This window comes from Crinia signifera, chromosome 12, assembly GCF_055691185.1.
Source record: "Crinia signifera chromosome 12, ASM5569118v1, whole genome shotgun sequence".
Taxonomy (NCBI): domain Eukaryota; kingdom Metazoa; phylum Chordata; class Amphibia; order Anura; family Myobatrachidae; genus Crinia; species Crinia signifera.
In genome coordinates this window covers 20,971,596-21,043,684 of record NC_139228.1, presented here as the reverse complement: position 1 = coordinate 21,043,684, position 72,089 = coordinate 20,971,596, and positions in this window count along the sequence as shown.

Sequence of the window (72,089 nt, the reverse complement as noted above, 5' to 3'; positions counted from 1 at the left end):
AATTTATCCTGTGTGCTGGATACTCTCCACCCGCTGATCATCTGCTGAGCTTCTTCCCAGTACTCCCAGATATACTGCATTTTCCGTTTCCTTACATATGGTCTGATCCTCTGTTCTCTGTGCTTTCTGTGATCGATGGTTGGTGTCTGAATGATCCCACTGTCGCTGCCCCCAAATGGGAGGTTACGGGGGTCCTCAATCACTCAGACACCGAGCAGATCAAACCAAAATACGGTTTATTTTTTTCACAGCACACACAAGTAGATAAAGACAGGAACAAGAGGCAAAATGTAGCATAGAAACATCCAGGTAGCAGTCCTAGTCCTTTTAGCATCTCAGAGTCAAGCCGTTGCATCACCGTTGCGGTTCTGAGTCAAGCTGTTGCATCACTGTTGCGGTTCTGAGTCCAGCCGTTGCATCACCGTTGCGGTTCTGAGTCAAGCCGTTGCTTCACCGTTGCGGTTCTGAGTCAAGCCGTTGTATCACCGTTGCGGTTCTGAGTCAAGCTGTTGCATCACCGTTGCGGTTCTGAGTCAAGCCGTTGCATCACCGTTGCGGTTCTGAGTCAAGCCGTTGCTTCACCGTTGCGGTTCTGAGTCAAGCCGTTGCATCACCGTTGCGGTTCTGAGTCAAGCCGTTGCATCACCGTTGCGGTTCTGAGTCAAGCCGTTGCTTCACCGTTGCGGTTCTGAGTCAAGCCGTTGCATCACCGTTGCGGTTCTGAGTCAAGCTGTTGCATCACCGTTGCGGTTCTGAGTCAAGCCGTTGCTTCACCGTTGCGGTTCTGAGTCAAGCCGTTGCATCACCGTTGCGGTTCTGAGTCAAGCCGTTGCATCACCGTTGCGGTTCTGAGTCAAGCCGTTGCTTCACCGTTGCGGTTCTGAGTCAAGCCGTTGCATCACCGTTGCGGTTCTGAGTCAAGCTGTTGCATCACCGTTGCGGTTCTGAGTCAAGCCGTTGCATCACCGTTGCGGTTCTGAGTCAAGCCGTTGCTTCACCGTTGCGGTTCTGAGTCAAGCCGTTGCTTCACCGTTGCGGTTCTGAGTCAAGCTGTTGCATCACCGTTGCGGTTCTGAGTCAAGCCGTTGCATCACCGTTGCGGTTCTGAGTCAAGCCGTTGCATCACCGTTGTGGTTCTGAGTCAAGCCGTTGCTTCACCGTTGCGGTTCTGAGTCAAGCTGTTGCATCACCGTTGCGGTTCTGAGTCAAGCCGTTGCATCACCGTTGCGGTTCTGAGTCAAGCCGTTGCTTCACCGTTGCGGTTCTGAGTCAAGCCGTTGCTTCACCGTTGCGGTTCTGAGTCAAGCCGTTGCATCACCGTTGCGGTTCTGAGTCAAGCCGTTGCAGCTCAGAGTCAAGCTGTTGCCTCGCCGTTGCATCTCAGAGTAAAAACAATATAGTCACCGGTTTTCCTTTCTTCTTCCTTCTCCCTAACCCGGAGGGCAATCAACTAATGGCCACCACCGAGGTTCACCCCCATGCCTATTGTTACTCTGTGTCACATGAATTTTCAGAGCTTATCTCCCCCTTACCTCCACGTACTACCCGCCCTTCATATTCACCCCATAAAGATAGAGATATCACAACATCCTTAAGGACTAGAGATGAGCGGGTCAGGTTTTTGTGATTTAACTAACTAGCTCAGTGCTGCAGTGCTCACACGCAGGGGCTGCAGTGCTGCTGAGTAGTACACTGTGTACAGGGGCTGCAGTAATACAAGGGGCTGTGTCCAGTGTGACGGCCTATATCTTATCCATTGTCCAGTGTCACGAGTCACTCACAACATATATCCAGTGTCCAGTGTCACATATATCCATTGTCCAGTGTGACAGGGGCTGTGTCCAGTGTACAGGGGCTGTGTCCAGGGTAACGGGCTGTGTCCATTGTCCAGGGGCTGTGTCCAGGGTAACGGGCTGTGTCCATTGTCCAGGGGCTGTGTCCAGGATGACGGGCTGTGTCCATTGTCCAGGGGCAGTGTCCAGTGTGAAGGCTATGTCCAGTGTACAGGAGCTGTGTCCAGAGGCTGTGTCCAGTGTGACGGCTATGTCCAGGGTAACGGGCGGTGTCCATTGTCCAGGGGCTGTGTCCAGGGTGACGGGCTGTGTCCAGTGTCCAGTGTGAAGGCTATGTCCAGTGTACAGGAGCTGTGTCCAGAGGCTGTGTCCATTGTCCAGGGGCTATGTCCAGTGTACAAGAGCTGTGTCCAGAGGCTTTGTCCAGGGTGACGGGCTGTGTCCAGTGTACAAGAGCTGTAACCAGAGGCTGTGTCCAGTGTCAAGGGGCTGTGTCCAGGGGCAGTGTCCAGTGTCCAAGGGGCTGTGTCCAGTGTAAAGTAAGAAAAATAAATAAAAGTAATAAATAAAATAAAAACACATTTTTGGAGGATGATGGAGGAGGAAATAGTGGGAGATCAGCAACCTGATAAAAGTGCTGAAGCTTCTACCACCAGTCATGACAATGCCGATACCTCTTTGTATTTGCTCTTTGGAGCATTTCTCTTTTTTTGGAATAGTTTATTAAACTGCCACCCTGTCTGCCCCTGCAGTGCCGCTCTGCCAGGTTGGAAGTGTAAGGTCCACATGTATGTGATGCCGACTGCTGTCGCTTAGCTTAGTCATCCAGCTACCTCAGTATACCCTTTTGGCCCAACTACAGTAAATTTAAACAATTTTGTAAGCTGTGAAGTGATCAAAATTGACTAGAAATGAGTGGAAACTAATGTTATTGAGGTCAATAATACTTTAGGGGCAAAAACAGGCCCACATTCTGGTATTTTAGCCATTTTTAGCATTTTTTCATAAAAATCCAGATCCAAAACCAATACCCACAAGGGTGGTTTTGCCAAAACCAATCCAGATCCAAAACACGAAGGGAGATCCAGATCCAAAACCAAAACCCGAAAAAGTGGCCACCGCACATCTCTATTAAGGACACTCTTATTCAACATATCCAAATAGTGCCAGATACACATATGACCCCAATAGTGCAGTCCGTGATGCCCATTATACATATGCCACACACATGATGTCCATTATACATATGCCCCACAACATAATGCTCCATTATACATATGCCCCACAACATAATGCTCCATTATACATATGCCCCACAACGTGATTGCTCCATTATACATATGCCACACAACGTGATTGCTCCATTATACATATGCCACACACCCTGATGCCCATTATACATATGCCCCACACCGTGATGCTCCATTATACATATGTCACACACCCTGAAGCCCATTATACATATGCCACACACCGTGATGCTCCATTATACATATGCTACACAACGTGATGCTCCATTATACATATGCCCCACACCGTGATGCACCATTATACATATGTCACACACCCTGATGCCCATTATACATATGCCACACACCGTGATGCTCCATTATACATATGCTACACAACGTGATGCTCCATTATACATATGCCCCACACTGTGATGCTCCATTATACATATGCCACACACATGATGTCCATTATACATATGCCCCACAACGTGATTGCTCCATTATTACATGTGCCACATGTAGAGTTTTATTTTAGGGATCATATATCTCTCTTAGCCCAATAATAGTTATTGAGATTGAGATATTATTATATAAAATATATTTATTATATCTTGTGTTGATATAACACATATATTTAACATCTGCAATTATATTCCAATAGACTTTACAATACAATATACAGAGTACTTGTCATAATTTGATTCCCCAAATATGAGAGTTCGAGACTTGTAATTTTAGCTCCAATTGGAGGATTTTATTTATAGGCAAAACAAACCATACAGAATAATTTTACACAGTAATTGATGTATATGCTATTATATATATATTTATATATACGCCTCCTTGCTTATATTACATTAAACAATTGACAAACTTAGATTGCTACAAAACTAACATAAAATGACATACTTACAAGTTACATGGGTATAGCTACCTATGATTCACCTCACCTCCTGCCCATTGCTTATTTATTCCATTCTTTCTCTTGCTTCTCTCACATCTCTCCTCCTGACTCTCTGAATGGGTTTCTTGCCGACTGTCCGTGTGTCTGTGAGTGTCTGTGTGTGTGAGAGTGAATGTCTACTCTATCTCTCTCCTTATATCCCAAATACATGAATTGAAGTTCCCTGTTCTCATGACGTTATTGAATTTATGGATGCTAATGGTGACAGGGTCTCCTGCTTGTCTGGACTCTAGTGGTAATCTTCATTGCCTGTTTCTGGGCTCTTCCTGTGCATCAATCTATTTTACACTCCTGTTGTCAAAATACAATAGTGTCTTGTCTGTCCTGCAATGTAACCTACATTCTCCAGAAAGAAAACCAGATGGCTGGAGTCAATACAGTCTGTCTAATATACACTGTCCCACAATTCTGCCTTACAGCACAGACTACCTAAATACAAATATTGCTACATTCTGTAAACATTTGAATGATATACATATTCAATTTATAGCTACACTACATTACTTTATAGTATCAAAATAATATTCAATTTCTATGCAAACAAAATTATATATGGTAACAGTCCCCCGCTTGTGACCATGAGAAATTATTTTGATTGGTCACACAGTAAATTATCATAATTGCTTCATATATATTTCCAAACTTTCTTTTTCAAACTATCCTAAACATAAATTAACCATTGGTATGAAATATCCTTCATTTAATTAACCTGATTTACCCAATAATAACTAAATTTGACCAGGACAGAAGGTTTTTATATTCAGTATTCATGAGGAAAATATTTTCATTGCTACAGACAGTTATATGCCACGCCACGGCTTGCCTTGTTGATCTTGTTTGGTCGATGAGTGAGGACACTTTCTTGTACTGTTGCTCACAGTGATTTCCTGGCTGAGGGCTGTCACTTGTGTGGGTTGCAGTTCTTGGAGACACTTTACATTTGCAGTATGGTGGACGTAGAAGTAGAATTCTTCATAGAGGCTGTTGACTTGCTTGAAATGTTGCTTTACATGTATAGAGGCTGTTGACTTGCTTGAAATGTTGCTTTACTTGTGTGGCCCTTGGAGTGCTGTGGTCTTGATAAATTTCTTCACCACAGTTTTGCAAAACACGGGGCCTTCGATAAGCCTCATTAATGCAGTCCTTAGCGAGTTTGCTTTGTATGTCCTTTACGATTATCGCTGTGATCGTGACAAGTGTCCTTGTGCGTCCTTTAAGATTATCGCGCTGCAATCATGATAAGTGTCCATGTCTCTCTTTAACCCCAACCTCGTTGTGTTGAACAAAACAGTTTGTGACATTGAATACAGCAGTTGAAACTTTAACCAAGTATTTTTGCTTTACTTGTTGATAAGAACATTTATCTTCAGGCATTGGCAGGTAAATGTCTGGGGTAGATTCTAAAGGATCCACTCCGTCTATACTAAATTTCCTCACTGAATAACAATTTACCATTCAGTCTCTGATCTCTTATCTACCTTCCTATATACTATCTTATCTTAAACTAAATTAACCCTTCACCAGCTAAATCCAATAACTAACAATAATATTTTGATTTGACATACCTATGACAACATCCTATCAATACATATTTTGATTTAACGTATCTATGAAAACATCCTATCAATACAACAAATGACTATGATTTTGCTTCAAACTAATATTAGATATCTGTTAAGAATGGGTTTGTCTATATCGAATTCCATCCAGTGTGTGTGATATGCAGCCATGTGCATATACAATAACTACAATATTCCATCTATGCTATTATTCATTCTCTTAGACTTGGTTAAGTCTGTAGTAAGAGATTGGTCCATCTCAACAACTAACAAAACGTTTCTCTTTTACAATTTGATGTAAGGCATACCATTCTTTGTCTGATATTTAAATTAGTTTGAAGCTTTTTAAGAAGGAAGCGTATATATAATCAGCATATACTCATATGAAGAATATGAAGAAAAAATAAAATATTTACAAGGTATATACAGTTACATAAGAATGAAGATCATATGTGTGAATTGATCGGCAATTAAAAATGTATGTACAAAAGGATTCTGCATGCTTGGTGGTTAGAATAAAGCACACTGTAAATGGAATGTCCATGTGTCACAGTGTCCTGACAAACAATGATTGCTGTAGTGAGGGGTTAATGAACTTCTCCTGAAGAAGAGAAAAGGGGATTTTGTCCATGTGTCCAGAAAACAAATAATAGTTGCTGTATTTAAACCTTTTCCTTCTCTGAAGGACTGAAGAAAGAAAAAGAAACTAATAAAAAAAAAAGTCCTTTGATTTTTGTCCATGTGACAGTTTTTTTAGAGCTACTGTGGATTCTCCTTGGATGACAAACACAAGCTGTGCAAGGTACTGGCTCTTTGCATAATTGCAGCAATAAAAGGTTTAGTAGAGGTTGTTGTTGCGACTTGGGGCTTTCTTTAAAACTTTGCGTCCATTAGTATTGAAGCTGCTGTGTAGAACTTGTAACCTAAAATTGAAACAAAAAGAAATACAATTACTATTATTGCTATTTACAAACTGGTGTGACAATGCTGCTATATCTTTTGTGCGATCTACTGGTCCAACATTGCTGGCCATGTTTTCTGGTTTGTACCATTTCTCTCCTCTATGTAATAGGAGGTGTTACTGACAACATAAACTTTGCTGCAGGTACAGTATGATGCAGGTTACATTTAATCTGGATCTTGTATCCATTTAAACATGTGGCAGTTCCTTACACCACCCAATAACTAGATTTAATCTATAAAGTAAATGAACAGTACTCCCTGTTGTCATTGCCAGGATGCATCTTTTCTCGATTTGCTTTTGGTGGTCCTGCGAGTTTCTTCAGTCTGGAAACTTGGAGCTTCTGAAAAATATACTTGTGTGGCGAAAAACTGGTTAAATATGCTTGGTATGACTCGGGGGCTTCATGTTTGACCAAACCTAAAATAAAATGGTTAGGACTCCAGGACATATAAACATTCTCATCCGGGTGATGCTTTTTAGCATTCCTGTACTTCTGTGTGGTGTTCACAGATTGACACTCTGCATGTGGTCTCTCTAAGAGACTGTGGACATTTGCTCTACCACTAGATGTCTCTAACTGCTGTGTGGGGGTTACAGAGATGGTGGAACCTTTTGTGTGATCATGCATGCTCAAATTCATGCCATTGCTCAGCTCAGACATATTTGTGGCTGAATACATTTGCTCATTTAATTCTGTGACAACTTTACCTACAATTGGAGTGTGTGTATACAAGGTTATTGTCAGTTCCCTGTTCCCTGAGGGCAACACAATTTCTTTTGTCACAATGGGGGCTGTGAGTGTGGATTTTGCAGAATCACTCTCCTTATTGTACTGATCTCCCCCCTTAATCAAAACAGTGCAGGGGACATCTCTCATTGCTCCTGCCTTATTTGCAGTAATGTGCGCTTTGAGTTTAGGTACATCGTGCACAGTATTACTTTCTCTCTCTATTACAGAGCCCTGATTAGCATCTGTGACCATTTCAGACTTTGTAGTCTGTTTGTGAATGAGCCCCTCTGTGGTCTCATCCCTGCTCCTAACACCTTTGCTGGGTGCTTCTGTGATCCCTTCATGAGAGATCTGGGCAGTTTGTTCACAATCTGCCAGAAAATTTTCTTTTGTCTCAGAATTCTTCTGAGTACACTTCTTAACCTTTAGGGATTTTAAGAAGGAATTCACATTTGCATTCATTTTCAGGCATGCGCTCTTAAGACGTGAACCTGATTTCTCTTTACATTCCTGCTTAACTTCTAAAGTCGCTGCTCTGTGCATTTTCCTAAATGTTACAGCAACTCTTTGCATTTTCAACATTGCACTTATTTTACAATGCTGTATTTATACTTTGTACACAAGATATCCTCCCAATGAGAGTGTCCGGATTCTCAAAGTTAACTCTAATATCTGGTACTAATTTTAATTTATTTGGAAATGCTAATTTCCATTATTTATTCATTCTAGGCCTTTACCATTATCAAATGCCTATTAGTAACATACCCCACTGTGATCTTGCAATGTGTCAGCAGGCTAACATGCCCTTGTGCTGAGCCTAGTAAATGTAGTATTAGTTAAAAATGTTTCTGAATAATGCCATATTATCAATATCTAAGCGTGCACTCCCAGATAATGGTAACAATGGAATATCAGTTCTGTTTCACCAATACGTTATTCTAGGTCTACAAACAATGCAAGATAAAAATACACAATAGTATTACGTTTTCCTAAATACACCCTCACTGTGATTCTGTAGGTTAGGTAGCCAGCTTCACGCATCTGCTACTCCTTATAAATATTATAATCATACAATCAGATACCAAAATGTACAAGTCCTGCTGCGGTCGCCATTGTAGAGTTTTATTTTAGGGATCATATATCTCTCTTAGCCCAATAATAGTTATTGAGATTGAGATATTATTATATAAAATATATTTATTATATCTTGTGTTGATATAACACATATATTTAACATCTGCAATTATATTCCAATAGACTTTACAATACAATATACAGAGTACTTGTCATAATTTGATTCCCCAAATATGAGAGTTCGAGACTTGTAATTTTAGCTCCAATTGGAGGATTTTATTTATAGGCAAAACAAACCATACAGAATAATTTTACACAGTAATTGATGTATATGCTATTATATATATATTTATATATACGCCTCCTTGCTTATATTACATTAAACAATTGACAAACTTAGATTGCTACAAAACTAACATAAAATGACATACTTACAAGTTACATGGGTATAGCTACCTATGATTCACCTCACCTCCTGCCCATTGCTTATTTATTCCATTCTTTCTCTTGCTTCTCTCACATCTCTCCTCCTGACTCTCTGAATGGGTTTCTTGCCGACTGTCCGTGTGTCTGTGAGTGTCTGTGTGTGTGAGAGTGAATGTCTACTCTATCTCTCTCCTTATATCCCAAATACATGAATTGAAGTTCCCTGTTCTCATGACGTTATTGAATTTATGGATGCTAATGGTGACAGGGTCTCCTGCTTGTCTGGACTCTAGTGGTAATCTTCATTGCCTGTTTCTGGGCTCTTCCTGTGCATCAATCTATTTTACACTCCTGTTGTCAAAATACAATAGTGTCTTGTCTGTCCTGCAATGTAACCTACATTCTCCAGAAAGAAAACCAGATGGCTGGAGTCAATACAGTCTGTCTAATATACACTGTCCCACAATTCTGCCTTACAGCACAGACTACCTAAATACAAATATTGCTACATTCTGTAAACATTTGAATGATATACATATTCAATTTATAGCTACACTACATTACTTTATAGTATCAAAATAATATTCAATTTCTATGCAAACAAAATTATATATGGTAACACACACAACGTGATTGCTCCATTATACATATGCCACACAACGTGATTGCTCCATTATACATATGCCACACACATGATGTCCATTATACATATGCCCCACAACGTGATTGCTCCATTATTACATATGCCACACAACGTGATTGCTCCATTATACATATGCCACACACCCTGATGCCCATTATACATATGTCCCACACCGTGATGCTCCATTATACATATGTCACACACCCTGATGCCCATTATACATATGCCACACACCGTGATGCTCCATTATACATATGCTACACAACGTGATGCTCCATTATACATATGCCCCACACCGTGATGCACCATTATACATATGTCACACACCCTGATGCCCATTATACATATGCCACACACCGTGATGCTCCATTATACATATGCTACACAACGTGATGCTCCATTATACATATGCCCCACACTGTGATGCTCCATTATAGATATGCCACACACCCTGATGCCCATTATACATATGCTGGACACTGTGATGCCCATTATACATATGCCACACACATGATGCTCCATTATACATATGCCCCACAACTTGATGCTCCATTGTACATGTGAGGTTACGGGGGTCCCTAATCACTCAGACACCGAGCAGATCAAACCAAAATACGGTTTATTTTTTCACAGCACACACAAGTAGATAAAGACAGGAACAAGAGGCAAAATGTAGCATAGAAACATCCAGGTAGCAGTCCAAGTCCTTTTAGCATCGCAGTTCCAAATCACAAAACTATCACTCTCCACACAGCAGTGATAGCAGAAACCTGTATAAGTCCACACAATAGCGTAGTACGATGCCCACCCCGGATCAGAGGCCTCACTTCCTTCACTTTGGGGATAACCTCCCTCTGTATAGAACACTGAGCAGCTTCTTCCCTAGGCTGTGGGAGAAGCTGTTGCAGGCGGTGCCTTTCATAAGCTACCCTGTGACACTGGTCTTGCCATGCTGGGGTGCCTGTGATCAACCGCCTCTTCCTCTGCCAAAATAAAGCACTCCTCCAGACACTCCAATTGTTCCCACACACTCAGCTGTGCACTGAAATTAAGGATCCATGCCCGATAATCGGCAAATGCTTTTGTAGGATCCCCCTGATCTTGAAGGATCTGCTGGATGATTTTCCTGCTCGTGCAGGATTGGATGGGTATACCTCGCAGCTGACATTCTGCTATCAGCTCCTCCATACTCATTTCTTCAAGGGCAGTTAGGGGCCCCTAAAAACGACCCTTCTCTCATGGTACCAGATAAGTCTGTGGCGGACCCCTCGGTTGTCTGCCCAGATTGCAGTAGCCCCATTCTGGACCTTTCCTCTGGCTCTATCTGGGACATCAATTTAATATGGACTTGTCCTTCAGCCTCAGAATATTGTCCTCTTTGTAGCATTTGGGTCACTGTAGCAATCACTTCCTCTGTGAATTCTACAAACTCTGGCTCCCCCAGCAGATTCCACGAGGTGGCCTCACCTTTACAGTGCAGGAATGCATCCCCTAGGTAACACAATTTATCCTGTGTGCTGGATACTCTCCACCCGCTGATCATCTGCTGAGCTTCTTCCCAGTACTCCCAGATATACTGCATTTTCCGTTTCCTTACATATGGTCTGATCCTCTGTTCTCTGTGTTTTCTGTGATCGATGGTTGGTGTCTGAATGATCCCACTGTCGCTGCCCCCAAATGGGAGGTTACGGGGTCCTCAATCACTCAGACACCGAGCAGATCAAACCAAAATACGGTTTATTTTTTTCACAGCACACACAAGTAGATAAAGACAGGAACAAGAGGCAAAATGTAGCATAGAAACATCCAGGTAGCAGTCCTAGTCCTTTTAGCATCTCAGAGTCAAGCCGTTGCATCACCGTTGCGGTTCTGAGTCAAGCTGTTGCATCACTGTTGCGGTTCTGAGTCCAGCCGTTGCTTCACCGTTGCGGTTTTGAGTCAAGCTGTTGCTTCACCGTTGCGGTTCTGAGTCAAGCCGTTGCTTCACCGTTGCGGTTCTGAGTCAAGCTGTTGCTTCACCGTTGCGGTTCTGAGTCAAGCCGTTGCTTCACCGTTGCGGTTCTGAGTCAAGCTGTTGCTTCACCGTTGCGGTTCTGAGTCAAGCCGTTGCTTCACCGTTGCGGTTCTGAGTCAAGCCGTTGCTTCACCGTTGCGGTTCTGAGTCAAGCTGTTGCATCACCGTTGCGGTTCTGAGTCAAGCCGTTGCTTCACCGTTGCGGTTCTGAGTCAAGCCGTTGCTTCACCGTTGCGGTTCTGAGTCAAGCCGTTGCATCACCGTTGCGGTTCTGAGTCAAGCCGTTGCAGCTCAGAGTCAAGCTGTTGCCTCGCCGTTGCATCTCAGAGTAAAAACAATATAGTCACCGGTTTTCCTTTCTTCTTCCTTCTCCCTAACCCGGAGGGCAATCAACTAATGGCCACCACCGAGGTTCACCCCCATGCCTATTGTTACTCTGTGTCACATGAATTTTCAGAGCTTATCTCCCCCTTACCTCCACGTACTACCCGCCCTTCATATTCACCCCATAAAGATAGAGATATCACAACATCCTTAAGGACTAGAGATGAGCGGGTCAGGTTTTTGTGATTTAACTAACTCAGTGCTGCAGTGCTCACATGCAGGGGCTGCAGTGCTGCTGAGTAGTACACTGTGTACAGGGGCGGCAGTAATACAAGGGGCTGTGTCCAGTGTGACGGCCTATATCTTATCCATTGTCCAGTGTCACGAGTCACTCACAACATATATCCAGTGTCCAGTGTGACATATATCCATTGTCCAGTGTGACAGGGGCTGTGTCCAGTGTACAGGGGCTGTGTACAGGGGTTGTGTCCAGTATACAGGAGCTGTGTACAGGAGCTGTGTCCAGGGGCAGTGTCCAGTGTGACGGCTGTGTCCAGTTTACAGGAGCTGCGTCCCGGGGTGGTGTCCAGAGGCTGTGCCCATTGTCCAGGGGCTGTGTCCAGGGTAACGGGCTGTGTCCATTGTCCAGGGGCTGTGTCCAGGGTAACGGGCTGTGTCCATTGTCCAGGGGCAGTGTCCAGTGTGAAGGCTATGTCCAGTGTACAGGAGCTGTGTCCAGAGGCTGTGTCCAGTGTGATGGCTATGTCCAGGGTAACGGGCGGTGTCCATTGTCCAGGGGCTGTGTCCAGGGTGACGGGCTGTGTCTAGTGTCCAGGGGCAGTGTCCAGTGTGAAGGCTATGTCCAGTGTACAGGAGCTGTGTCCAGAGGCTGTGTCCAGTGTGACGGCTGTGTCCATTGTCCAGGGGCTGTGTCCAGTGTACAAGAGCTGTGTCCAGAGGCTTTGTCCAGGGTGACGGACTGTGTCCAGTGTCCAGGGGCTGTGTCCAGGGGCAGTGTCCAGTGTCCAAGGGGCTGTGTCCAGTGTGACAGGCTGTGTCCAGTGTAAAGTAAGAAAAATAAATAAAAGTAATAAATAAAATAAAAACACATTTTTGGAGGATGATGGAGGAGGAAATAGTGGGAGATCAGCAACCTGATAAAAGTGCTGAAGCTTCTACCACCAGTCATGACAATGCCGATACCTCTTTGTATTTGCTCTTTGGAGCATTTCTTTTTTTTTTGAATAGTTTATTAAACTGCCACCCTGTCTGCCCCTGCAGTGCCGCTCTACCAGGTTGGAAGTGTAAGGTCCACATGTATGTGATGCCGACTGCTGTCGCTTAGCTTAGTCATCCAGCTACCTCGGTATACCCTTTTGGCCCAACTACAGTAAATTAAAACAATTTTGTAAGCTGTGAAGTGATCAAAATTGACTAGAAATGAGTGGAAACTAATGTTATTGAGGTCAATAATACTTTAGGGGCAAAAACAGGCCCACATTCTGGTATTTTAGCCATTTTTAGCATTTTTTCATAAAAATCCAGATCCAAAACCCGCAAGGGTGGTTTTGCCAAAACCAATCCAGATCCAAAACACGAAGGGAGATCCAGATCCAAAACCAAAACCCGAAAAAGTGGCTGCCGCACATCTCTATTAAGGACACTCTTATTCAACATATCCCAATAGTGCCAGATACACATATGACCCCAATAGTGCAGTCTGTGATGCCCATTATACATATGCCACACACATGATGTCCATTATACATATGCCCCACAACATGATGCTCCATTATACATATGCCCCACAACGTGATTGCTCCATTATACATATGCCAACCAACGTGATTGCTCCTTTATACATATGCCACACACCGTGATGCCCATTATACATATGTCACACACTGTGATGCCCATTATACATATACCACACACATGTTGCTCCATTATACATATGCCCCACACCATGATGCTCCATTATACATATGTCACACACCCTGATGCCCATTATACATATGCCACACACGTGATGCTCCATTATACATATGCTACACAACGTGATGCTCCATTATACATATGCCCCACACCGTGATGCTCCATTATACATATAACACACCCTGATGCCCATTATACATATGCCACACACCGTGATGCTCCATTATACATATGCTACACAACGTGATGCTCCATTATACATATGCCCCACACCATGATGCTCCATTATAGATATGCCACACACCCTGATGCCCATTATATATATGCTGGACACTGTGATGCCCATTATACATATGCCACACACATGATGCTCCATTATACATATGCCCCACAACTTGATGCTCCATTGTACATGTGAGGTTACGGGGGTCCCTAATCACTCAGACACCGAGCAGATCAAACCAAAATACGGTTTATTTTTTCACAGCACACACAAGTAGATAAAGACAGGAACAAGAGGCAAAATGTAGCATAGAAACATCCAGGTAGCAGTCCCAAGTCCTTTTAGCATCGCAGTTCCAAATCACAAAACTATCACTCTCCACACAGCAGTGATAGCAGAAACCTGTATAAGTCCACACAATAGCGTAGTACGATGCCCACCCCGGATCAGAGGCCTCACTTCCTTCACTTTGGGGATAACCTCCCCCTGTATAGAACACTGAGCAGCTTCTTCCCTAGGGTGTGGGAGAAGCTGTTGCAGGCGGTGCCTTTCATCAGCCACCCTGTGACACTGGTCTTGCCATGCTGGGGTGTCCAGGAGCCCGTGATCAACCGCCTCTTCCTCTGCCACAATAAAGCACTCCTCCAGACACTCCAATTGTTCCCACACACTCAGCTGTGCACTGAAATTGAGGATCCATGCCCGATAATCGGCAAATGCTTTTGTAGGATCCCCCTGATCTTGAAGGATCTGCTGGATGATTTTTCTGCGCGTGCAGGATTGGATGGGTATACCTCGCAGCTGACATTCTGCTATCAGAATATGGTCTGATCCTCTGTTCTCTGTGCTTTCTGTGATCGATGGTTGGTGTCTGAATGATCCCACTGTCGCTGCCCCACAAATGGGAGGTTACGGGGTCCTCAATCACTCGGACACCGAGCAGATCAAACCAAAATACGGTTTATTTTTTTCACAGCACACACAAGTAGATAAAGACAGGAACAAGAGGCAAAATGTAGCATAGAAACATCCAGGTAGCAGTCCTAGTCCTTTTAGCATCTCAGAGTCAAGCCGTTGCATCTCAGAGTCAAGCCGTTGCATCACCGTTGTGGTTCTGAGTCAAGCTGTTGCATCACTGTTGCCTTTCTGAGTCAAGCCGTTGCTTCACCGTTGCGGTTCTGAGTCAAGCTGTTGCTTCACCGTTGCGGTTCTGAGTCAAGCTGTTGCTTCACCGTTGCGGTTCTGAGTCAAGCCGTTGCATCACCGTTGCGGTTCTGAGTCAAGCCGTTGCTTCACCGTTGCGGTTCTGAGTCAAGCCGTTGCTTCACCGTTGCGGTTTTGAGTCAAGCCGTTGCATCACCGTTGCGGTTCTGAGTCAAGCCGTCGCTTCACCGTTGCGGTTCTGAGTCAAGCCGTTGCTTCACCGTTGCGGTTCTGAGTCAAGCCGTTGTATCACCATTGCGGTTCTGAGTCAAGCCGTTGCATCACCGTTGCGGTTCTGAGTCAAGCCGTTGCTTCACAGTTGCGGTTCTGAGTCAAGCCGTTGCTTCACCGTTGCGGTTCTGAGTCAAACCGTTGCTTCACCGTTGCGTTTCTGAGTCAAGCTGTTGCATCACCGTTGCGGTTCTGAGTCAAGCCGTTGCTTCACCGTTGCGGTTCTGAGTCAAGCCGTTGCATCACCGTTGCGGATCTGAGTCAAGCCGTTGCTTCACTGTTGCGGTTCTGAGTCAAGCCGTTGCTTCACCGTTGCGGTTCTGAGTCAAGCCGTTGCTTCACCGTTGCGGTTCTGAGTCAAGCCGTTGCATCACCGTTACGGTTCTGAGTCAAGCCGTTGCAGCTCAGAGTCAAGCTGTTGCCTCGCCGTTGCATCTCAGAGTAAAAACAATGTAGTCACCGGTTTTCCTTTCTTCTTCCTTCTCCCTAACCCGGAGGGCAATCAACTAATGGCCACCACCGAGGTTCACCCCCATGCCTATTGTTACTCTGTGTCACACGCAGGGGCTGCAGTGCTGCTGAGTAGTACACTGTGTACAGGGGCTGCAGTAATACAAGGGGCTGTGTCCAGTGTGACGGCCTATATCTTATCCATTGTCCAGTGTCACGAGTCACTCACAACATATATCCAGTGTCCAGTGTGACATATATCCATTGTCCAGTGTAACAGGGGCTGTGTCCAGTGTACAGGGGCTGTGTACAGGGGTTGTGTCCAGTATACAGGAGCTGTGTACAGGAGCTGTGTCCAGGGGCAGTGTCCAGTGTGACGGCTGTGTCCAGTGTACAGGAGCTGCGTTCCGGGGTGGTGTCCAGAGGCTGTGCCCATTGTCCAGGGGCTGTGTCCAGGGTAACGGGCTGTGTCCATTGTCCAGGGGCTGTGTCCAGGGTAACGGGCTGTGTCCATTGTCCAGGGGCTGTGTCCAGGATGACGGGCTGTGTCCATTGTCCAGGGGCAGTGTCCAGTGTGAAGGCTATGTCCAGTGTACAGGAGCTGTGTCCAGAGGCTGTGTCCAGTGTGACGGCTATGTCCAGGGTAACGGGCGGTGTCCATTGTCCAGGGGCTGTGTCCAGGGTGACGGGCTGTGTCCAGTGTCCAGGGGCAGTGTCCAGTGTGAAGGCTATGTCCAGTGTACAGGAGCTGTGTCCAGAGGCTGTGTCCAGTGTGACGGCTGTGTCCATTGTCCAGGGGCTATGTCCAGTGTACAAGAGCTGTGTCCAGAGGCTTTGTCCAGGGTGACGGGCTGTGTCCAGTGTACAAGAGCTGTAACCAGAGGCTGTGTCCATTGTCCAGGGGCTGTGTCCAGGGGCAGTGTCCAGTGTCCAAGGGGCTGTGTCCAGTGTGACAGGCTGTGTCCAGTGTAAAGTAAGAAAAATAAATAAAAGTAATAAATAAAATAAAAACACATTTTTGGAGGATGATGGAGGAGGAAATAGTGCGAGATCAGCAACCTGATAGAAGTGCTGAAGCTTCTACCACCAGTCATGACAATGCCGATACCTCTTTGTATTTGCTCTTTGGAGCATTTCTCTTTTTTTGGAATAGTTTATTAAACTTCCTCCCTGTCTGCCCCTGCAGTGCCGCTCTGCCAGGTTGGAAGTGTAAGGTCCACAAGTATGTGATGCCGACTGCTGTCGCTTAGCTTAGTCATCCAGCTACCTCGGTATACCCTTTTGGCCCAACTACAGTAAATTAAAACAATTTTGTAAGTTGTGAAGTGATCAAAATTGACTAGAAATGAGTGGAAACTAATGTTATTGAGGTCAATAATACTTTAGGGGCAAAAACAGGCCCACATTCTGGTATTTTAGCCATTTTTAGCATTTTTTCATAAAAATCCAGATCCAAAACCAAAACCCACAAGGTTGGTTTTGCCAAAACCAATCCAGATCCAAAACACGAAGGGAGATCCAGATCCAAAACAAAAACCCGAAAAAGTGGCCGCCGCACATCTCTATTAAGGACACTCTTATTCAACATATCCCAATAGTGCCAGATACACATATGACCCCAATAGTGCAGTCCGTGATGCCCATTATACATATGCCACACACATGATGTCCATTATACATATGCCCCACAACATGATGCTCCATTATACATATGCCCCACAACGTGATTGCTCCATTGTACATATGCCACACAACGTGATTGCTTCATTATACATATGCCAAACACCGTGATGCCCATTATACATATGTCACACACTGTGATGCCCATTATACATATACCACACACGTTGCACCATTATACATATGCCCCACACCGTGATGCTCCATTATACATATGTCACACACCCTGATGCCCATTATACATATGCCACACACCGTGATGCTCCATTATACATATGCTACACAACGTGATGCTCCATTATACATATGCCCCACACCGTGATGCTCCATTATACATATGTCACACGCCCTGATGCCCATTATACATATGCCACACACCGTGATGCTCCATTATACATATGCTACACAACGTGATGCTCCATTATACATATGTCACACACCGTGATGCTCCATTATACATATGTCACACACACTGATGCCCATTATACATATGCCACACACCGTGATGCTCCATTATACATATGCTACACAACGTGATGCTCCATTATACATATGCCCCACAACGTGATTGCTCCATTGTACATATGCCACACAACGTGATTGCTCCATTGTACATATGCCACACACCGTGATGCCCATTATACATATGTCACACACTGTGATGCCCATTATACATATACCACACACATGTTGCTCCATTATACATATGCCCCACACCATGATGCTCCATTATACATATGCTACACAACGTGATGCTCCATTATACATATGCCACACAACGTGATGCTCCATTATACATATGTCACACACCCTGATGCCCATTATACATATGCCACACACCGTGATACTCCATTATACATATGCTACACAACGTGATGCTCCATTATACATATGCCCCACACCGTGATGCTCCATTATACATATGTCACACACCCTGATGCCCATTATACATATGTCACACACCCTGATGCCCATTATACATATGCCCCACACCGTGATGCTCCATTATACATATGTCACACACCCTGATGCTCCATTATACATATGTCACACACCCTGATGCCCATTATACATATGCCACACACCGTGATGCTCCATTATACATATGCTACACAACGTGATGCTCCATTATACATATGCCACACACCATGATGCTCCATTATACATATGCCACACAACGTGATGCTCCATTATACATATGTCACACACTGTGATGCCCATTATACATATACCACACACATGTTGCTCCGTTATACATATGCCCCACACCATGATGCTCCATTATACATATGTCACACACCCTGATGCCCATTATACATATGCCACACACCGTGATGCTCCATTATACATATGCTACACAACGTGATGCTCCATTATACATATGCCCCACACCATGATGCTCCATTATACATATGCCCCACACCGTGATGCTCCATTATACATATGCCACACAACGTGATGCTCCATTATACATATGTCACACACCCTGATGCCCATTATACATATGCCACACACCGTGATACTCCATTATACATATGATACACAACGTGATGCTCCATTATACATATGCCCCACACCGTGATGCTCCATTATACATATGTCACACACCCTGATGCCCATTATACATATGCCACACCGTGATGCTCCATTATACATATGCTACACAACGTGATGCTCCATTATACATATGCCACACACCATGATGCTCCATTATACATATGCCACACACCATGATGCTCCATTATACATATGCCACACAACGTGATGCTCCATTATACATATGTCACACACCGTGATGCTCCATTATACATATACCACACACCGTGATGCTCCATTATACATATGCTACACAACGTGATGCTCCATTATACATATGTCACACACTCTGATGCCCATTATACATATGCCACACACCGTGATGCTCCATTATACATATGATACACAACGTGATGCTCCATTATACATATGCCCCACACCATGATGCTCCATTATAGATATACCACACACCCTGATGCCCATTATACATATGCTGGACACTGTGATGCCCATTATACATATGCCACACACATGATGCTCCATTATACATATGCCCCACAACTTGATGCTCCATTGTACATGTGAGGTTACGGGGGTCCCTAATCACTCAGACACCAAGCAGATCAAACCAAAATACGGTTTATTTTTTTCACAGCACACACAAGTAGATAAAGACAGGAACAAGAGGCAAAATGTAGCATAGAAACATCCAGGTAGCAGTCCTAGTCCTTTTAGAATATCAGAGTCAAGCCGTTGCATCACCGTTGCCGTTCTGAGTCAAGCCGTTGCTTCACCGTTGCGGTTCTGTGTCAAGCCGTTGCTTCACCGTTGCGGCTCTGAGTCAAGCCGTTGCTTCACCGTTGCGGTTATGAGTCAAGCTGTAGCATCACCGTTGCGGTTCTGAGTCAAGCCTTTGCTTCGCCGTTGCAGTTCTGAGTCAAGCTGTTGCATAACCGTTGCGGTCCTGAGTCAAGCCGTTGCTTCACCGTTGCGGTCCTGAGTCAAGCCGTTGCTTCACCGTTGCGGTCCTGAGTCAAGCCGTTGCATCACCGTTGCGGTTCTGAGTCAAGCTGTTGTATCACCGTTGCGGTTCTGAGTCAAGCTGTTGAGTCAAGCCGTTGCATCACCGTTGCGGTTCTGAGTCAAGCTTTTGTATCACCGTTGCGGTTCTGAGTCAAGCTGTTGCATCACCGTTGCGGTTCTGAGTCAAGCCGTTGCTTCACCGTTGCGGTCCTGAGTCAAGCCGTTGCATCACCGTTGCGGTTCTGAGTCAAGCTGTTGTATCACCGTTGCGGTTCTGAGTCAAGCCGTTGCATCACCATTGCGGTTTTGAGTCAAGCAGTTGCTTCACCGTTGCGGTTCTGAGTCAAGCCGTTGCATCACCGTTGCGGTTCTGAGTCAAGCTGTTGAGTCAAGCCGTTGCATCACCGTTGCGGTTCTGAGTCAAGCTGTTGTATCACCGTTGCGGTTCTGAGTCAAGCTGTTGCATCACCGTTGCGGTTCTGAGTCAAGCCGTTGCTTCACCGTTGCGGTTCTGAGTCTAGCCGTTGCTTCACCGTTGCGGTTCTGAGTCAAGCCGTTGCTTCACCGTTTCTGAGTCCTGCGTTTCATCGCCGTTGCGTCATACCGGCGTCTCTAACCCGCATATACCCAGCCACTGAGCGCATACTGCGGGTGTGTGGGAGGGACGAACCGGCGGATTAGATCTGACATCCAGATCCTGGAGCACTGTGTGGATACCACACTACAGTGATCTTGCATAATCCAAACATACTTGTTTAAATTCATTCTGCCTACACTAAACCTCTGTCACGCTGGTACATACTGACAGCGCAGACTGTGAATGTGCATTTGGTTCTAAAACATTAGAGACGTTAACCTCCACTTGCGGGCTCGCAGTGGGATAACGTCAGCCCTAACTATCTGTGACCACTTATTTGTATAATTGCCAACCCATACGAATTGTCCCTGCTATATGCAGGGTAAATGGGCAATGACTCAACGCTAATTATTTTGGGCATAGGAAGAGTCTGCATGTACTAGGTGTGTGGGCATATTAATGAAAAGGTGATATGTATGCTCTGTAATATATGTGAATTAATATTTAACTCTGAGCAGCCCCTGTAAGAAGGAGCGGGGCACCCACGGTGTATATACCGGTGCCTTCTACCCTTATGTGCCCAGCCATTGAGCTTGTATCTATGACACAGTAAAAGGGACAGTTAGCCGCTCCCTCAGGGGACACGCGGTGAACCAATTTATACACACCACTAACTTGTTATCAGCGATCTCAGACTAGTACTATAACGCGGCAGCCTGATAGATCCTGGTAGCAAATTCTGTGTATCTATATTCATTTTTGAAGACCCATCGCCAGGCTCAGTATTCACGGTAAACATAAATCTCCACATGCGGGACCGCAGTGGATGAAGATTAACCTCACATATTAAAATCTTACACCACACATGGTACCAGCCCATACTCTGTCCCAGTCACAATCTGGGTAAACGGGCTATTGACCAGGTGGGTGAGGGCCATTAGCAGAGACATTGTGGGTACCCGCAGAGCGGGCACTATCAATAAGCAGCATATATAAAAGGTCTGCATATATGTTGATTGTAAATAAAGTGCCCTAAGTCTGTGAATAAAGAATAAGGTGCCCCTACACACCCTTACACCAATCCGTCCTTGATCTAGAGAAGAATATTAAGAGAGAGCCTTCTGTCTGCCACCTTTATTTTATTAATTGTTATTTCTGACTTTAATCGTTGTATGTCTACTCTTTGTGTGTAATAATTTTAACACTTCGCAACATTTTTTAATACATTCTCATTAAAAGTTATATTTTAGATATATATATAGGTGCACCCAACCAAAAAGGACATTCCTCTTTTCCTTTTTTTGCTGTAACACCTATATTACCCTCACTAATACACCTTCCCAACTACCCTACTAACACCGATATTACCCACAATAATACACCCTCCCACCTAACCTACTAACACCTATATCACCCACACTAATACACCGTCCCACCTAACCCACTAACACCTATATCACCCACACTAATACACCCTCCACCTAACCTATTAACACCTATATCACCCAAACTGATACACCTCCCACATAACCTACAAACACCGATATTACCCACACTAATACACCTTCCCACCTAACCTACTAACACCTATATCATCCACAGTAATATATCCTCACACCCAACCTACTAACACCTATATCACCCATACTAATACACCCCCCACCTAACCTACTAACACCGATATTAACCACACTAATACACCCTCACACCTAACCTATTAACACCTATATCACCCACACTAATAAACCCTCCCACCTAACCTACTAACATCTATACCACCCACACTAATACATCCACCAAACTAACCTATTAACACCGATATGACTCACACTAATACACCCTCCCATCTACCCTACTGACACCTGTATCACCCACACTAATACATCCTCCCACCTAACCTACTAACACCTATATCACCCACACTAACCTACTAACACCTATATATTACCCACACTTATACACCCTTCCACCTACCCTACTAACACATATATTACCCACACTAATACACCTTCCCACCTACCCTACTAACACCGATATTACCCACAATAATACACGCTCCCACCTAACCTACTAACACCTATATCACCCACACTAATACACCATCCCACCTAACCCACTGTTAGGAGTGGTTACTTTAACCTACCTCCTGAGGTGGACTCTAACCTACCTCTGGATAGGGAGTTGGACTTTAACCAATCTTCCTTTATCCCTTCTTCCTCAATTTGGTGGCCCCCCTTAGAGCTCCGTGAGTGTTAACCCTGTATATGCTGATCAGAAAAGAAGACCATCATGTATGCAAGGTACAACACTGATTTATTGTTTACACATACAGCATATTTATACAGTATAGCATGCATGGGCTCGACAAGAGATGATTGGATGATACAGGGGTGTAGCAGGGAGGAGTTCCAGTTACTGTCTAGGGGATATATGTTATTATTATACAAGGACATGGGAGAACAGACAGTTTTTGTAGAAAACATGTGAAATACATCTTACAGGAAATAACCTTGAGCAACGCAGCCTTGAGCAGCAGCAGACTGTCACAAAGCAGAATAGAAACTTGTAATTTTCCACTCACTATAAGGCATTTGAGACAAGATGGAGAACAGCATACAAAATGGTGCATAAATCCTTTCAATCCCCTCTTAGAATCATAATTTATTTAAATTATTTGATTCTCACGTGTGCTTTTCCTTTTAATACGCTGTTCCCTCACATATGTAGCATAGTCATCGGGTGTAGGGGTTTCAGAGGAAAGATCAATATACATAATAGCAACAGGTGTTGTGGTACCTAGATATTTGGAAACTATTCTCCTGCCTAGTGGAAAAATACAGTGAGCAACGATTATGATGAACAGAAGTACAGTAAGTGTAATGATACCTAGTTGAGTTAAGGCATGTTTCCAGTTGCTCATCCAGCCGAACCAAGCAGCCCAGGGGTCAGTGACACCTGAGTTTTCCTTGAGCTCTCGGGATAAGTCTTCTAATTTTTTAATGGCTAGTGTGACTTTGCCATTGGGACCTGTATTGTCAGGAATGAAGGTGCAACATCCTGCAACTGTGTTTATGTATACACATGTACCACCTTTCTCGGCCAAGATCATATCCAGGGCCATGCGATTCTGGAATGTCATCTGTGATGTGGCCTCCAGTTGTTCTGCAATACCTTTCAAGGCATCCTTTGTATCATTAACAAATCTCTGTTGATTATAATACATATAGTTTATCCATGCAACATTCTTATTGATTGTAACCTGGGGCAGCAGAGATTCAAAGCCAGCAGCTACTTCATCTCGGGCCTTGAACTCGTCTGGGACACCCCGGGGTACACCAATAGTATCAATGTATACGTGTGGGTCAAAGCTTTCCAGTGGGGTACTTCTCTTTTGTCTAGGGTGTGGGTCAGGTAGGGGTGAAGGTGTTTCAATGGCTGTTGGCAAAATATGGATAGGCATAATGATTTTTGAGAGAGCACATTCGCCTCTCCATACACTGCCAAGCTTTGCTCTAAGTTTCATGTCCCCACAAATGAAATAAATGTCACCAAGGGATTTCTTCATGATGGGTAAGGTTACATACCTGCGGATGGCACAGTAACCATCCGGGAATGTTTTCAGATCTACCCCCTTAGTGACATTAGAACAGTAACAAGTATAGTTGCCTGGATATATGGTGATTGTGTTACCTGGATTGGTGTTTTTTCCTAAGATGGGGTAGTTCTTCTTCCATAACTCACATTCATTATCTTTAGTTTTATTGCCAGTGTATAAGGTAAAAAAACATTCATCCTCTGATTCTGGTATGTTAAGGGGGACGGTACCAAGGTGGGGTCTGGACTTAGCACATACATAACAGTCAGTTCGGTTAGTCTGTCGTGCATTGTATTTCATCCATTCTAACCAAAAATTCACATCAGCTAAACCTGTCTCTATGGACATGGTGTCCTCATATGTGGGATTACTGATAGCAACCATATCTTTAAAGGTACTTATGTGTGGTTTGAATGGGGATAATGGCTGGGGCCTGGCGGGGGATGGTGGCTTACGGAGGGAAAGGTATTCCTGATTGTTAAACATATCTTTGAGATAGAATTGTTGTCTATCACTGGCATATCCACCTCCCCACCATACCCCTAGAACATACATTCCAGCATCACTGGGGCTGGGATTTTCAATATTTATAGTGCAATAATAGTCATATCTACCGTCATCCTTAGTGATAGTCATCCTAGAAAGTAATGGCTTACCATACTTGTCCTTTCGATCAATAGCCAAGGTGGGTTTGTATGCCCAGTCGATACCTGAATTCCACCCCACTGCTCCCCAATAATTGCAGTTATTTCCCCAATAATAATCATCTGTGACACAAATATATACATTTTTAGTCTGGCTGAGAGCTGATTTGGATGGCATGGACCACATGTTACTAGGTATGACCGTATCATAGTTTATTCGGTAAGTGGCCACGCGAGTGGTAGATGAATTGTACCAAAGGGTAAGCACATCATCCTGACTGGTAATATCCACTTCTGCGGTACAGAAATTATAAAGAACAAGAGCGAGTAAAGTCAGCAGAGCTAAGATAGGGGGAATCATTTCCTTCAAGGGTCCTCTCGGCCTCAGTAGGAATTCCGTTTTCCTCGATGTCTGGATCCCCTACTGGCAATTCTTCTCCTCGTAGGAGGTCAGAGTTATTAACTCCCGTTAGTACCTCACTGGTCCGGTCTGTGTCAATCTCAGGATCGGTGTCGACCTCTGTGTCGAAAGTAGTTGGAGTAGGGATTTTCTTCACTCTGGATGCGTGGATCCACGTTGGGTTGTCATCGGTGAGCACAGCAGTTCTTGTCACAGCGACCACCTCTGTCTCAGGACCGTAGGAGAAATCACCTGGATTCTTGTTGCGTGGAAGGACTTTAACCACAACTTTGTCTCCGACTTGGAATGGATGTGTAGGTTTCTGTGGATGACAAGGATTTTTAAGTACAACTTCATGTTCAATTTCGTCTAGTCTGTGTATTAAAGTCCTTACATATTCTTCTCTGATTACTTCTAAATCTCCTGCTTGTGTGACTAGTGGTTTCCTTGCCCAGGGGGTGGGGAAGGGGCGTATATGGTATATGGGTAAAATCAATCTGCAGGTGAGTAAACGGAGTGGTGGGGTATTCAAGATGTTGGTGTTTTGCTTTATTGGGATTGTTAGGGTTGTTTCTAAGACACACAATACATCTACTAACATATTGGGTGACAAGTTCTTTTGCATTTGTGATGTAAAAATCATTGGTGAGGAGCAGTGTTGTCGTGACTTTGCTGTGGTGACCTACTCCGTGATAGTGTGCTATGAACAGTGAGGCACTTGTTTGGGGGATACAGGGTTTCCCCTCTTTGCAGATTAATCCAGTCCGTGGATTCTTCTGCAGAATTGGGTATGTCCAATCTGATAAATCAGAGTTAGAGGCAGTTGCCTGTAATTCTGTAAGTAAGTATGTGTCTTCTAGTGACGGTGGTGACATTATGGTAAGTGTGAGGTTGTATGTGGATGTGGCAGCAGCTTGTTTTGCAGCAGTGTCAGCGAGGGCATTGTCCCGTGAGATATCATCTTTTCCACCAGTATGTGCTTTGCAATGGAGAATGGCAATGTGTGAGGGCAATGTGATTGCGTGCAATAAGTCAGCAATAAGTTGGGCATGTGAGATGCCTTTTCCATCAGCGCCTGTGAAACCTCGGCGCTGCCAAATCATGCCGTGGTCGTGAACAACGCCATAAGCAAATTTGGAGTCTGTGTAAATGTTGACAGGTTTTCCTGTGTACAAGTGACAAGCTCTGGTGAGAGCGATTAGCTCAGCAGCCTGTGCTGATTGCAGAGGAACTGCTTTTGCTTCAAGGACAGTTTGAGGAAGTTTAACTACTGCGTAGCCTGTCTGGTATGTTTTGTCATTTGGTCGACTGCAGGAGCCGTCGACAAAAATTATGTCGGCGTCGGGTATGGGTACAGCCGACATGTCACTTCTGGGTGAAGTTTCTGAGTCGATTGTCAGAGAACAGTCATGTGGGGGAGGTGCTTCGTCATCAGGTCCTTTTAAGCCTAAAAGGGCATTAAGTATGGGCGCGGGGCCTGAGGATGCGTTTGCATACTTAATGGTGAGTGAGGGGCTTCCTAGCAACAGGTCCTCATCTCCACTAAGACGCTGGGCTGACATGTTGTGTGTGTAGCCCTTTAAGTAATGTTACAACATTATGTGTGGTATGGAGAACAGTGGGTGAGCCTAGGGTGAGTGTGGTTGCCATCTCAGCTATCATTGCACAGGCCGCCAGTGCCTGAAGACAGGCAGGCATACCTTGGACCGACACCGGCATCACTTTGGAAAAGAATGCCACTGGGCGCAGCTTACCTCCATGTTCTTGTGTCAGCACACCCGCCATGGTTTTACATTTTGTCCCTTGCATATAAATGAAATGGTTGTACATAGTTTCGGAGGGTCAATGCCGGACTTTTTATCAACATACATTTAAGGCTTTCATATATGCATTTAACATTTCTTGTGACCATTGTATCTGTTTAGGTTTGTCATTGAGTGTGGCTTGTCTCAAAATGTTATCATAGTAGGAACAGTCAGAAATCCACTGTCTGCAATAATAGTGTTTGGGCGGACCAGACCCAGTACAGACTGTATGCGTTGTGGGCTGACTTTCCTCTCTCCCTTTTTCAAGACAAAACCTAAATAATCAACATTCTTTTTGCACCATTGCATTTTTGCTTTTTTTGACACTTTGTGCCCACATTCACAGAGCCAGTTTAACAGTGATATACCATCCTCTCGGCATGCCTCCTTTGTTGAACTACAGATAAGCAGATCATCTGCATACTGTAGCAGGACTGAACCATAGGGGGGGTGCCAGGGGGTTAATATGGCTTGGAGCACGATGCTGTACACAACAGGGGAGTCAATATACTCCTGTGGCAGTCTGCATCATGTTAAATGCTGGCCTCAAAAGAACAGTTGTGTCTGGGTGTCCACAGATATGCTAAAAAATACATTTTTTTCAAATCGGTTACTGAGAAGTAGGCGGCATCTACAGGGATGGCTGAGATGAGTGAGTTTATATCAGGTACAGTGGGTGCAATGGGAACAATTAATTGGTTTATTGCTCTGAGGTCCTGTTGACCATGTCTGAGGATTTACAGTGTCTAATTCTGTGTTTGGGTCAGAACTGTCAGTCATGAGCAAGTGGGGTGATGAAACATCGATTTCCTTTCCTAGGTCATGGCCCTTTAAGGTCTGTCCCTGCCAGTCAATCTGAAATCTGGGGTTGTCTCTAGGTCTGGGTTGGCTGGGCTGCATATTCCTTACAAGTTTCATTGGGTAAGGGTGGTGGATAGGAAATTATTTTATTTTTACTAATTTTTGAACCCATGTTTAGTTTATGTCCTTTTATGTTTGTGTGAGAACTTTCTCCACCTTTTAATTTGTTCCTGATGTTCAGGGTTTTGACTAAAGTCAAGGAAATAGAGTAGTTGACTACCTTCAGGTAACTTGTGGATCTGGTCTAAAGTTTCAGGACAGATAATAGGATATGTGAAAAGGTTAATTGGTATATCTGTTAAGAAAAATGGGTATGTCTGATCAATGTATTTTTCAATAAGTCCTGTATCCAAATGACAACCCAATATAATAACGGATTCTAAAACGGTGCCATTAGATGATGTCTTTGTTGTGAGTTTAAATCTTGTGGGTTCTCTAATGACAGATGTCAATTTGGGCCAATAATCGTCTCTGTCGGGGTTATGGTACCAGAGGACGATACTACATTTACAATTTAAACAAGTACCTATGTATGGATATCTGGGGTGTGACATAGACGTAGATGAAGTATGAGAATGGATGAAATATGAGAGCGTGAAAAATTCTTAGTATCCAGACCAGGGGCGCCGTTTCAGTAAGGCAGGAGTGTACCTACAGCAGCAGACTGAAAGGGTTGGTCTTTATCTGAATACTGTGTGAATTATGTATTCACTTTATACATCTCATAAAAATTAATGTTTATGATTGGTTAGTTATAACCACAGACTGTCTACGTGACAGTGGATAGAGTCAAGTGGTTTTATCCTGAAAACTGCATATGAAGCCTCACGTTGCGTTACCCCAAAGAGAGGGGAGCATATAGTCCGCAAGTCTATTGGCATACAGTAATCAATGAGACAAGAGAGAGAAAGAGTTAGTGTGCGTCAACTTACCAACCGCACAAGATGTACAAGTTAAATACATATATCGCATGTGTGTTCACTTACCAACCACACAAGGATATTACACGTAATACAACTTATACTGTAAAAAAGGGATAGTAAGAAATGGCCATATAGAAAAAAGGGCGATCAAATTGAGGTGACTAATGAGCGGACCCCTTAGGTCACTCTTTATATATTACCAGATCACTGATCTGCGTGTGCACACTATAAAACAACCAGCTGAAACTTTACTACTTTTGAAGTAAAGGTCTATACGGATTCAGGATTTGATATGTCCGTGATCCGAGAACAGGCAACAGACCACGTATGGGTGTCAACAGTTCAACGGGAACGAAGATCGAAATCCCGGACGAGCCCCCAGCTGTTAGGAGTGGTTACTTTAACCTACCTCCTGAGGTGGACTCTAACCTACCTCTGGATAGGGAGTTGGACTTTAACCAATCTTCCTTTATCCCTTCTTCCTCAATTTGGTGGCCCTCCTTAGAGCTCCGTGAGTGTTAACCCTGTATATGCTGATCAGAAAAGAAGACCATCATGTATGCAAGGTACAACACTGATTTATTGTTTACACATACAGCATATTTATACAGTATAGCATGCATGGGCTCGACAAGAGATGATTGGATGATACAGGGGTGTAGCAGGGAGGAGTTCCAGTTACTGTCTAGGGGATATATGTTATTATTATACAAGGACATGGGAGAACAGACAGTTTTTGTAGAAAACATGTGAAATACATCTTACAGGAAATAACCTTGAGCAACGCAGCCTTGAGGAGCAGCAGACTGTCACAAAGCAGAATAGAAACTTGTAATTTTCCACTCACTATAAGGCATTTGAGACAAGATGGAGAACAGCATACAAAATGGTGCATAAATCCTTTCACCCACTAACACCTATATCACCCACACTAATACACCGTCCCACCTAACCTACTAACACCTATATTACCCACACTAATACACCGTCCCACCTAACCCACTAACACCTATATCACCCACACTAATACACCCTCCACCTAACCTATTAACACCTATATCACCCAAACTGATACACCTCCCACATAACCTACAAACACCGATATTACCCACACAAATACACCTTCCCACCTACCCTACTAACACCGATATTACCCACAATAATACACCCTCCCACCTAACCTACTAATACCTATATAACCCACACTAATACACCCTCCCACCTAACCCACTAACACCTAAATCACCCACACCAATACACCCTCCCACCTAACCTATTAACACCTATATCACCCACACTAATACACCTCCCACCTAACCTACTAAAACCGTTATTACCTACACTAATACACCCTCCCACCTAACCTATTAACACATATATTACCCACACTAATACACCCTCCCACCTAACCTACTAACTCCTATATTACCCACACTAATACACCCTCCCACCTAACACCTATATCACCCACACCAATACACCCTCCCACCAAACCTACTAACACATATATTACCCACACTAATACACCCTCCATCTAAACTATTAACACCTATATCACCCACACTGATACACCTCCCACATAACCTACTATCACCTATATTATCCACAGTAATACATCCTCACACCCAACCTACTAACACCTATATCACCTACACTAATACACCTTCCCACTTAACCTACTAACACCTATATCACCCACACTAATAAACCCTCCCACCTAACCTACTAACACTTATACCACACACACTAATACATCCTCCAAACTAACCTATAAACACCGATATGACCCACACTAATACACCCTCCCATCTAACCTACTGACACCTGTATCACCCACACTAATACATCCTCCCACGTAACCTACTAACACCTATATCACCCACACTAATATACCCTCCCACCTAACCTACTAACACCTATATCACCCACACTAATACACCCTCCCACCTAACCTACTAACACCTATATATTACCCACACTAATACACCCTTCCACCTAACCTACTAACACCTATATTACCCACACTAATACACCTTCCCACCTACCCTACTAACACCGATATTACCCACAATAATACACCCTCCCACCTAACCTACTAACACCTATATCACCCACACTAATACACCCTCCCACCTAACCCACTAACACCTAAATCACCCACACCAATACACCCTCCCACCTAACCTATTAACACCTATATCACCCACACTAATACACCTCCCACCTAACCTACTAAAACCGTTATTACCTACACTAATACACCCTCCCACCTAACCTATTAACACATATATTACCCACACTAATACACCCTCCCACCTAACCTACTAACTCCTATATTACCCACACTAATACACCCTCCCACCTAACACCTATATCACCCACACCAATACACCCTCCCACCGAACCTACTAACACATATATTACCCACACTAATACACCCTCCATCTAACCTATTAACACCTATAACACCCACACTGATACACCTCCCACATAACCTACTATCACCTATATTATCCACAGTAATACATCCTCACACCCAACCTACTAACACCTATATCACCTACACTAATACACCTTCCCACTTAACCTACTAACACCTATATCACCCACACTAATAAACCCTCCCACCTAACCTACTAACACTTATACCACACACACTAATACATCCTCCAAACTAACCTATTAACACCGATATGACCCACACTAATACACCCTCCCATCTAACCTACTGACACCTGTATCACCCACACTAATACATCCTCCCACGTAACCTACTAACACCTATATCACCCACACAAATATACCCTCCCACCTAACCTACTAACACCTATATCCCCCACACTAATACACCCTCCCACCTAACCTACTAACACCTATATATTACCCACACTAATACACCCTTCCACCTAACCTACTAACACCTATATTACCCACACTAATACACCTTCCCACCTACCCTACTAACACCTATGTTACCCACAATAATACACCCTCCCATCTAACCTACTAACACCTATATCACCCACACTAATACACCCTCCCACCTAACCCACTAACACCTAAATCACCCACACCAATAGACCCTCCCACCTAACCTATTAAAACCTATATCACCCACACTAATACACCTCCCACCTAACCTACTAAAACCGTTATTACCAACACTAATACACCCTCCCACCTAACCTATTAACACATATATTACCCACACTAATACACCCTCCCACCTAACCTACTAACTTCTATATCACCCACACTAATACACCCTCCCACATAACACCTATATCACCCACACTAATACACCCTCCCACCTAACATACTAACACATATATCACCCACACTAATACACCTTCCCACCTAACCTACTAACACCTATATCACCCACACTAATACACCCTCCCACCTAACCTACTAACATATATATCACCCACACTAATACACCTTCCCACCTAACCTACTAACACCTAAATCACCCACACCAATGCACCCTCCCACCGAACCTACTAACACCTATATTACCCACACTAATACACCCTCCACCTAACCTATTAACACCTATATCACCCACACTGATACACCTCCCACATAACCTACTAACACCGATATTACCCACACTAATACACCCTCCCACCTAACCTACTACCACCTATATTACCCACACTAATACACCTTCCCACCTAACCTACTAACACCTAAATCATCCACACTAATACACCCTCACACCTAACCTACTAACACCTATATTATCCACAGTAATACATCCTCACACCCAACCTACTAACACCTATATCACCCACACTAATACACTCCCCACCTAACCTACTAACACCGACATTAACCACACTAATAAACCCTCCCACTTAACCTACTAACACCTATATCACCCACACTAATAAACCCTCCCACCTAACCTACTAAAACCTATACCACCCACACTAATACATCCTCCAAACTAACCTATTAAAACAGATATGACCCACACTAATACACCCTCCCATCTAACCTACTGACACGTGTATCACCCACACTAATACACCCTCCCACCTAACCTACTAACACCTATATCACCCACACAAATACACCCTCCCACCTAACCTACTAACACCTATATCATCCACACTAATACACCCTCCCACCTAACCTACTAACACCTATATCACCCACACTAATACACCCTCCCACCTAACCTACTAACACCTATATATTACACACACTAATACACCCTCCCACCTAACCTACTAACACCTATTTTACCCACACTAATACACCTTCCCACCTACCCTACTAACACCGATATTACCCACAATAATACACCCTCCCACCTAACCTACTAACACCTATATCACCCACACTAATACACCCTCCCACCTAACTCACTAACACCTAAATCACCCACACCAATACACCCTCCCACCTAACCTATTAACACCTATATCACCCACACTAATACACCTCCCACCTAACCTACTAAAACCGTTATTACCTACACTAATGCACCCTCCCACCTAACCTATTAACACATATATTACCCACACTAATACACCCTCCCACCTAACCTACTAACTCCTATATTACCCACACTAATACACCCTCCCACCTAACGCCTATATAACCCACACCAATACACCCTCCCACCGAACCTACTAACACCTATATTACCCACACTAATACACCCTCCATCTAACCTATTAACACCTATATCACCCACACTGATACACCTCCCACATAACCTACTATCACCTATATTGTCCACAGTAATACATCCTCCCACCTAACCTACTAACACCTATACCACCCATACTAATACATCCTCCAAACTAACCTATTAACACCGATATGACCCACACTAATACACCCTCCCATCTAACCTACTGACACCTGTATCACCCACACTAATACATCCTCCCACGTAACCTACTAACACCTATATCACCCACACTAATAAACCCTCCCACCTAACCTACTAACACCTATACCACCCACACTAATACATCCTCCAAACTAACCTATTAAAACAAATATGACCCACACTAATACACCCTCCCATCTAACCTACTGACACGTGTATCACCCACACTAATACACCCTCCCACCTAACCTACTAACACCTATATCACCCACACAAATACACCCTCCCAGCTAACCTACTAACACCTATATCACCCACACTAATACACCCTCCCACCTGACCTACTAACACCTATATATTACCCACACTAATACACCCTCCCACCTAACCTACTAACACCTATATTACCCACACTAATACACCTTCCCACCTACCCTACTAACACTAATATTACCTACAATAATACACCCTCCCACCTAACCTACTAACACCTATATCACCCAAACTAATACACCCTCCCACCTAACCCACTAACACCTACAGTATATCACCCACACTAATACACCGTCCCACCTAACCTACTAACACCTATATTACCCACACTAATACACCCTCCCACCTACCCTACAGTAATACATCCTCACACCCAACCTACTAACACCTATATCACCCACACTAACACGCAACCCACCTAACCTACTAACACTAATATTAACCACACTAATACACCCTCCCACTTAACCTACCAACACCTATATCACCCACACTAATAAACCCTCGCACCTAACCTACTAACACCTATATCACCCACACTAATACATCCTCCAAACTTACTTATTAAGACCGATATGACCCACACTAATGAACCTTCCCACCTAAACTACTAACACCAATACCACCCACACTAAAACATCCTCCAAACTAACCTATTAACACCGATATGACCCACACTAATACACCCTCCCATCTAACCTACTGACACCTGTATCACCCACACTAATACACCCTCCCACCTAACCTACTAACACCTATATTACACACACTAATACACCTTCCCACCTAAACTACTAACACCGATATTACCCACAATAATACACCCTCCCACCTAACCTACTAACACCTATAACACCCACACTAATACACCCTCCCACCTAACCCACTAACACCTATATCACCCACACTAATACACCGTCCCACCTAACCTACTAACACCTATATTACCCACACTAATAAACCCTCCCACCTAACCTACTAACACCTATATCACCCACACTAATACACCCTCCCACCTAACCCACTAACACCTACAGTATATCACCCACACTAATAAACCCTCCCACCTAACCTACTAACACTTATATCACCCACACTAATACACCCTCCCACCTAACCCACTAACACCTATATCACCCACACTAATACACCGTCCCACCTAACCCACTAACACCTATATCACCCACACTAATACACCTCCCACCTAACCTACTAAAACCGTTATTACCAACACTAATACACCCTCCCACCTAACCTATTAACACATATATTAACCACACTAATACACTCTCCCACCTAACCTACTAACTCCTATATCACCCACACTAATACACCCTCCCACATAACACCTATATCACCCACACTAATACACCCTCCCACCTAACATACTAACACATATATCACCCACACTAATACACCTTCCCACCTAACCTACTAACACCTATATCACCCACACTAATACACCCTCCCACCTAACCTACTAACATATATATCACCCACACTAATACACCTTCCCACCTAACCTACTAACACCTAAATCACCCACACCAATGCACCCTCCCACCGAACCTACTAACACCTATATTACCCACACTAATACACCCTCCACCTAACCTATTAACACCTATATCACCCACACTGATACACCTCCCACATAACCTACTAACACCGATATTACCCACACTAATACACCCTCCCACCTAACCTACTACCACCTATATTACCCACACTAATACACCTTCCCACCTAACCTACTAACACCTAAATCATCCACACTAATACACCCTCACACCTAACCTACTAACACCTATATTATCCACAGTAATACATCCTCACACCCAACCTACTAACACCTATATCACCCACACTAATACACTCCCCACCTAACCTACTAACACCGACATTAACCACACTAATAAACCCTCCCACTTAACCTACTAACACCTATATCACCCACACTAATAAACCCTCCCACCTAACCTACTAAAACCTATACCACCCACACTAATACATCCTCCAAACTAACCTATTAAAACAGATATGACCCACACTAATACACCCTCCCATCTAACCTACTGACACGTGTATCACCCACACTAATACACCCTCCCACCTAACCTACTAACACCTATATCACCCACACAAATACACCCTCCCACCTAACCTACTAACACCTATATCATCCACACTAATACACCCTCCCACCTAACCTACTAACACCTATATCACCCACACTAATACACCCTCCCACCTAACCTACTAACACCTATATATTACACACACTAATACACCCTCCCACCTAACCTACTAACACCTATTTTACCCACACTAATACACCTTCCCACCTACCCTACTAACACCGATATTACCCACAATAATACACCCTCCCACCTAACCTACTAACACCTATATCACCCACACTAATACACCCTCCCACCTAACCCACTAACACCTAAATCACCCACACCAATACACCCTCCCACCTAACCTATTAACACCTATATCACCCACACTAATACACCTCCCACCTAACCTACTAAAACCGTTATTACCTACACTAATGCACCCTCCCACCTAACCTACTAACTCCTATATTACCCACACTAATACACCCTCCCACCTAACGCCTATATAACCCACACCAATACACCCTCCCACCGAACCTACTAACACCTATATTACCCACACTAATACACCCTCCATCTAACCTATTAACACCTATATCACCCACACTGATACACCTCCCACATAACCTACTATCACCTATATTGTCCACAGTAATACATCCTCACACCCAACCTACTAACACCTATATCACCCACACTAATACACCTTCCCACTTAACCTACTGACACCTATATCACCCACACTAATAAACCCTCCCACCTAACCTACTAACACCTATACCACCCATACTAATACATCCTCCAAACTAACCTATTAACACCGATATGACCCACACTAATACACCCTCCCATCTAACCTACTGACACCTGTATCACCCACACTAATACATCCTCCCACGTAACCTACTAACACCTATATCACCCACACTAATATACCCTCCCACCTAACCTACTAACACCTATATCACCCACACTAATACACCCTCCCACCTAACCTACTAACACCTATATATTACCCACACTAATACACCCTTCCACCTAACCTACTAACACCTATATTACCCACACTAATACACCTTCCCACCTACCCTACTAACACCGATATTACTCACAATAATACACCCTCCCACCTAAACTACTAACACTTATATCACCCACACTAATACACCCTCCCACCTAACCCACTAACACCTTTATCACCCACACTAATACACCGTCCCACCTAACCCACTAACACCTATATCACCCACACTAATACACCTCCCACCTAACCTACTAAAACCGTTATTACCAACACTAATACACCCTCCCACCTAACCTATTAACACATATATTAACCACACTAATACACTCTCCCACCTAACCTACTAACTCCTATATCACCCACACTAATACACCCTCCCACATAACACCTATATCACCCACACTAATACACCCTCCCACCTAACATACTAACACATATATCACCCACACTAATACACCCTCCCACCTAACCTACTAACATATATATCACCCACACTAATACACCTTCCCACCTAACCTACTAACACCTAAATCACCCACACCAATACACCCTCCCACCGAACCTACTAACACCTATATTACCCACACTAATACACCCTCCACCTAACCTATTAACACCTATATCACCCACACTGATACACCTCCCACATAACCTACTAACACCGATATTACCCACACTAATACACCCTCCCACCTAACCTACTACCACCAATATTACCCACACTAATACACCTTCCCACCTAACCTACTAACACCTATATCATCCACACTAATACACCCTCACACCTAACCTACTAACACATATATTATCCACAGTAATACATCCTCACACCCAACCTACTAACACCTATATCACCCACACTAATACACTCCCCACCTAACCTACTAACACCGATATTAACCACACTAATAAACCCTCCCACTTAACCTACTAACACCTATATCACCCACACTAATAAACCCTCCCACCTAACCTACTAACACCTATATCACCCACACAAATACACCCTCCCAGCTAACCTACTAACACCTATATCACCCACACTAATACACCCTCCCACCTGACCTACTAACACCTATATATTACCCACACTAATACACCCTCCCACCTAACCTACTAACACCTATATCACCCACACTAATACACCCTCCCACCTAACCTACTAACACCTATATCACCCACACAAATACACCCTCCCAGCTAACCTACTAACACCTATATCACCCACACTAATACACCCTCCCACCTGACCTACTAACACCTATATATTACCCACACTAATACACCCTCCCACCTAACCTACTAACACCTATATTACCCACACTAATACACCTTCCCACCTACCCTACTAACACTAATATTACCTACAATAATACACCCTCCCACCTAACCTACTAACACCTATATCACCCAAACTAATACACCCTCCCACCTAACCCACTAACACCTACAGTATATCACCCACACTAATAGACCGTCCCACCTAACCTACTAACACCTATATTACCCACACTAATACACCCTCCCACCTACCCTACAGTAATACATCCTCACACCCAACCTACTAACACCTATATCACCCACACTAACACACAACCCACCTAACCTACTAACACTAATATTAACCACACTAATACACCCTCCCACTTAACCTACCAACACCTATATCACCCACACTAATAAACCCTCGCACCTAACCTACTAACACCTATATCACCCACACTAATACATCCTCCAAACTTACTTATTAAGACCGATATGACCCACACTAATGAACCTTCCCACCTAAACTACTAACACCAATACCACCCACACTAAAACATCCTCCAAACTAACCTATTAACACCGATATGACCCACACTAATACACCCTCCCATCTAACCTACTGACACCTGTATCACCCACACTAATACACCCTCCCACCTAACCTACTAACACCGATATTACCCACAATAATACACCCTCCCACCTAACCTACTAACACCTATAACACCCACACTAATACACCCTCCTACCTAACCCACTAACACCTATATCACCCACACTAATACACCGTCCCACCTAACCTACTAACACCTATATTACCCACACTAATAAACCCTCCCACCTAACCTACTAACACCTATATCACCCACACTAATACACCCTCCCACCTAACCCACTAACACCTACAGTATATCAACCACACTAATACACCGCCCCACCTAACCTACTAACACCTATATTACCCACACTAATACACCCTCCCACCTAACCTACTAACACCTATATTACCCACACTAATACACCTTCCCACCTACCCTACAGTAATACATCCTCACACCCAACCTACTAACACCTATATCACCCACACTAATACACCCCCCACCTAACCTACTAACACTAATATTAACCACACTAAGGCCATTATTCTGGTTGGTGCGGTCGAGCCGCATATGCGGCTCCGACCGCACCAGACGTATCCCCGCCCACACTACGGATCGCCACGGCCGTCCGTACACGGACGGCTGGCGATCCGCACGAAAATGGTGGAGGCGTACGCCTCCACCATGGTGGGAGCTGCCCCCTGCATTCGATGGTCGACGACCATCGAAGGCAGGGCCGCACGCCGCGGCAGCTCCCGCAAGCTGAGACCACACGGACAATCGTCCGTGTGGTAGCTTGTATGGGGGCTGAAAGCTGACATCCGCCGACGTCAGCTTTCCGCCCCCATGAGTGGCGTCATGCCCTCATTACCATGCGTACGCCCCGCGTTTGCATGGGAACGCCCATGAAACGCGGGGCGTACACATAGGGAAATGAGGGGATGAAGCCCCTCACGCCCCTATACGCCCCCTTTGCGGCGGACGAAATCCGTCTGCGGCGAAGGGGGCTGCACATGCGCAGATTGACCTCTGCGCATGTGCAGAAGAAAAACATCGGCGGTACGGCCGCACGCGGGCCGTACCGCACGAATCAAAATAAGGGCCTAATACACCCTCCCACTTAACCTACCAACACCTATATCACCCACACTAATACACCCCCACCTAACCTACTAACACTAATATTAACCACACTAATACACCCTCCCACTTAACCTACCAACACCTATATTACCCACACTAATACACCCTCCCACTTAACCTATTAACACCTATATCACCCACACTAATACACCCCCCACCTAACCTACTAACACTAATATTAACCACACTAATACACCCTCCCACTTAACCTACCAACACCTATATTATCCACAGTAATACATCCTCACACCCAACCTACTAACACCTATATCACCCACACTAATACACCCTCCCACCGAACCTACTAACACCTATATTACCCACACTAATACACCCTCCATCTAACCTATTAACACCTATATCACCCACACTGATACACCTCCCACATAACCTACTATCACCTATATTATCCACAGTAATACATCCTCACACCCAACCTACTAACACCTATACCACCCACACTAATGCATCCTCCAAACTAACCTATTAACACCGATATGACCCACACTAATACACCCTCCCATCTAACCTACTGACACCTGTATCACCCACACTAATACATCCTCCCACGTAACCTACTAACACCTATATCACCCACACTAATATACCCTCCCACCTAACCTACTAACACCTATATCACCCACACTAATACACCCTCCCACCTAACCTACTAACACCTATATATTACCCACACTAATACACCCTTCCACCTAACCTACTAACACCTATATTACCCACACTAATACTCCTTCCCACCTACCCTACTAACACCGATATTACTCACAATAATACACCCTCCCACCTAACCTACTAACACCTATATCACCCACACTAATACACCCTCCCACCTAACCCACTAACACCTATATCACCCACACCAATACACCGTCCCACCTAACCCACTAACACCTATATTACCCACAATAATACACCCTCCCACCTAACCTACTAACACCTATATCACCCACACTAATACACCCTCCCACCTAACCCACTAACACCTAAATCACCCACACCAATACACCCTCCCACCTAACCTATTAACACCTATATCACCCACACTAATACACCTCCCACCTAACCTACTAAAACCGTTATTACCAACACTAATACACCCTCCCACCTAACCTATTAACACATATATTAACCACACTAATACACTCTCCCACCTAACCTACTAACTCCTATATCACCCACACTAATACACCCTCCCACATAACACCTATATCACCCACACTAATACACCCTCCCACCTAACATACTAACACATATGTGAGGTTATCAGACTCACTGTAAATCTGTAATTACTATATTTTATTAGGTGTAGTAATTAATGTACTATTTTAGTCCGTCGGTACCCTCTTGTTCTCCATATATGTCTATATTCCCCATAGATGTTTCTATTCCCCATATCTGTGTGTACCATAGTATTAGAAGCTGTTAAGCAAATCTGATCAACAGGAAATGTTCACAGGGGGTAATCAGGACATAATGTAATCAGACTATGATTGTGTCTCTATCTTAAGCTCCTTTGTGTCAATACCAGACTTAGTGGAACCCTGCACCACAGGGGGTGATCAAATTCCCCTGCTATCAACAGGAAATGTCCACAGGGGGTAATCAGGACATAACCAAATTACCTTAATTGTATTTACACTCCTTTGTGCCTTTCTGGACTCTAGTAGACTCTTTGGGGCCTGACCCAGCAGGGGGGATGCAGCAGATGGCCAGCTGGATATTACCTGGGGGGATGTGTCTGACTCTTGGGTCCACCAATCCAAACCAAGTACCGGCCCCCTGGCAGTTTAAGCCCCGTGGGAAATTGGAAGTTTTTAAAATTACTTGTACAACTGCCAGCTCAGTATGTTAGTCGCAATCCGGTCTCAGGGGTCCTACCCTTCACTGGATCTTGTGGAACACATCGTTTGCCCGGGAAGGGGGCATCCTACCAAGCTCTGGTGTGGAGCGTCTGTGTTGTGTGGATTTACACAAGGTATCGTGTGGACTTATATGCTATCACTGCTGTGTGGATTAAGTGATAGTTTGTGCTTTGGACTGTGATGCTACAAGGACTTTGCTACCCGGATGTTTTTATGCTACCATTTGCCTCTTTTTCCTGTCTTCATCTACTTTCGTGTGCTGTGATAAAAATAAACCATATTTTGGTTTCATCTGCTCGGTGTCTGAGTGATTGAAGAACTCGTATCCTCACATTTGGCGGCAGCGACAGTGGGATCATTCAGACACCAACCTTCGAGCACAGAAAGCACAGAGAACAGAGGATCAGACCATATGTAAGGAAACGGAAAATGCAATAAGGTGATGTTCAGCAAGTGAGCAGGTGTCAGTCCTGTGAAAGGGAAAATGTTTCCAAGGAAAGAAAATCGATGCCTCAAGACCCCTGTAGCAGAGGAGCTCAGGGATGGAGGTTCTTCAGTGTATCGGCAGGCTGGGAAGCCGGATCTGTTATTTATTGTCAGGAAAATGCAGTATATCTGGAAGTACTGGGAAGAAGCTCAGCAGATGATCAGCGGGTGGAGAGTATCCAGCATTCAGGACAAGTTGTGTTACCTGGGGGATGCATTCCTGCACTGTAAAGGTGAGGCCACCTCTTGGAATCTGCTGGGGGAGCCAGAGTTTGTAGAATTTACAGAGGAAGTGATTGCTACAGTTACCCAGATGCTACAAAGAGGACAATATTCTGAGGCTGAAGGACAAGTCCAGAATAAATTGATGCCCCAGATAGAACCAGAGGAAAGGTCTAGAAGGGGGCTACTGCAATCTGGGCAGACAACCGAGGGGTCTGCCACAGAATTAATTGTTACCGCAAGAGAAGGGTCGTTGTCAGGGGGGCCCCTAACTGCCCTTGAAGAAATGAGTATGGAGGAGCTGATAGCAGAATGTCAGCTGCGAGGTATACCCATCCGACCCTGCACTCGCGGGGAAATCCTTCAGCAGATCCTTCACGATCAGGGAGATCCTACAAATGCATTTGCTGATTATCGGGCATGGATCCTCCATTTCGGTGCACAGTTGAGTGTGTGGGAACAATTGCAGTGTCTGGAGGAGTGCTTCGTGGTGGCAGAGGAAGAGGCGATTGATCGCGGGCTCCTGGATACCCCAGCATGGCAAGATCAGTGTCGCAGGGGGCGTGATGAAAGGCACCGTTTGCAACTGCTTCTCCCCCATCCTAGGGAGGAAGCTGCTCAGTGTTCTCTGCAGGGGGAGGGTATCCCCAAAGTGAAGGAGGTTATTCAGGAGGAGCTGCACTACAGCTTCCCTTTTGCTGAGATGGAAGATGAAGAGCTATTATCCTGCTGCCAGGGGATCTATGAGGACTGCGTCCAAGAGGAGATCACCGTGGTTAGAGGAGTATCCGACAACATCCAGGCCACAAGCATACCAGTCGCAGATGATGTCGTGCTTCAGGCTGCCCAGCATATTCAGCTGGGGAAGGTGGTTATCCTGGAGACTGAGGACTGCGCAGAGGAAGCGGCAGGTGAGACCCAGGCTTTTGAGGGGGTAGTACTGGCCGTGGACCAGCTTGCCTGCAGCCACCAGCGGAATTGTTCCTGATTGAGGGTCCCTTCTCAGCCCTGGGCATTGAGACCAAATGCTGTACTGAAATTTGCCATGCCCCTAGTTTGGGTTTGAGGGAGGAAGGACTTGACAGAGTGGCGGAAGTGCCAGGGCCAGAGCTCCGATATTGGGCTGCCGTTGGGCAGATGTTCCTTGGGCAAGAGGGGGAGGTGGAAAGTGCTCCCTGCCCCATTATGCCAGGGGCAAAAGTAGTAGTACACCCTATAGGTGTACCCAGTGTAAAAGGTTACAATTTTGCAGAGGGGGGGTACCCAGCGTCTGAAGAGGAGGAATTGCTAACTCACTTGTTAGTTAACATGCATAACTTATATTGTGATATTGCCCTTGCTGATTCTGCAAACCAGCCGCCTCTTCCAAGATGGGTTTGGTATGATGTCACTCTGTGGGACTCAGGTGGTGCGCCTCTAGCCCAGATTCTCTGCTCTGAATCACACTACAGGTTGTTATTGGTCCCAGAACAGCTTGGTACCGGGACTACAATAGTAGGGGAAGGAATGTGAGGTTATCAGACTCACTGTAAATCTGTAATTACTATATTTTATTAGGTGTAGTAATTAATGTACTATTTTAGTCCGTCGGTACCCTCTTGTTCTCCATATATGTCTATATTCCCCATAGATGTTTCTATTCCCCATATCTGTGTGTACCATAGTATTAGAAGCTGTTAAGCAAATCTGATCAACAAGAAATGTTCACAGGGGGTAATCAGGACATAATGTAATCAGACTATGATTGTCTCTCTATCTTAAGCTCCTTTGTGTCAATACCAGACTTAGTGGAACCCTGCACCACAGGGGGTGATCAAATTCCCCTGCTATCAACAGGAAATGTCCACAGGGGGTAATCAGGACATAACCAAATTACCTTAATTGTATTTACACTCCTTTGTGCCTTTCTGGACTCTAGTAGACTCTTTGGGGCCTGACCCAGCAGGGGGGATGCAGCAGATGGCCAGCTGGATATTACCTGGGGGGATGTGTCTGACTCTTGGGTCCACCAATCCAAACCAAGTACCGGCCCCCTGGCAGTTTAAGCCCCGTGGGAAATTGGAAGTTTTTAAAATTACTTGTACAACTGCCAGCTCAGTATGTTAGTCGCAATCCGGTCTCGGGGGTCCTACCCTTCACTGGATCTTGTGGAACACATCGTTTGCCCGGGAAGGGGGCATCCTACCAAGCTCTGGTGTGGAGCGTCTGTGTTGTGTGGATTTACACAAGGTATCATGTGGACTTATATGCTATCACTGCTGTGTGGATTAAGTGATAGTTTGTGCTTTGGACTGTGATGCTACAAGGACTTTGCTACCCGGATGTTTTTATGCTACCATTTGCCTCTTTTTCCTGTCTTCATCTACTTTCGTGTGCTGTGATAAAAATAAACCATATTTTGGTTTCATCTGCTCGGTGTCTGAGTGATTGAAGAACTCGTATCCTCACAACATATATCACCCACACTAATACACCTTCCCACCTAACCTACTAACACCTATATCACCCACACTAATACACCCTCCCACCTAACCTAATAACATATATATCACCCACACTAATACACCTTCCCACCTAACCTACTAACACCTAAATCACCCACACCAATACACCCTCCCACCGAACCTACTAACACCTATATTACCCACACTAATACACCCTCCACCTAACCTATTAACACCTATATCACCCACACTGATACACCTCCCACATAACCTACTAACACCGATATTACCCACACTAATACACCCTCCCACCTAACCTACTAAAACCGTTATTACTAACACTAATACACCCTCCCACCTAACCTATTAACACATATATTAACCACACTAATACACTCTCCCACCTAACCTACTAACTCCTATATCACCCACACTAATACACCCTCCCACATAACACCTATATCACCCACACTAATACACCCTCCCACCTAACATACTAACACCTAAATCACCCACACCAATACACCCTCCCACCTAACCTATTAACACCTATATCACCCACACTAATACACCTCCCACCTAACCTACTAACTCCTATATTACCCACACTAATACAGCCTCCCACCTAACACCTATATCACCCACACCAATACACCCTCCCACCGAACCTACTAACACCTATATTACCCACACTAATACACCCTCCATCTAACCTATTAACACCTATATCACCCACACTGATACACCTCCCACATAACCTACTATCACCTATATTATCCACAGTAATACATCCTCACACCCAACCTACTAACACCTATATCACTCACACTAATACACCTTCCCACTTAACCTACTAACACCTATATCACCCACACTAATAAACCCTCCAACCTAACCTACTAACACCTATACCACCCACACTAATACATCCTCCAAACTAACCTATTAACACCGATATGACCCACACTAATACACCCTCCCATCTAACCTACTAACACCTATATCACCCACACTAATATACCCTCCCACCTAACCTACTAACACCTATATCACCCACACTAATACACCCTCCCACCTAACCTACTAACACCTATATATTACCCACACTAATACACCCTTCCACCTAACCTACTAACACCTATATTACCCACACTAATACTCCTTCCCACCTACCCTACTAACACCGATATTACTCACAATAATACACCCTCCCACCTAACCTACTAACACCTATATCACCCACACTAATACACCCTCCCACCTAACCCACTAACACCTATATCACCCACACCAATACACCGTCCCACCTAACCCACTAACACCTATATTATCCACAATAATACACCCTCCCACCTAACCTACTAACACCTATTTCACCCACACTAATACACCCTCCCACCTAACCCACTAACACCTAAATCACCCACACCAATACACCCTCCCACCCAGTGGTGCAAGTAGATTTTTTTTCTTGGTGGTACTGATAGCCTCCACCAAAAATGGGCATGGTCATGTGTCATCAGGGGGCGCGGTCACACAAAGCTAGAGGAGTGACTAAATGACAATAGAGGCGTGGACACAGGAGACAGGGAATGAGAAACTGGGAATGACTGGGGGTGGGTTGGCTCTTGCTTGGGGGAGAGCCAGGCAGCTTGTACAATAGTGGAGCCTGCTCTTCATGCTGTCGGCGCTGCTGATGCCTGTCAGTGTGACAGGCTAAATCAGCAGTAGCCGGTAGCTGCATACAGCACCAATCATAACGCTGGGTGGGCGGGCTGCGGATGCATTATATTTAGACTTAAAATGAAAATAGAAATGACAGTGGATCAGGGGTAAGTGGTACTGCGTACCTGCAACATATTTCTTACAGGTACTCCGTACCACGCCGTACCCCCTTACTTGCAACACTGCTCCCACCTAACCTATTAACACCTATATCACCCACACTAATACACCTCCCACCTTACCTACTAAAACCGTTATTACCAACACTAATACACCCTCCCACCTAACCTATTAACACATATATTAACCACACTAATACACTCTCCCACCTAACCTACTAACTCCTATATCACCCACACTAATACACCCTCCCACATAACACCTATATCACCCACACTAATACACCCTCCCACCTAACATACTAACACATATATCACCCACACTAATACACCTTCCCACCTAACCTACTAACACCTATATCACCCACACTAATACACCCTCCCACCTAACCTAATAACATATATATCACCCACACTAATACACCTTCCCACCTAACCTACTAACACCTAAATCACCCACACCAATACACCCTCCCACCGAACCTACTAACACCTATATTACCCACACTAATACACCCTCCACCTAACCTATTAACACCTATATCACCCACACTGATACACCTCCCACATAACCTACTAACACCGATATTACCCACACTAATACACCCTCCCACCTAACCTACTACCACCTATATTACCCACACTAATACACCTTCCCACCTAACCTACTAACACCTATATCATCCACACTAATACACCCTCACACCTAACCTACTAACACCTATATTATCCACAGTAATACATCCTCACACCCAACCTACTAACACCTATATCACCCACACTAATACACTCCCCACCTAACCTACTAACACTGATCTTAACCACACTAATAAACCCTCCCACTTAACCTACTAACACCTATATCACCCACACTAATAAACCCTCCCACCTAACCTACTAAAACCTATATCACCCACACTAATACACCCTCCCACCTAACCTACTAACACCTATATATTACCCACACTAATACACCCTCCCACCTAACCTACTAACACCTATATTACCCACACTAATACACCCTCCCACCTAACCTACTAACACCTATATCACCCACACTAATACACCCTCCCACCTAACCTACTAACACCTATATCACCCACACTAATACACCCTCCCACCTAACCCACTAACACCTAAATCACCCACACCAATACACTCTCCCACCTAACCCACTAACACATAAATCACCCACACCAATACACCCTCCCACCTAACCTATTAACACCTATATCACCCACACTGATACACCTCCCACATAACCTACTATCACCTATATTGTCCACAGTAATACATCCTCACACCCAACCTACTAACACCTATATCACCCACACTAATACACCTTCCCACTTAACCTACTGACACCTATATCACCCACACTAATAAACCCTCCCACCTAACCTACTAACACCTATACCACCCACACTAATACATCCTCCAAACTAACCTATTAACACTGATATGACCCACACTAATACACCCTCCCATCTAACCTACTGACACCTGTATCACCCACACTAATACATCCTCCCACGTAACCTACTAACACCTATATCACCCACACTAATATACCCTCCCACCTAACCTACTAACACCTATATCACCCACACTAATACACCCTCCCACCTAACCAACTAACACCTATATATTACCCACACTAATACACCCTTCCACCTAACCTACTAACACCTATATCACCCACACTAATACACCCTCCCACCGAACCCACTAACACCTATATCACCCACACTAATACACCCTCCCACCTAACCTACTAACATATATATCACCCACACTAATACACCTTCCCACCTAACCTAATAACACCTAAATCACCCACACTAATACACCTTTCCACCTAACCTACTAACACCTATATCACCCACACTAATACACCCTCCCACCTAACCTACTAACATATATATCACCCACACTAATACACCTTCCCACCTAACCTACTAACACCTAAATCACCCACACTAATACACCCTCCACCTAACCTATTAACACCTATATCACCCACACTGATACACCTCCCACATAACCTACTAACACCGATATTACCCACACTAATACACCCTCCCACCTAACCTACTACCACCTATATTACCCACACTAATACACCTTCCCACCTAACCTACTAACACCTATATCATCCACACTAATACACCCTCACACCTAACCTACTAACACATATATTATCCACAGTAATACATCCTCACACCCAACCTACTAACACCTATATCACCCACACTAATACACTCCCCACCTAACCTACTAACATCGATATTAACCACACTAATAAACCCTCCCACTTAACCTACTAACACCTATATCACCCACACTAATACACCCTCCCACCTAACCTACTAACACCTATACCACCCACACTAATACATCCTCCAAACTAACCAATTCAAACAAATGTGACCCACACTAATTCACCCTCCCATCTAACCTACTAACCCTCCCACCTGACCTACTAACACCTATATATTACACACACTAATACACCCTCCCACCTAACCTACTAACACCTATATTACCCACACTAATACACCTTCCCACCTACCCTACTAACACTAATATTACCCACAATAATACACCCTCCCACCTAACCTATTAACACCTATATCACCCACACTAATACACCCTCCCACCTAACCCACTAACACCTACAGTATATCACCCACACTAATACACCGTCCAACCTAACCTACTAACACCTATATTACCCACACTAATACACCCTCCCACCTAACCTACTAACACCTATATCACCCACACAAATACACCCTCCCAGCTAACCTACTAACACCTATATCACCCACACTAATACACCCTCCCACCTGACCTACTAACACCTATATATTACCCTGTCATGAACCTGACTTGGTTCAGTCAGTTTCTGAGGTTTCTATGCCTGTTTGCTCCTAGCTGCTGCTGTTGCAGCTGCCCTGCATTCCCAGTGATTAAGTCTCCAGTGAACTTCCCTGAGTTCTGCAGCCTGATCCCTGACCCACACACACCTGTGCAGTAATCAGGTGTGTCTGTCTTTCCCCAGTGTTGATTAGTGCTGCGGCTGGCAGCCAATCACAGAAAGGCAAGGGGGATATAACTCAGGCCCTGGGCCTTCATTCCTTGCCTTGAACAATTGCTTACCTGTTCCCAGAATCTCCTGTGTCAGAGAAGTTTCCAAGGCTCCGAGATCTCCAGCGTACCCCTGCGATACTACCTGGTTCTCTCCATCTCCAGAAGACTCCTGCGATTCCATCCCTGCAGTTGAGTAGCCGGTGTTCCGCTACAAACATCATTTGGCTTTTCAGCCCATCAGTGACTTTCCCACCTGGTCCTGAAAACTGCCGACAGACTCTGTCGACTCCGGGGTTGACTACTCCCTGCTGCTCTCATAGTGACTACATCATCTGTCCTATACTTCCAGCAAGTACCCCGGGCCTTCCCTCATCTGTCGACACCACGGTCGACATCTCACGTCGACATCCCCAGCAATTCCCAGATTGCACTTCCCTCATTGAGCTCTCCAAGTTCAAGTGTCATCACCCCAGCCTGCATCCAGAGGGCCAGGGCAGGGGGCCGCGACCTGCCTGTCAGACGCAGCTAAGTCCAAAGCTCCTTGCGGGGCTCCCTGGTGAATACCGCTGGCAGGTTAGACTCCGCGCCCCTGTTCCTGGTCTCCGCCAACACTCTGGTTCACAGTGCCCTGATCCTCCTGTGTATTTCTCATATCAAACCTCCTGCGTTCAACTATCCAGCGCCCTCCACTGGCCCACCACGGTCACAGCCGGGAACACAAAATATCCCTGCGCTGACAGTTTGTTCAAGGCTTCCATGGCTCCGACTCCATAACCCCAGTATCAACTGGTCCACTTTACAGTTGGAACATTGGAGTCCATATTGTCGTCAGCATTGTACTGTTCCGGCGCTGCCAACCGGTTCCACGAATGTCGCACCATTTCCTGGTTGGCCTGACACCTACAGAGACCTTATGGATAAGCATGCTGCCGATACCCTGCCACCACCTCAGGAGTGGGATTGCTCCATCAATTTACGCCCAGGGAAAATTCCTCCTAAAGGCCGTACCTACCCGGTATCAGTCCCTAAGAATCAGGCCATGCAATCTGGTAATAGAAAGAATCTTCAAAAGAGATTCGTCCGACCTTCTAATCCTCCTGCTGGTATAGGTGTTTGCCCTGCAAAGAAAAAAGGTGGTCTCCGATCTTGTATTGATTCCAGTAAAAGAGGTTCCACGTCAGCTCAGACAAAACAAGCCCTATGATAGGATTATGTGCCGTTCTGGTACTCTGAGTGTAAAAACTGATGTCCTATCTTGCTCCATGAAGGAAGACTACCCCATTCCTGATTCCATCGCATTTGCTCCTACGCAAGTATCTCCTACACCTCCTTCTGGTAAGACATTTGTGCCCCCTGAGCTCCGCCCAAGACAGTTGTCAGGGGTTCATAAATCTTTGTTCCCCGGGCGTCCTGGTGCCCAAAACACCCTCGAGACTCTGCAACGCTCCGATGGATGGCCACAGATCAGAGAAGATATCAAAGAATGTGTGACATCCTGTCCAGAGGGTACACAGCATAAAATTCCTTTCCAAGGAGGTCCTATCCTCCACGACCATGTTTTTCTCCAGGATGATACTCCGATAAATTCAGTTTCCATCGATGATGGATGGTCCACCTGTTCCGAAGATGAAAACTATGTTTTGCCTCAGGAAGAAATTAAATTGAATTCTACAAGTTGCTATCCAAAAGCCCCTGGCTATCTTACTAGATGCAACTTAAGCGATAGTGGAGTCCTAGCCTCAAGGGCCCGATCCTCCCGTCCCTACCAAGTTCGTTGGGGTGTTCGGAGTCCACCCCTAAAGGAGGGGGTACTGTCATGAACCTGACTTGGTTCAGTCAGTTTCTGAGGTTTCTATGCCTGTTTGCTCCTAGCTGCTGCTGTTGCAGCTGCCCTGCATTCCCAGTGATTAAGTCTCCAGTGAACTTCCCTGAGTTCTGCAGCCTGATCCCTGACCCACACACACCTGTGCAGTAATCAGGTGTGTCTGTCTTTCCCCAGTGTTGATTAGTGCTGCGGCTGGCAGCCAATCACAGAAAGGCAAGGGGGATATAACTCAGGCCCTGGGCCTTCATTCCTTGCCTTGAACAATTGCTTACCTGTTCCCAGAATCTCCTGTGTCAGAGAAGTTTCCAAGGCTCCGAGATCTCCAGCGTACCCCTGCGATACTACCTGGTTCTCTCCATCTCCAGAAGACTCCTGCGATTCCATCCCTGCAGTTGAGTAGCCGGTGTTCCGCTACAAACATCATTTGGCTTTTCAGCCCATCAGTGACTTTCCCACCTGGTCCTGAAAACTGCCGACAGACTCTGTCGACTCCGGGGTTGACTACTCCCTGCTGCTCTCATAGTGACTACATCATCTGTCCTATACTTCCAGCAAGTACCCCGGGCCTTCCCTCATCTGTCGACACCACGGTCGACATCTCACGTCGACATCCCCAGCAATTCCCAGATTGCACTTCCCTCATTGAGCTCTCCAAGTTCAAGTGTCATCACCCCAGCCTGCATCCAGAGGGCCAGGGCAGGGGGCCGCGACCTGCCTGTCAGACGCAGCTAAGTCCAAAGCTCCTTGCGGGGCTCCCTGGTGAATACCGCTGGCAGGTTAGACTCCGCGCCCCTGTTCCTGGTCTCCGCCAACACTCTGGTTCACAGTGCCCTGATCCTCCTGTGTATTTCTCATATCAAACCTCCTGCGTTCAACTATCCAGCGCCCTCCACTGGCCCACCACGGTCACAGCCGGGAACACAAAATATCCCTGCGCTGACATACCCACACTAATACACCCTCCCACCTAACCTACTAACACCTATATTACCCACACTAATACACCTTCCCACCTACCCTACTAACACTAATATTACCCACAATAATACACCCTCCCACCTAACCTATTAACACCTATATCACCCACACTAATACACCCTCCCACCTAACCTACTAACACCTATATTACCCACACTAATACACCTCCCACCTAACCTACTAACACCTATATTACCCACACTAATACACCTTCCCACCTACCCTACAGTAATACATCCTCACACCCAACCTACTAACACCTTTATCACCCACACTAATACACCCTCACACCTAACCTACTAACACATATATTATCCACAGTAATACATCCTCACACCCAACCTACTAACACCTATATCACCCACACTAATACACTCCCCACCTAACCTACTAACACCTATATCACCCACACTAATACATCCTCCAAACTTACTTATTAAGACTGATATGACCCACACTAATAAACCCTCCCACCTAAACTACTAACATCAATACCAACCACACTAATACATCCTCCAAACTAACCTATTAACACCGATATGACCCACACTAATACACCCCTCCCATCTAACCTACTAACACCTATATATTACCCACACTAATACACCCTCCCACCTAACCTACTAACACCTATATTACCCACACTAATAAACCCTCCCACCTAACCTACTAACACCTATATTACCCACACTAATACACCTTCCCACCTATACTACTAACACCGATATTACCCACAATAATACACCCTCCCACCTAACCTACTAACACCTATATCACCCACACTAATACACCCTCCCTCCTAACCCACTAACACCTAAATCACCCACACTAATACACCCTCCCACCTAACACCTATATCACCCACACTAATACACCCTCCCACCTAACATACTCACACATATATCATCCACACTAATACACCCTCACACCTAACCTACTAACACCTACAGTATATTACCCACAGTAATACATCCTCACACCCAACCTACTAACACCTCTATCAACCACACTAATACACCCCCCACCTAACCTACTAACACCAATAATAACCACACTAATACACCCTCCCACTTAACCTACCAACACCTATATCACCCACACTAATAAACCCTCCCACCTAACCTACAAACACCTATATCACCCACACAAATACATCCTCCAAACTTACATATTAACACCGATATGACCCACACTAATACACCCTCCCACCTAACCTACTAACACCTATATCACCCACACTAATACACCCTCCCACCTAACCTACTAACACCTATATCACCCACACTAATACACCCTCCCATCTACCCTAGTAACACCTAAATTACCCACACGAATACACCCTCCCATCTAACCTACTAACACCTACATCACCCACACTAATACACCCTCCGACCTAACCCACTAACACCTATATTACCCACACTAATACACCCTCCCACCTAACACCTATATCACCCACACTAATACACCCTCCCACCTAACCTAGTAACACCTATATCACCCACACTAATACACCCTCCCACCTAACCTACTAACACCTACAGTATATCAACCACACTAATACACCCTCCCACCTAACCTACTAACACCTATATCACCCACACTAATACACCCTCCCACCTAACCTACTAACACCTCTATATTACCCACACTAATACACCTTCCCACCTACCCTACTAACACCGATATTACCCACAATAATACACCCTCCCACCTAACCTACTAACACCTATATCACCCACACTAATACACCCTCCCACCTAACCCACTAACACCTACAGTATATCAACCACACTAATACACCGCCCCACCTAACCTACTAACACCTATATTACCCACACTAATACACCCTCCCACCTAACCTACTAACACCTATATTACCCACACTAATACACCTTCCCACCTACCCTACAGTAATACATCCTCACACCCAACCTACTAACACCTATATCACCCACACTAATACACCCCCCACCTAACCTACTAACACTAATATTAACCACACTAATACACCCTCCCACTTAACCTACCAACACCTATATCACCCACACTAATACACCCCCACCTAACCTACTAACACTAATATTAACCACACTAATACACCCTCCCACTTAACCTACCAACACCTATATTACCCACACTAATACACCCTCCCACTTAACCTATTAACACCTATATCACCCACACTAATACACCCCCCACCTAACCTACTAACACTAATATTAACCACACTAATACACCCTCCCACTTAACCTACCAACACCTATATTATCCACAGTAATACATCCTCACACCCAACCTACTAACACCTATATCACCCACACTAATACACCCTCCCACCGAACCTACTAACACCTATATTACCCACACTAATACACCCTCCATCTAACCTATTAACACCTATATCACCCACACTGATACACCTCCCACATAACCTACTATCACCTATATTATCCACAGTAATACATCCTCACACCCAACCTACTAACACCTATACCACCCACACTAATGCATCCTCCAAACTAACCTATTAACACCGATATGACCCACACTAATACACCCTCCCATCTAACCTACTGACACCTGTATCACCCACACTAATACATCCTCCCACGTATCCTACTAACACCTATATCACCCACACTAATATACCTCCCACCTAACCTACTAACACCTATATCACTCACACTAATACACCCTCCCACCTAACCTACTAACACCTATATATTACCCACACTAATACACCCTTCCACCTAACCTACTAACACCTATATTACCCACACTAATACTCCTTCCCACCTACCCTACTAACACCGATATTACTCACAATAATACACCCTCCCACCTAACCTACTAACACCTATATCACCCACACTAATACACCCTCCCACCTAACCCACTAACACCTATATCACCCACACCAATACACCGTCCCACCTAACCCACTAACACCTATATTACCCACAATAATACACCCTCCCACCTAACCTACTAACACCTATATCACCCACACTAATACACCCTCCCACCTAACCCACTAACACCTAAATCACCCACAATAATACACCCTCCCACCTAACCTACTAACACCTATATCACCCACACTAATACACCCTCCCACCTAACCCACTAACACCTACAGTATATCAACCACACTAATACACCGCCCCACCTAACCTACTAACACCTATATTACCCACACTAATACACCCTCCCACCTAACCTACTAACACCTATATTACCCACACTAATACACCTTCCCACCTACCCTACAGTAATACATCCTCACACCCAACCTACTAACACCTATATCACCCACACTAATACACCCCCCACCTAACCTACTAACACTAATATTAACCACACTAATACACCCTCCCACTTAACCTACCAACACCTATATCACCCACACTAATACACCCCCACCTAACCTACTAACACTAATATTAACCACACTAATACACCCTCCCACTTAACCTACCAACACCTATATTACCCACACTAATACACCCTCCCACTTAACCTATTAACACCTATATCACCCACACTAATACACCCCCCACCTAACCTACTAACACTAATATTAACCACACTAATACACCCTCCCACTTAACCTACCAACACCTATATTATCCACAGTAATACATCCTCACACCCAACCTACTAACACCTATATCACCCACACTAATACACCCTCCCACCGAACCTACTAACACCTATATTACCCACACTAATACACCCTCCATCTAACCTATTAACACCTATATCACCCACACTGATACACCTCCCACATAACCTACTATCACCTATATTATCCACAGTAATACATCCTCACACCCAACCTACTAACACCTATACCACCCACACTAATGCATCCTCCAAACTAACCTATTAACACCGATATGACCCACACTAATACACCCTCCCATCTAACCTACTGACACCTGTATCACCCACACTAATACATCCTCCCACGTATCCTACTAACACCTATATCACCCACACTAATATACCCTCCCACCTAACCTACTAACACCTATATCACTCACACTAATACACCCTCCCACCTAACCTACTAACACCTATATATTACCCACACTAATACACCCTTCCACCTAACCTACTAACACCTATATTACCCACACTAATACTCCTTCCCACCTACCCTACTAACACCGATATTACTCACAATAATACACCCTCCCACCTAACCTACTAACACCTATATCACCCACACTAATACACCCTCCCACCTAACCCACTAACACCTATATCACCCACACCAATACACCGTCCCACCTAACCCACTAACACCTATATTACCCACAATAATACACCCTCCCACCTAACCTACTAACACCTATATCACCCACACTAATACACCCTCCCACCTAACCCACTAACACCTAAATCACCCACACTAATACACCCTCCCACCTAACCTATTAACACCTATATCACCCACACTAATACACCTCCACCTAACCTACTAAAACCGTTATTACCAACACTAATACACCCTCCCACCTAACCTATTAACACATATATTAACCCCACTAATACACTCTCCCACCTAACCTACTAACTCCTATATCACCCACACTAATACACCCTCCCACATAACACCTATATCACCCACACTAATACACCCTCCCACCTAACATACTAACACATATATCACCCACACTAATACACCTTCCCACCTAACCTACTAACACCTATATCACCCACACTAATACACCCTCCCACCTAACCTAATAACATATATATCACCCACACTAATACACCTTCCCACCTAACCTACTAACACCTAAATCACCCACACCAATACACCCTCCCACATAACCTACTAACACCGATATTACCCACACTAATACACCCTCCCACCTAACCTACTACCACCTATATTACCCACACTAATACACCTTCCCACCTAACCTACTAACACCTATATCATCCACACTAATACACCCTTACACCTAACCTACTAACACCTATATTATCCACAGTAATACATCCTCACACCCAACCTACTAACACCTATATCACCCACACTAATACACTCCCCACCTAACCTACTAACACTGATATTAACCACACTAATAAACCCTCCCACTTAACCTACTAACACCTATATCACCCACACTAATAAACCCTCCCACCTAACCTACTAAAACCTATATCACCCACACTAATACACCCTCCCACCTAACCTACTAACACCTATATATTACCCACACTAATACACCCTCCCACCTAACCTACTAACACCTATATTACCCACACTAATACACCCTCCCACCTAACCTACTAACATCTATATCACCCACACTAATACACCCTCCCACCTAACCCACTAACACCTAAATCACCCACACCAATACACCCTCCCACCTAACCCACTAACACATAAATCACCCACACCAATACACCCTCCCACCTAACCTATTAACACCTATATCACCCACACTAATACACCCTCCCACCTAACCCACTAACACCTAAATCACCCACACCAATACACCCTCCCACCTAACCTATTAACACCTATATCACCCACACTAATACACCTCCCACCTAACCTACTAAAACCGTTATTACCAACACTAATACACCCTCCCACCTAACCTATTAACACATATATTAACCACACTAATACACTCTCCCACCTAACCTACTAACTCCTATATCACCCACACTGATACACCTCCCACATAACCTACTATCACCTATATTGTCCACAGTAATACATCCTCACACCCAACCTACTAACACCTATATCACCCACACTAATACACCTTCCCACTTAACCTACTGACACCTATATCACCCACACTAATAAACCCTCCCACCTTACCTACTAACACCTATACCACCCACACTAATACATCCTCCAAACTAACCTATTAACACTGATATGACCCACACTAATACACCCTCCCATCTAACCTACTGACACCTGTATCACCCACACTAATACATCCTCCCACGTAACCTACTAACACCTATATCACCCACACTAATATACCCTCCCACCTAACCTACTAACACCTATATCACCCACACTAATACACCCTCCCACCTAACCAACTAACACCTATATATTACCCACACTAATACACCCTTCCACCTAACCTACTAACACCTATATCACCCACACTAATACACCCTCCCACCTAACCCACTAACACCTATATCACCCACACTAATACACCGTCCCACCTAACCCACTAACACCTATATTACCCACAATAATACACCCTCCCACCTAACCTACTAACACCTATATCACCCACACTAATACACCCTCCCACCTAACCCACTAACACCTAAATCACCCACACCAATACACCCTCCCACCTAACCTATTAACACCTATATCACCCACACTAATACACCTCCCACCTAACCTACTAAAACCGTTATTACCAACACTAATACACCCTCCCACCTAACCTATTAACACATATATTAACCACACTAATACACTCTCCCACCTAACCTACTAACTCCTATATCACCCACACTAATACACCCTCCCACATAACACCTATATCACCCACACTAATACACCCTCCCACCTAACCTACTAACACCTATATCATCCACACTAATACACCTTCCCACCTAACCTACTAACACCGATATTACCCACACTAATACACCCTCCCACCTAACCTACTAACACCTATATTACCCACACTAATACACCTTCCCACCTAACCTACTAACACCTATATCATCCACACTAATAAACCCTCACACCCAACCTACTAACACATATATTATCCACAGTAATACATCCTCACACCCAACCTACTAACACCTATATCACCCACACTAATACACTCCCACCTAACCTACTAACATCGATATTAACCACACTAATAAACCCTCCCACTTAACCTACTAACACCTATATATTACCCACACTAATACACCCTCCCACCTAACCTACTAACACCTATATTACCCACACTAATACAACTTCCCACCTACCCTACTAACACTAATATTACCCACAATAATACACCCTCCCACCTAACCTATTAACACCTATATCACCCACACTAATACACCCTCCCACCTAACCCACTAACACCTACAGTATATCACCCACACTAATACACCGTCCAACCTAACCTACTAACACCTATATTACCCACACTAATACACCCTCCCACCTAACCTACTAACACCTATATCACCCACACAAATACACCCTCCCAGCTAACCTACTAACACCTATATCACCCACACTAATACACCCTCCCACCTGACCTACTAACACCTATATATTACCCACACTAATACACCCTCCCACCTAACCTACTAACACCTATATTACCCACACTAATACACCTTCCCACCTACCCTACTAACACTAATATTACCCACAATAATACACCCTCCCACCTAACCTATTAACACCTATATCACCCACACTAATACACCCTCCCACCTAACCCACTAACACCTACAGTATATCACCTACACTAATACACCGTCCAACCTAACCTACTAACACCTATATTACCCACACTAATACACCCTCCCACCTAACCTACTAACACCTATATTACCCACACTAATACACCTTCCCACCTACCCTACAGTAATACATCCTCACACCCAACCTACTAACACCTTTATCACCCACACTAATACACCCTCACACCTAACCTACTAACACATATATTATCCACAGTAATACATCCTCACACCCAACCTACTAACACCTATATCACCCACACTAATACACTCCCCACCTAACCTACTAACACCTATATCACCCACACTAATACATCCTCCAAACTTACTTATTAAGACTGATATGACCCACACTAATAAACCCTCCCACCTAAACTACTAACACCAATACCAACCACATTAATACATCCTCCAAACTAACCTATTAACACCGATATGACCCACACTAATACACCCTCCCATCTAACCTACTGACACCTGTATCACCCACACTAATACACCCTCCCACCTAACCTACTAACACCTATATATTACCCACACTAATACACCCTCCCACCTAACCTACTAACACCTATATTACCCACACTAATAAACCCTCCCACCTAACCTACTAACACCTATATTACCCACACTAATACACCTTCCCACCTATACTACCCACAATAATACACCCTCCCACCTAACCTACTAACACCTATATCACCCACACTAATACACCCCCACCTAACCTACTAACACTAATATTAACCACACTAATACACCCTCCCACTTAACCTACCAACACCTATATTACCCACACTAATACACCCTCCCACTTAACCTATTAACACCTATATCACCCACACTAATACACCCCCCACCTAACCTACTAACACTAATATTAACCACACTAATACACCCTCCCACTTAACCTACCAACACCTATATTATCCACAGTAATACATCCTCACACCCAACCTACTAACACCTATATCACCCACACTAATACACCCTCCCACCGAACCTACTAACACCTATATTACCCACACTAATACACCCTCCGTCTAACCTATTAACACCTATATCACCCACACTGATACACCTCCCACATAACCTACTATCACCTATATCATGGGTCCTCAAACTGCGGCCCTCCAGATGTGGTGAAACTACAAATCCCAGCATGCCTTGCCACAGTTTTCCTATAAGGGAGTGTTAAAACTGAGGCAAGGCATGCTGGGAATTGTAGTTTCACAACATCTGGAGGGCCGCAGTTTGAGGACCCATGACCTATATTATCCACAGTAATACATCCTCACACCCAACCTACTAACACCTATATCACTCACACTAATACACCTTCCCACTTAACCTACTAACACCTATATCACCCACACTAATAAACCCTCCCACCTAACCTACTAACACCTATACCACCCACACTAATGCATCCTCCAAACTAACCTATTAACACCGATATGACCCACACTAATACACCCTCCCATCTAACCTACTGACACCTGTATCACCCACACTAATACATCCTCCCACGTAACCTACTAACACCTATATCACCCACACTAATATACCCTCCCACTTAACCTACTAACACCTATATCACCCACACTAATACACCCTCCCACCTAACCTACTAACACCTATACCACCCACACTAATACATCCTCCAAACTAACCAATTAAAACAAATGTGACCCACACTAATTCACCCTCCCATCTAACCTACTGACACGTGTATCACCCACACTAATACACCCTCCCACCTAACCTACTAACACCTATATCACCCACACAAATACACCCTCCCAGCTAACCTACTAACACCTATATCACCCACACTAATACACCCTCCCACCTGACCTACTAACACCTATATATTACCCACACTAATACACCCTCCCACCTAACCTACTAACACCTATATTACCCACACTAATACACCTTCCCACCTACCCTACTAACACTAATATTACCCACAATAATACACCCTCCCACCTAACCTATTAACACCTATATCACCCACACTAATACACCCTCCCACCTAACCCACTAACACCTACAGTATATCACCCACACTAATACACCGTCCAACCTAACCTACTAACACCTATATTACCCACACTAATACACCCTCCCACCTAACCTACTAACACCTATATCACCCACACAAATACACCCTCCCAGCTAACCTACTAACACCTATATCACCCACACTAATACACCCTCCCACCTGACCTACTAACACCTATATATTACCCACACTAATACACCCTCCCACCTAACCTACTAACACCTATATTACCCACACTAATACACCTTCCCACCTACCCTACTAACACTAATATTACCCACAATAATACACCCTCCCACCTAACCTATTAACCCCTATATCACCCACACTAATACACCCTCCCACCTAACCTACTAACACCTATATTACCCACACTAATACACCCTCCCACCTAACCTACTAACACCTATATTACCCACACTAATACACCTTCCCACCTACCCTACAGTAATACATCCTCACACCCAACCTACTAACACCTTTATCACCCACACTAATACACCCTCACACCTAACCTACTAACACATATATTATCCACAGTAATACATCCTCACACCCAACCTACTAACACCTATATCACCCACACTAATACACTCCCCACCTAACCTACTAACACCTATATCACCCACACTAATACATCCTCCAAACTTACTTATTAAGACTGATATGACCCACACTAATAAACCCTCCCACCTAAACTACTAACACCAATACCAACCACACTAATACATCCTCCAAACTAACCTATTAACACCGATATGACCCACACTAATACACCCTCCCATCTAACCTACTAACACCTATATATTACCCTCACTAATACACCCTCCCACCTATACTACTAACACCGATATTACCCACAATAATACACCCTCCCACCTAACCTACTAACACCTATATCACCCACACTAATACACCCTCCCTCCTAACCCACTAACACCTAAATCACCCACACTAATACACCCTCCACCTAACACCTATATCACCCACACTAATACACCCTCCCACCTAACATACTCACACATATATCATCCACACTAATACACCCTCACACCTAACCTACTAACACCTACAGTATATTACCCACAGTAATACATCCTCACACCCAACCTACTAACACCTCTATCACCCACACTAATACACCCTCCACCTAACCTACTAACACCAATAATAACCACACTAATACACCCTCCCACTTAACCTACCAACACCTATATCACCCACACTAATAAACCCTCCCACCTAACCTACAAACACCTATATCACCCACACAAATACATCCTCCAAACTTACATATTAACACCGATATGACCCACACTAATACACCCTCCCACCTAACCTACTAACACCTATATCACCCACACTAATACACCCTCCCACCTAACCTACTAACACCTATATCACCCACACTAATACACCCTCCCATCTACCCTACTAACACCTAAATTACCCACACTAATACACCCTCCCATCTAACCTACTAACACCTACATCACCCACACTAATACACCCTCCGACCTAACCCACTAACACCTATATTACCCACACTAATACACCCTCCCACCTAACACCTATATCACCCACACTAATACACCCTCCCACCTAACCTAGTAACACCTATATCACCCACACTAATACACCCTCCCACCTAATCTACTAACACCTACAGTATATCAACCACACTAATACACCCTCCCACCTAACCTACTAACACCTATATCACCCACACTAATACACCCTCCCACCTAACCTACTAACACCTCTATATTACCCACACTAATACACCTTCCCACCTACCCTACTAACACCGATATTACCCACAATAATACACCCTCCCACCTAACCTACTAACACCTATATCACCCACACTAATACACCCTCCCACCTAACCCACTAACACCTACAGTATATCAACCACACTAATACACCGCCCCACCTAACCTACTAACACCTATATTACCCACACTAATACACCCTCCCACCTAACCTACTAACACCTATATTACCCACACTAATACACCTTCCCACCTACCCTACAGTAATACATCCTCACACCCAACCTACTAACACCTATATCACCCACACTAATACACCCCCCACCTAACCTACTAACACTAATATTAACCACACTAATACACCCTCCCACTTAACCTACCAACACCTATATCACCCACACTAATACACCCCCACCTAACCTACTAACACTAATATTAACCACACTAATACACCCTCCCACTTAACCTACCAACACCTATATTACCCACACTAATACACCCTCCCACTTAACCTATTAACACCTATATCACCCACACTAATACACCCCCCACCTAACCTATTAACACTAATATTAACCACACTAATACACCCTCCCACTTAACCTACCAACACCTATATTATCCACAGTAATACATCCTCACACCCAACCTACTAACACCTATATCACCCACACTAATACACCCTCCCACCGAACCTACTAACACCTATATTACCCACACTAATACACCCTCCATCTAACCTATTAACACCTAAATCACCCACACTGATACACCTCCCACATAACCTACTATCACCTATATTATCCACAGTAATACATCCTCACACCCAACCTACTAACACCTATACCACCCACACTAATGCATCCTCCAAACTAACCTATTAACACCGATATGACCCACACTAATACACCCTCCCATCTAACCTACTGACACCTGTATCACCCACACTAATACATCCTCCCACGTAACCTACTAACACCTATATCACCCACACTAATATACCCTCCCACCTAACCTACTAACACCTATATCACCCACACTAATACACCCTCCCACCTAACCTACTAACACCTATATATTACCCACACTAATACACCCTTCCACCTAACCTACTAACACCTATATTACCCACACTAATACTCCTTCCCACCTACCCTACTAACACCGATATTACTCACAATAATACACTCTCCCACCTAACCCACTAACACCTATATCACACACACCAATACACCGTCCCACCTAACCCACTAACACCTATATTACCCACAATAATACACCCTCCCACCTAACCTACTAACACCTATATCACCCACACTAATACACCCTCCCACCTAACCCACTAACACCTAAATCACCCACACTAATACACCTCCCACCTAACCTACTAAAACCGTTATTACCAACACTAATACACCCTCCCACCTAACCTATTAACACATATATTAACCACACTAATACACTCTCCCACCTAACCTACTAACTCCTATATCACCCACACTAATACACCCTCCCACATAACACCTATATCACCCACACTAATACACCCTCCCACCTAACATACTAACACATATATCACCCACACTAATACACCTTCCCACCTAACCTACTAACACCTATATCACCCACACTAATACACCCTCCCCACCTAACCTAATAACATATATATCACCCACACTAATACACCTTCCCACCTAACCTACTAACACCTAAATCACCCACACCAATACACCCTCCCACCGAACCTACTAACACCTATATTACCCACACTAATACACCCTCCACCTAACCTATTAACACCTATATCACCCACACTGATACACCTCCCACATAACCTACTAACACCGATATTACCCACACTAATACACCCTCCCACCTAACCTACTACCACCTATATTACCCACACTAATACATCTTCCCACCTAACCTACTAACACCTATATCATCCACACTAATACACCCTCACACCTAACCTACTAACACCTATATTATCCACAGTAATACATCCTCACACCCAACCTACTAACACCTATATCACCCACACTAATACACTCCCCACCTAACCTACTAACACTGATATTAACCACACTAATAAACCCTCCCACTTAACCTACTAACACCTATATCACCCACACTAATAAACCCTCCCACCTAACCTACTAAAACCTATATCACCCACACTAATACACCCTCCCACCTAACCTACTAACACCTATATATTACCCACACTAATACACCCTCCCACCTAACCTACTAACACCTATATTACCCACACTAATACACCCTCCCACATAACCTACTAACATCTATATCACCCACACTAATACACCCTCCCACCTAACCCACTAACACCTAAATCACCCACACCAATACACCCTCCCACCTAACCCACTAACACATAAATCACCCACACCAATACACCCTCCCACCTAACCTATTAACACCTATATCACCCACACTGATACACCTCCCACATAACCTACTATCACCTATATTGTCCACAGTAATACATCCTCACACCCAACCTACTAACACCTATATCACCCACACTAATACACCTTCCCACTTAACCTACTGACACCTATATCACCCACACTAATAAACCCTCCCACCTTACCTACTAACACCTATACCACCCACACTAATACATCCTCCAAACTAACCTATTAACACTGATATGACCCACACTAATACACCCTCCCATCTAACCTACTGACGCCTGTATCACCCACACTAATACATCCTCCCACGTAACCTACTAACACCTATATCACCCACACTAATATACCCTCCCACCTAACCTACTAACACCTATATCACCCACACTAATACACCCTCCCACCTAACCAACTAACACCTATATATTACCCACACTAATACACCCTTCCACCTAACCTACTAACACCTATATCACCCACACTAATACACCCCCCACCTAACCCACTAACACCTATATCACCCACACCAATACACCGTCCCACCTAACCCACTAACACCTATATTACCCACAATAATACACCCTCCCACCTAACCTACTAACACCTATATCACCCACACTAATACACCCTCCCACCTAACCCACTAACACCTAAATCACCCACACCAATACACCCTCCCACCTAACCTATTAACACCTATATCACCCACACTAATACACCTCCCACCTAACCTACTAAAACCGTTATTACCAACACTAATACACCCTCCCACCTAACCTATTAACACATATATTAACCACACTAATACACTCTCCCACCTAACCTACTAACTCCTATATCACCCACACTAATACACCCTCCCACATAACACCTATATCACCCACACTAATACACCCTCCCACCTAACATACTAACACATATATCACCCACACTAATACACCTTCCCACCTAACCTACTAACACCTATATCACCCACACTAATACATCCTCCCACCTAACCTAATAACATATATATCACCCACACTAATACACCTTCCCACCTAACCAACTAACACCTAAATCACCCACACCAATACACCCTCCCACCGAACCTACTAACACCTATATTACCCACACTAATACACCCTCCACCTAACCTATTAACACCTATATCACCCACACTGATACACCTCCCACATAACCTACTAACACCGATATTACCCACACTAATACACCCTCCCACCTAACCTACTACCACCTATATTACCCACACTAATACACCTCCCCACCTAACCTACTAACACCTATATCATCCACACTAATACACCCTCACACCTAACCTACTAACACCTATATTATCCACAGTAATACATCCTCACACCCAACCTACTAACACCTATATCACCCACACTAATACACTCCCCACCTAACCTACTAACACTGATATTAACCACACTAATAAACCCTCCCACTTAACCTACTAACACCTATATCACCCACACTAATAAACCCTCCCACCTAACCTACTAAAACCTATATCACCCACACTAATACACCCTCCCACCTAACCTACTAACACCTATATATTACCCACACTAATACACCCTCCCACCTAACCTACTAACACCTATATTACCCACACTAATACACCCTCCCACCTAACCTACTAACACCTATATCACCCACACTAATACACCCTCCCACCTAACCCACTAACACCTAAATCACCCACACCAATACACCCTCCCACCTAACCCATTAACACATAAATCACCCACACCAATACACCCTCCCACCTAACCTATTAACACCTATATCACCCACACTGATACACCTCCCACATAACCTACTATCACCTATATTGTCCACAGTAATACATCCTCACACCCAACCTACTAACACCTATATCACCCACACTAATACACCTTCCCACTTAACCTACTGACACCTATATCACCCACACTAATAAACCCTCCCACCTAACCTACTAACACCTATACCACCCACACTAATACATCCTCCAAACTAACCTATTAACACTGATATGACCCACACTAATACACCCTCCCATCTAACCTACTGACACCTGTATCACCCACACTAATACATCCTCCCACGTAACCTACTAACACCTATATCACCCACACTAATATACCCTCCCACCTAACCTACTAACACCTATATCACCCACACTAATACACCCTCCCACCTAACCAACTAACACCTATATATTACCCACACTAATACACCCTTCCACCTAACCTACTAAAACCTATATCACCCACACTAATACACCCTCCCACCTAACCCACTAACACCTATATCACCCACACTAATACACCGTCCCACCTAACCCACTAACACCTATATTACCCACAATAATACACCCTCCCACCTAACCCACCTAACACCTATATCACCCACACTAATACACCCTCCCACCTAACCCACTAACACCTAAATCACCCACACCAATACACCCTCCCACCTAACCTATTAACACCTATATCACCCACACTAATACACCTCCCACCTAACCTACTAAAACCGTTATTACCAACACTAATACACCCTCCCACCTAACCTATTAACACATATATTAACCACACTAATACACTCTCCCACCTAACCTACTAACTCCTATATCACCCACACTAATACACCCTCCCACATAACACCTATATCACCCACACTAATACACCCTCCCACCTAACATACTAACACATATATCACCCACACTAATACACCTTCCCATCTAACCTACTAACACCTATATCACCCACACTAATACACCCTCCCACCTAACCTACTAACATATATATCACCCACACTAATACACCTTCCCACCTAACCTACTAACACCTAAATCACCCACACTAATACACCCTCCACCTAACCTATTAACACCTATATCACCACACTGATACACCTCCCACATAACCTACTAACACCGATATTACCCACACTAATACACCCTCCCACCTAACCTACTACCACCTATATTACCCACACTTATACACCTTCCCACCTAACCTACTAACACCTATATCATCCACACTAATACACCCTCACACCTAACCTACTAACACATATATTATCCACAGTAATACATCCTCACACCCAACCTACTAACACCTATATCACCCACACTAATACACTCCCCACCTAACCTACTAACATCGATATTAACCACACTAATAAACCTCCCACTTAACCTACTAACACCTATATCACCCACACTAATACACCCTCCCACCTAACCTACTAACACGTATACCACCCACACTAATACATCCTCCAAACTAACCAATTAAAACAAATGTGACCCACACTAATTCACCCTCCCATCTAACCTACTGACACGTGTATCACCCACACTAATACACCCTCCCACCTAACCTACTAACACCTATATCACCCACACAAATACACCCTCCCAGCTAACCTACTAACACCTATATCACCCACACTAATACACCCTCCCACCTGACCTACTAACACCTATATATTACCCACACTAATACACCCTCCCACCTAACCTACTAACACCTATATTACCCACACTAATACACCTTCCCACCTACCCTACTAACACTAATATTACCCACAATAATACACCCTCCCACCTAACCTATTAACACCTATATCACCCACACTAATACACCCTCCCACCTAACCCACTAACACCTACAGTATATCACCCACACTAATACACCGTCCAACCTAACCTACTAACACCTATATTACCCACACTAATACACCCTCCCACCTAACCTACTAACACCTATATCACCCACACAAATACACCCTCCCAGCTAACCTACTAACACCTATATATTACCCACACTAATACACCCTCCCACCTAACCTACTAACACCTATATTACCCACACTAATACACCCTCCCACCTAACCTACTAACACCTATATCACCCACACTAATACACCCTCCCACCTAACCCACTAACACCTAAATCACCCACACCAATACACCCTCCCACCTAACCTATTAACACCTATATCACCCACACTGATACACCTCCCACATAACCTACTATCACCTATATTGTCCACAGTAATACATCCTCACACCCAACCTACTAACACCTATATCACCCACACTAATACACCTTCCCACTTAACCTACTGACACCTATATCACCCACACTAATAAACCCTCCCACCTAACCTACTAACACCTATACCACCCACACTAATACATCCTCCAAACTAACCTAATAACACTGATATGACCCACACTATTACACCCTCCCATCTAACCTACTGACACCTGTATCACCCACACTAATACATCCTCCCACGTAACCTACTAACACCTATATCACCCCACACTAATATACCCTCCCACCTAACCTACTAACACCTATATCACCCACACTAATACACCCTCCCACCTAAGCAACTAACACCTATATATTACCCACACTAATACACCCTTCCACCTAACCTACTAACACCTATATCACCCACACTAATACACCCTCCCACCTAACCCACTAACACCTATATCACCCACACTAATACACCGTCCCACCTAACCCACTAACACCTATATTACCCACAATAATACACCCTCCCACCTAACCTACTAACACCTATATCACCCACACTAATACACCCTCCCACCTAACCCACTAACAACTAAATCACCCACACCAATACACCCTCCCACCTAACCTATTAACACCTATATCACCCACACTAATACACCTCCCACCTAACCTACTAAAGCCGTTATTACCAACACTAATACACCCTCCCACCTAACCTATTAACACATATATTAACCACACTAATACACTCTCCCACCTAACCTACTAACTCCTATATCACCCACACTAATACACCCTCCCACATAACACCTATATCACCCACACTAATACACCCTCCCACCTAACATACTAACACATATATCACCCACACTAATACACCTTCCCACCTAACCTACTAACACCTGTATCACCCACACTAATACACCCTCCCACCTAACCTACTAACATATATATCACCCACACTAATACACCTTCCCACATAACCTACTAACACCGATATTACCCACACTAATACACCCTCCCACCTAACCTACTACCACCTATATTACCCACACTAATACACCGTCCCACCTAACCTACTAACACCTATATCATCCACACTAATACACCCTCACACCTAACCTACTAACACATATATTATCCACAGTAATACATCCTCACACCCAACCTACTAACACCTATATCACCCACACTAATACACTCCCCACCTAACCTACTAACATCGATATTAACCACACTAATAAACCCTCCCACTTAACCTACTAACACCTATATCACCCACACTAATACACCCTCCCACCTAACCTACTAACACCTATACCACCCACACTAATACATCCTCCAAACTAACCAATTAAATCAAATGTGACCCACACTAATTCACCCTCCATCTAACCTACTGAC